Source organism: Somniosus microcephalus, chromosome 7 (genome assembly GCF_052327205.1).
Source record: "Somniosus microcephalus isolate GS21.2 chromosome 7, FLI_Smic_1.0, whole genome shotgun sequence".
NCBI classification, from domain to species: domain Eukaryota; kingdom Metazoa; phylum Chordata; class Chondrichthyes; order Squaliformes; family Somniosidae; genus Somniosus; species Somniosus microcephalus.
Window position 1 is genome coordinate 1,369,583 of NC_140993.1, and position 72,089 is coordinate 1,441,671.

A 72,089-nucleotide genomic window follows, 5' to 3' on the forward strand; every position below is an offset into this window, starting at 1 on the left:
GGGAAAACAAAAGTCGATAAATAAACTAAAACTAGAAAATTAAAAGTAATATAAGGGTTAAGTCATGGCAGTAGAGCTCGGACCTGTGTCATGCTCCTCCTGTAACATGTGGGAAATCAGGGACGCTTCCTGTGTCCCTGACGACTATGTGTGCAGGAAGTGTGTCCAGCTGCAGCTCATGTGGGACCGCATGACGGCCCTTGAGCTGCAGGTGGACTCACTTTGGAGCATCCACGATTCTGAGAGGGGTGTGGATAGCACATTTAGTGAGTTGGTCACACCGCAGGTTAAGGCCAGCGTAGACAGTACATGGGTGACCAAAAGGCAGAGCAAGGGCAGGAAGGTAGTGCAGAAATCCCCTGGGGTTGTCTCCCTTAGCAACAGGTTCACCGCCTTAGGTACTGTTGTCGGGGGGGGTGACACATCGGGGGAAGGCACCAGCAGCCAGGCTCATGGCACCATGACTGGCTCTGTTGCAAAGAAGGGAGGGAAAAAGAGTGGCAGGGCTATAGTAATAGGGGATTCGATTGTAAGGGGAATAGATAGGGGTTTCTGTGGTCGCGACCGAGACTCCAGGATGGTATGTTGCCTCCCTGGTGCAAGGGTCAAGGATGTCTCGGCGCGGGTGCAGAACATTCTGGAGGGGGAGGGGGAACAGCCAGTTGTCGTGATACATGTTGGTACCAACGACGTAGCTAAAAAAAGGGAAGAGGTCCTACAAGTAGAATTTAGGGAGTTAGGAGCCAAACTAAAAAGTAGGACCTCGAAGGTAGTAATCTCTGGATTACTACCAGTGCCACGTGCTAGTAAGAGTACAGAGAACAGGATAGTTAGGCTAAATACGTGGCTTGAGCAGTGGTGTAAGAGGGAGGGTTTTAAATTTTTGAGGCATTGGAACCAGTTTTGTGGTAGGTGTGACCTATACAAAAGGGACGGTCTACACCTGTGCAGAGATGGAACTGATGTTCTCGGGGTAATTTTTGATAAAGCAGTTCGGGAGCATTTAAACTAGTATGGCAGGGGGCTAGAAACCTATGTAGTGAAATAGAGGAAAGTGAAAGGCAGACAGAAATAAATGATAAAAGGGTGAGGAACAAAAAACAAAGGGCCAAACTAATTCATAAAAAATGTGAGCATAAAAAAAGCCTGAGGGTTTTATACCTTAATGCGAGAAGCATCAGGAACAAGGTAGATGAATTAGCTGTGGAAATAGAGGTTAATAATTATGATCTAATTGGGATTACGGAAACATGGTTGCAGGGTGAGCAGGGCTGGGAGCTTAACATACAGGGGTATTCAGTATTTAGGAAGGATCGACAAAAAAGAAAGGGAGGAGGGGTAGCATTGCTAGTAAAAGAGGGGATAAATGCAATTGAAAGGAAGGATATTAACTCAGTTAATACAGAATCTATATGGGTGGAGCTAAGAAATAGCGAGGGGCGAAAAACATTAATAGGAGTGGTATATAGGCCTCCAAATAGTAAAATAGAGGTTAGGGAGGGCATCACGAGGGAAATTAGAGAAGCGTGCAATAAGAGCACAGCTGTCATCATAGGTGACTTTAACTTACATATAGATTGGACTAGCCTAATCAGTAAAAATAATGAGGAGGAGGAATTCCTTGAGTGTTTGAGGGATGGTTATCTGGATCAATATGTCGAGGAACCAACTCGGGAACAGGCTATATTGGACTGGGTACTGTGCAATGAGAAGGGACTAATCAGTAATCTTGTTGTACGGGGACCCTTGGGTCAGAGCGATCATAACATGATCGATTTCTCACTCGAAATGGAGAGCGAAGAAATTGACTCAGAGACTAAGGTCCTGAATTTAAACAAGGGGAATTATGATGCCATGAGACGGGAACTGAGTAGGTCTGAGTGGACAACGTTCCTGGGAGGACTGGAGGTAGATAAACAATGGCAAACATTTAAAGATAGAATGACAAAATTGCAAAAATTGTTTATACCAATCTGGCATAAAAGGAAATCTAAAAAGGTGACTCAACCGTGGATAACAGGGGAAATTAGAGACAGCATAAAATCCAAAGATAGGGCGTATAAAATAGCCAAAAAAAGCGCCAGAGCGGAAGATTGGGAACAGTTTAAGATAGAGCAAAGGAGGGCAAAGGGCATAATCAAGAGGGGCAAAATAGCTTACGAAAACAAGCTGGCGGAAAATATAAAAACTAACTCCAAAAGCTTTTATAAGTATATCAAAAGGAAAAGACTGGTGAAAACCAAAGTTGGTCCATTGCAGTCAGATACGGGGGAATATATAATGGGAAATAAGGAAATGGCAGATCAACTAAATGCATACTTTGGGTCAGTCTTTACGAAGGAAGACACAAAAAACCTCCCTGGGATATCGGGAAAAATAGGGACATTGGCAAAGGAGGAACTGACGCAAATCAATATCTCTAAGGATATGGTGTTAAGGAAGCTAAAGGGATTGAAGGTGGACAAATCCCCAGGGCCTGATAACATGCATCCTAGGGTACTGAAGGAGGTGGCCCTAGAGATAGCGGATGCACTAAGGATGATTTTGCAGAATTCATTAGACTCGGGAACAGTACCGATGGATTGGAGGGTAGCTAACGTTTCCCCACTATTCAAAAAGGGGGGTAGGGAAAAAGCAGGTAATTACAGACCTGTAAGCCTTACATCAGTTGTGGGCAAAATGCTGGAGTCCATCATTAAGGATGAAATAGCGGAGCACTTAGCAAATGGGGACAGGATAGGACAGAGTCAACATGGATTTACAAAGGGTAAATCGTGCTTGACTAATCTATTGGAATTTTTTGAGGGAGTAACTGGTAGAATAGATGGGGGAGAGCCAGTAGATGTGGTGTACCTGGACTTCCAAAAGGCCTTCGATAAGGTCCCACATAAAAGATTAGCATGGAAAATTGAGGCTCATGGGATAAAGGGGAAAGTTTTGGCGTGGATAGGGAACTGGCTGTCAGATAGAAAACAGAGAGTTGGAATAAACGGCTCATTTTCTGAATGGCAGGCAGTAACAAGTGGGGTACCACAGGGATCTGTCCTGGGCCCCCAGCTGTTCACAATTTACATTAATGACCTGGATCAGGGAGTCGGATGCAGCATTTCCAAATTTGCAGACGACACTAAACTAGGAGGGGGGGTGGGCTCAGAGGAAGAGACCAGGAAGCTCCAGAGCGATTTGGACAGACTGGGCGATTGGGCGGATAAATGGCAGATGCACTATAATGTGGACAAGTGCGAAGTTATCCACCTTGGGTGCAGGAACGGGAGGGCAAATTATTATTTAAATGGCAATAGATTGGGAGAGGGGGAAGTACAGAGAGACCTGGGTGTTCTTGTACACCAGTCACTGAAGGCGAGCATGCAGGTGCAACAGGCGGTCAAGAAGGCAAACGGTATGCTGGCCTTCATAGCAAAAGGGTTAGAATACAGGAACAGGGATACCTTGCTGCAGCTGTACAGGGCACTGGTGAGACCACACCTCGAGTACTGTGTACAGTTTTGGTCGCCTCATCTGAGGAAGGATGTTCTTGCCATGGAGGGGGTGCAGCGGCGATTCACCAGGCTGATACCAGGAATGGCGGGAATGACCTATGAGGAGAGACTATGTAGTTTAGGGATGTACACACTGGAGTTTAGAAGATTGAGAGGGGACCTCATAGAAGTGTATAAAATTCTGACAGGTCTAGACAGACTGGATGCAGAAGGAATGTTTCCCTTGGCGGGTGAGAACAGAACTAGAGGACATAATTTAAGGATAAGGGCTAAACCATTTAGGACAGAGATGAGGGGGAATTTCTTCACTCAGAGAGTGGTGAACCTGTGGAACTCATTGCCACAGAGGGCAGTGTACGCCAGCTCATTAAATATATTTAAGAGGGAATTAGATATATTTCTACGGGCAAAAGGGGTTAAGGGTTACGGAGAGAAGGCGGGGACGGGATACTGAATTAAAGGATCAGCCATGATCTCATCGAATGGCGGAGCAGGCACGAAGGGCCGAATGGCCTACTCCTGCTCCTATCTTCTATGTATATTCTATGTAACTTGCGCAGTTCCGTTAAGTACTCAGCATTACTTTCATCTTTATGCTGGTTCCTTTTGTGGAACTTAAATCTTTCTGCTATCAGCAGCGGTGTGGGGCTTAAGTGGTCCTGTTGGAATTCTACTATGCTTTCAAAATTCTTCTCCACAGGCTTCTCTGGGGTTATCAGGTTTCGCAGTAAGCCATAGGTTTTTGCACCCATGGAACTTAACAAAACCAGTGCTTTCTAGCATCTGGCACTTCATTCGCCCTGCAGTACACCTCAATGCGTTCCACATATGTCGCCCAATCTTCGACTTCATTGTCGAACGCTGTGATACTGCCACTCTTCACCATCCCTGGGTGTATTTTAACTGACTAAATGGCATCTCCCGCGCTCTCCCTTCTTCTCCGCTGGAACAAAATGGCGTCTCTCACGCTTTCCTTCCTTCCCGCGCTCGCCCTTCTTCTCCGCTGCGGCTTCTAAAAATGGCATCTCCCGCGCTCTCCCTTCTTCTCCGCGGCTCAATGCCATCTCCCGCGCTCCCCCTTCTTCTCTCCGTGGACGCGGTTCATCCCTTTAGCCCTGGCTGTGCTCTGCGCGTTCTCCTGTGCGCCTTTCCCGTTGCCGTCGCTCGGTCCTGAACCCGACTGCTGCTTTACCCTCTCTCTCTCTCTGCTCGTTTGTCCTCGATGCCACTCGGTCGTTTAACCCCCGGCCGCGCCCTGTGCGCTTCACCCTCTCTCTTAACCCGTCGATGCTGCTCGGCTTTTCAAAGCCGTCGGTCAGCTCCCACCACCACTGTCTGGGAAGTGTGTGCGCTGCACCTGTTACCAGTCTGTTGCTGGATCGTCGTGGCTGTGGAACCAAGCCTGGATCTCAACAGCCACTCCTGCAATGTTGACTTGCTGCCGGATGACTGGGTGGTTGCTTGTGGTCGACGCCTATGCTTCTGGCCTCAAGTTTCTTCCACCGTCCTCCCAGAGCGACTCCTCGATGGGAAATGCAGAGTTGCAGGCAGATTTGAATCAACCTCATCACCACTGTTAGATCCGTGATTCTTTAAATAGGATGTTTCCCCAAGAACTACACGGAGGCTGTAACTTAACAATCAACAGGTGTTTACTGGAGTAGAGTAGTCTCAAGACTGAAGTACAGAAGCCTGCTCTGGCTTTATATACAGGTGAGGTCACAGCCGGTACTACAGTATACAGGAGCTGTAAAACAGTTCTCTCTTAAAGGTACATACACAACAGTATCAGCCTGGAATTTGCAAGGGAGTGATGGAATAAGACAAAAAGAATTTAAAAATGTTCGGAAATCTTTGACTAATAATGAATTTATTAACTTAATTCAGTGGTTTAGAAAAACGTTGGCGGGCTTTATGAAAATAAAAAATCGTTGGCGGTCTGACTGTTGAGGCCAGTTATTTCCGCCCTATTGATTGGTGGGTTGGTCAACGGAAAACACAAATGAAATTCATACAAAGCAACCAATCATAATTTCGCACTCTGAGTTCCTTAAGAAGGTATAAGGAGAGCAGAAGAGCAGTAGCAGAGGAGACTTTCATTCTTTCTCTGACCGTGTTGATTGTGGAAATGTCTGGAAGAGGAAAAACCGGCGGTAAAGCTCGGGCCAAGGCCAAGTCCCGCTCCTCCCGGGCCGGACTGCAGATCCCTGTGGGCCGTGTTCTCAGGCTCCTGCGAAAGGGCAACTACCCTGAGCGTGTGGGTGCCGGAGCCCCGGTTTACATGGCTGCTGTGCTCGAGTATCTGACCGCTGAAATCCTGGAGCTGGCCGGCAACGCGGCCCGCGACAACAAGAAACCTGCATCATCCCCAAACACCTGCAGCTGGCCATCTGCAATGACGAGGAGCTCAATAAGCTGCTGGGAAAGGTGACCATCGCTCAGGGCGGAGTGCTGCCTAATATCCAGGCCGTGCTGCTGTCCAAGAAAACCAGCACTGCCAGCTCCAAGAGCAAGTAAAGTGGACAAGATTCAATCTAATAACCCAAAGGCTCTTTTCAGAGACACCAACTGTATCTAGGAAAGGGCTGGTTACTGTTCTGTTCTATGGGTCACAATTTTTTTTTTTATTCATTGATGGGATGTGGGCGTCGCTGGCTGGCTAGGCCTGCATATAGTGCCCATCCTTAATTGCCCTTGAGAAGATGGTGGTGAGCCACCTTCTTGAACCGCTGCAGTCCATGTGGTGTAGGTACACCCACAATGCTGTTAGGGAGGGAGTTCCAGGATTTTGGCCCAGCAACAGTGAAGGAACGGCGATACAGGTCCAAGTCAGGATGGTGTGCGGCTTGGAGGGGAACTTGTAGGTGGTGATGTTCCCATGCGTCTGCTGCCCTTGTCCTTCTAAGTGGTAGAGGTCACGGGTTTGGAAGGTGCTGTTGAAGGAGCTTTGGCGAGTTGCTGCAGTGCATTTGTAGATGGTACACACGGCAGCCACAGTGCGCCGGTGGTGGAGGGAGTGAATTTTGAAGGTGGTGGATGGAGTGCCAATCAAGCGGGCTGCTTTATCCTGAATGGCGTCGAACTTCTTGAGTGTTATTGGAGCTGCACTCATCCAGGCAAGTGGAGAGTATTCCATCAGACTCCTGACTTGTGCCTTGTAGATGGTGGAAAGGCTTTGGGGAGTGAGGAGGTGAGGCACTCGCTGCAGCATTCCCAGCCTCTGGCCTGCTCTTGTAGCCACAGTATTTATATGGCTGGTCCAGTTCAGTTTCTTATCAATGGTAACCCCCAGGATGTTGATAGTGGGGGATTCAGCGATGGTAATGCCATTGAATGTCAAGGGGAGATGTTTAGAGTCTCGCTTGTTGGAGATGGTCATTGCCTGGCACTTGTGTGGTGCGAATGTTACTTGCCACTTGTCAGCCCAAGTCTGAATGTTGTCCAGGTCTTGCTGCATATGGACACGGACTGCGTCAGTATATGACGAGTCTCGAATGGTGCTGAACAATGTGCGAACATCCCCACTTCTGACCTTATGATGGAGGGAAGGTCATTGATGAAACAGCTAAAGATGGTTGGGCCTAGGACACTGCCCTGAGGAACTCCTGCAGTGATGTCATGTGATTGAGATGAATGAACTCCAACAACCACAGCCAACTTCCTTTGTGCAAGGTATGATTCCATCCAATCTCAGATCTAAATTAACATGTTAAATCTTAAATTCTACTTTGAAATTCACAGATTTGCCCATTAAGTTATCTATCCACCACTCACCTGACAATCAAACGCTGCCACACAGTAACAGAGTAACATACAATTGGTATCCTGTATGAACGAATATCCCCTCACTCACAAGCAGTACTAGTGAGTGGTCGTGCTTTTCCAATACTCACCTGTCAATCCCACACTGACACAGCACCAGAGAGTGACAGATAAAGTATCTAGTGTAGCCTCACCAGACAATTTAAAAATGTCACATTGTACTAGAGAGTGTCAGATACAGTATCTATCGTTTTTCGCCAGCCAATCTGCCACTGACAATGCAGAGAGTGGCAGATACAGTATCTGTCCCATATTCAGCAGTGAATCCCACATTGGCACATAGTACCAGAGTGACAGAGGGAGTGTCTATCCCACACTCAATGATCAACCACCCTGTTCACACTAGAATCGGATGAGCGCGTCCATCTGCTTTTAATGGTTGTTTGGAGTTTTCACCTAGACCAATAAACTACTTGGCAATGGTTTTAAGCGGAACATAAACACGGTGCTGAGGTATCTGTCGAAATCAAAATGGTTTCTGCTGAATCATTGTCTCTTGTTGCAGCACTCGCTTTGAGCCAGTAGATGACAAAGACGTCTAATAGTTTGGAGAGTGCGGATTGTGTCCACACATCCAGACCGCCGTGAGTCTGGTGTTGCCCGGGGAGCTGGCCAAGAACGCCAGCTCCAAGTCAAACTCTACAATTTACTGACAGAAACATGGAAATCACAAAGGCTGCTTTAAGAGCCACCCACAGCCTCCCTGAAGGAGCCGCCAGTTTAATGCACTGATTTCGTCAGTTTATTCATTCCGGCCAAAGTCCTGTCAATCTGGTGAGGAAATTGGCAGAAAATTAGTGAAACTGCCCCAATTTAATGTCTGTCTCTGTCGAATTTAATAATTATAAATAAAGTCTATCTTTTTTGAATGTGGTGGAATGTTTCAAACTTAATTTTAAAATTGATCAATTGAGGCCAATAGTTAATTCTGTTAAGGAAATGGGATTCCAATCAAGCGACCAATCCGAAGTAGCCTCAGGTTACAGCGGGTTCCGACAGTTAGAACTGGAGACATTACAGTCCATCCAATGACTTTACTTAAACCGTTGAATTCCACAATCCCCGACAGTATCTGTGCAGGAAGCAAACTTCAGCAGGAGAATAATCTCACAAGTTGGCCTATTGTCACAGCAGCTCGGTTTAACCTATTGTGAGGTGGAAAGCTCCGGTTCCCCGTCACACCATCTGTCTGATATATAAAAGCTGAATGGAAACAGAACACTGAGGGCATGGACACCCAGGAAGACTAAAAGAGCATTTCACTGTGAGGGGAGAATACAGGGTCCGGCCCAAAGAGTCACTTGAAACCCCATAATAATCCTTATAATTCTGAAGCTATTCCCCACCCCAATATATCCCCGCTCCCGGTCCGAGGGCGCTGCTCTCTCTGTGAGGCGGTGGGTGGTTCTGAGAAGAGCCTTTGTTTTGTGCCTGGATGTTGTCACTTTTCGGTGGCGCTTGGCTCCGACTTTTCCCAGTCCTTTGCCTCCTTTACCTCCTCCAGGCCGGACAATTCTTTACAGGAATATAAACTGAATGATAAACTCTCGTCGTCCTGATGAATTTATGAAGCCAGCCCGGATCTGGTTGAGAAAGGCAGAGTGTGAGAGAGGCTGGGAGAAGACAGAATCACAGTGACAGACAGAGCAGAGACAGCGTCCTCTGAGCTTCAGCTCCGCCTCCAGCTTTCATGCTTCAGCATTAAAATAGTTTCCAGCACCTCCCCCTCTCCCCCACAGTGTTTAAAGTGACAGGAAGGGACCACGTGAGCTCCCCTCCCCCAGCTCTGCCAGCGGGGGCCGTTTCCTCTGTGCTCGGCTGATGATCGCTGAACACATCAGGGAGCGGAGATATCACGGGCCTGAGTAAGGGAGCAAACAGCAGCCTCCTCACAGCAGCACATCGCATTGAGACTGTGTCCGCAGATGGGCTTTGAGTCGGGGTAAGTTCATCGGAAGCCGGGGATTGTTTGTAAGAGACAGATTGGAACAGGAACTAGTTCCGGAACATGGAGTGAGTGGGGGAAGGGAGAGGCCATTCTCGGGCTGTGTGTGCACAGTGTAAGATAATTTAGAATGTAAATCACCTCGCTCTTTCAAATCATTGCTGCTTTCTCCAGATCAGTAGGGAATGTTCCTGATTCAGTTCCAATCTCACCGTGTCTGTTATTATTGTTCAGTGAACAGGGAAACAGCCTGACAGTGAGGATGTGCGGAGATTCACAACGTGCATCGATTGCAAGCAGCAGGTGAGAAATGTGAAATAACACAATTCAAAAATCGGTTATTTCCTTTGGGTGCGTTGAGTTCTCCAGAACCGTGCTGCTGGTGATCGAGAGACACATTGTCGCTCCCTCAGATATATCAGTATCCGGGCTCTGAGACATTCTGTTAACTATTCAGGCAGCTCCATCGCACACACAGTAAGTAGACTATCACTCACAGAGCGCAGAGACACAGAACTGGCCTCAATCCTATTATAACAGGCAGCAGAAGCAGTCAGCTCCACAGTGATCCGAATTTCCAGTGTTACATTATGAATCTCACAGTAACTTGCAGTAGTTGAATAAGATGCTGTTTCAAAGCCCAAACACATTGCACTGATAGGCATATCCATTTTCACTCCCTTACACATACGAACAGATAAACACTGATATGGTGTCAGTCCTCGCTGCTGGCTGTACACGGACAGTCAACCCGAATAACTAAAATACAAGACCAGAGAGTCGGAGGTAATGGACTGAAACAAACCTCCTCCTGAGACAGTCACAGATAATCTCAAACGAGCATTGGCCTACACAAGGTGGAGAAGGAGTGGAATCCAATAGTTACACAGAGCAAGAATAGTACAATACAAGAGACTGTCAATTACATAATAATTCTCACACTCACATACATTACCAGTATAAGTGATACAGAATCAATCCCACACTCACAACCAGTAGCAGAACTGACAGCTACAGAATAAAGCCCACACTCACAAAGCAGTGACAGACAGGTACAAAGTAAAATCTACAATCACACCAGAAACTGACAGGTACAGACAAAAGACTACATCCATATTCTAGAAACTGAGTTAGAGTAAAATTCACACACACATCCTAGAGACAGAATGGTATAGAGTAAAACCCACATTCACATACCAGGTTCACAGCTATAGATAAAATCAAAACACAATTAAAAGAGACTGACAGATACAGGGTGAAACTTGCACTCACATCCCAGAGAGTGACTGGTACAGGGTGAAACCCACACACACACAAGATTAGACGGGAAGAGACAGACTAAAGTCCACACTCCCATACCAGAAACAGACAGCGACTGATTAAAACCTTACTCATATAATAGAAACTGACAGATACAGCAAAAATCCCCACTCACGTACTTGAAACTGACATTTACAGAGATCACACCACACTCACATACAAGAGGCAGAATGGTACAGAGTGAAACACACACTCACACAACAGAAGCTGACAGATAAAGAATAAAATCCCAGAGACTGACAAATACAGAATAAAGCCCACAGCCAAATTATAGACTCTGAACGATAAACGGGACAACAAATCTCAGGCACCAGAGAATAACAGCAAGAGATTAATGCCATTACTCACAAACCAGTGACTTACAGATGCAGAATAAATTCCACACTCCCATCCCAGAAACTGACAGGTACAGAACAAAACCCTTATTCTTACAACAGAAATTGAAAGGTACAGCATAAAACACACACTCACATATCAGAGACTGTCAGATACAGAGTGAAACTCACACTCATATACCAGAGACTGTCAGATACAGAGTGAAACTCACACTCACATACCAGAGACTGTCAGATACAGAGTAAAACACACACTCACATACCAGACACTGTCAGATACAGAATGAAACTCACACACATATAACAGAGACTGTCAGATACTGAGTGAAACTCACACTCACATACCAGAGATGTCAGATACAGAGTAAAACACACACTCACATACCAGAGACTGTCTGATACAGAATGAAACTCACACTCATATAACAGAAACTGTCAGATACAGAGTAAAAGTCACACTCACATACCAGAGACTGTCAGATACAGAATGAAACTCACACTCACATACCAGAGACTGTCAGATACAGAGTGAAACTCACACTCACATACCAGAGACTGTCAGATACAGAATGAAACTCACACTCATATAACAGAGACTGTCAGATACAGAGTAAAACTCACACTCACATACCAGAGACTGTCAGGTACAGAGTGAAACTCACACTCATATAGCAGAGACTGTCAGTAACAGAGTAAAACTCACACTCATAACAGAGACTGTCAGATACAGAATGAAACTCACACTCATATAACAGAGACTGTCAGATACAGAGTGAAACTCACACTCACATACCAGAGACTGTCAGGTACAGAGTGAAACTCACACTCATATAACAGAGACTGTCAGATACAGAGTAAAACTCACACTCACATACCAGAGACTGTCAGATACAGAGTGAAACTCACACTCACATACCAGAGACTGTCAGATACAGAGTAAAATTCACACTCACTTACCAGAGACTGTCAGATACAGAGTGAAACTCACACTCACATATCAGAGACTGTCAGATACAGAGTAGAACTCACATTCATATACCAGAGACTGTCAGATACAGTGTGAAACTCACACTCATATAACAGAGACTGTCAGATACAGAGTAAAACTCACACTCATATACCAGAGACTATCAGATACAGAGTGAAACTCACACTCACATACCAGAGACTGTCAGATACAGAGTGAAACTCACACTCACATACCAGAGACTGTCAGATACAGAGTGAAACTCACACTCACATACCAGAGACTGTCAGATACAGAGTGAAACTCACACTCATATAACAGAGACTGTCAGATACAGAGTGAAACTCACACTCAGTTACCAGAGACTGTCAGATACAGAGTGAAACTCACACTCATATACCAGAGACTGTCAGATACAGAGTGAAACTCACACTCACATACCAGAGACTGTCAGATACAGAGTGAAAGTCACACTCACATACCAGAGACTGTCAGGTACAGAGTGAAACTCACATACCAGAAGATCACAGGTGCATAATAAATCCAACATTTGCATACCAGAAACTGAAGATAGTGAAATAACACAACACTCACATTCAAGAGACTGTCAGATACAGAATAAAATCCACAAACACATCCAAGAGACAGTCAGCTGTAAGAAAATAAGAAATAGTTATAAAGCCCCTCAAGCCTGCTCTGCCATTCAATAAGATTATGGCTGAACTTCTGCCACAACTCCAATTTCCCACCCTCTCCCTAAATCCCTTGATTCCCTAAGTGCCCAAAAATCTATGATCTCAGTCTTGAATACACTCATCGACTGAGCATTCACAGCCCCATGCAGTCGAGATTTCCAAAGATTCACTACCTTCTGAGTGGATACATTTCTCATCAACTCATTCCTAATTGTCCAATGCCTTGTCACGAGTCTATGACTTCTGGTTCTAGACTCTCCTGCCAGTGGAAACAGCCTCGCAGCATTTACCCCGGTCAAACACTCTATAATTTGAAATGTTTCAATGAGATCACCTCTCATTCTTCTAAACTCCACAGAATATATGCCCATTATAATCAATCTCTCCTCATAGAACAGCCTAGGAATCAATCTCGTGAACACTTGCTACACCCCATCTAGAGCATGTAAACCCTGCCTTAGATAAGGAGACCAAAATATGCAAAGTGCACCAGTTATGGTATCACCAAAGGCCTTTAAAATTGCAGCAACACATACTTATACTTTTACTGCAACCCCTTTGCAATAAATGCAAACATTCCTTTTACCATTCTAATTGTACCTGCATGTTAACTTTCAGTGATTCGTGTAAAAGGACACTCAAATCCCTCTGAATAGGGACAGAGAAAACCCCAGACTCATATACCAGAGACAGTCATGAATAGAGTAAAATCCTCAATCATATAACAGAAACTGACAGATACATAATACAGCATAGCCACACATACCAGAAAACAACAGGTTCAAAATAAAGCCCATATTCACATACTAGACACCGACTGTTACAAAGAAAAACCCACACTCACATCCCAGAGACAGAGAGGTACAGAGTAAAACACACACACACGTGGCACAAACTGAATATTACAGGCAAAAACCCACACTCACATCCCAGAGATATAAGCATTAGAAGCAGGAGTAGGTCAAATGGCCCCTCAAGCATCACAGATATAGAATAAAGCCACACTCACACACCAGAGACTGTCAGGTACAGAATGACCACCCACATTTCCATGACAGAAACTGACAGGTAAAGATTAAAACCTGGCACTCAGAAACCAGAATCTGACAGATATAGAGTAAAGCCCACCCTCGCACACCAAAGACAAACAGATAGAGAGTAAAATGCGTAAACACATCTCAGGGTATTACAGATATAGATTAAAACCCACACACACATTCCTGTGTATGATAGATACAGAGTAAAACCCAAAAATACATCTCAGAGTATGACAGATACAGAGAAAAACACACATTCACATCCCAGAGTATGACATATACAGAGTGAAACCCCCACCGCACATCCCAGATTGTGACATTTACAGAGTAATACCCTGACACACATCCCAGAGTATAACATTACAGTGTAAAACACACATTCACATCCCAGAGTATGACAGATTGTGAGGGTGCCAGTCAGTTCCTTCTGTAGCCTCTAGATGGCACCTTCACTTGGTTGGTTCTAGCCCTTTGTTAATTGTTCCTAGCCTCCTGTGTTAATTCTTAACAGCCTGTTCGCTGTTCATGGGTTTCACCTTGTTTTCTTGGTATATAAGTTCTGTGGTTGTTTCCCTCCTTGCTCAGTCCTAACCGGGGAACCGGGGACTAGCCTTCGTTCTGTGGCTCCTGGCTTTGACTAGCTGGTTGCCATTGTTCTCTCGAGCTTTGTATTTAAGATGTAACTAAGTCTGTGTTCTTGTTGTTCTTAGTCTTGATAAGGTGCTGGGCTGGACTAGCGTGTTGCCATGCTGGCGCTTGTCTTGAGCTCTGTATTGATAAACCTGTTACCCCTGCGGCAGCCCCTCATGATAGCTTGTCTCGAGTCTCGTCTCGGCAAGCTGGTTGCGCTTGTGGTAAGCTTATCCCAGCTCAGTACGGACAAGTAGGTTGCCTCATGGAAGCTGTCCTGAGTTCCTATTCTTGACTAGCCGTTTTGTAACTTGTCTCGAGTTCTATGTATATTGTTGTGTTCCTTGTATGAATCTAGTTATGTGTGAATCTAGTAAAGTACCTTAAAGATTGTATACCTGCCTCTAGCCTGGTTTCTGCACTTGGGTCCAGAACCTACCTTGCCCGGAGAGCACGGCCCCGTATCTACATGGCCCCGTGGCTCCCCAACCCTGACAGTAGGACTGAGCCATACATGGACCCAGTAGAAACCAACCGGCTAAGGTTTGAAACTCTCGAGTTAATTTTCGAGTTCTCTTGGGCAAATATTCGGTTCTCCTAGGAAGGAGACCCCCACTGTGTTAAGTTTTCAAGTGTACTTTCAAGACTTGTGTTAAATTTTCGAGTGAATTTTCAAGCCTCCAGTGTTAAATGTTTAAGTGAATTTTCAAGCCTCTTGTGTTAAATTTTCGTGTTAGCTCTCAAGTCTCCTGGGCCTCTATTCTGTTAGAACCCCAGGTGAACCCTCAAGTCTCCTGGGCCTTCATTGTGTTAAAATTTCGAGTAAACTTTCAAGTCTCCTGGGCCTTCGTTGTGTTAAATTTTCAAGTCTACCTCTCAAGCTTCTTGGGCCTCTACTGTTAGACCCTCAAGTCAACTCTCAAGTTTCTTGGGCCTCTACTGTTAGACCCCCAAGTAAATTCTCAAGCTTCCTGGGCCTCCCATTGTGTTAAACTTTCAAGTCAACTTTCAAGTTTCCTGGGCCTTCATAGAGTGAAATTTTCGAGTGAACTCTCAAGTCTCCTGGGCAAATTAAGGTTTCAAGTTCTCCTAGAAAAGTTAGGTTTTCAAGTTCTCCTGGGCAAATTAAGTTTTCAAGTTCTCCTGGGCAAGTTAAGTTTTCAAGTTCCCCTGGACAAGTTAAACTTTCGAGTTCTCCTGGGCAAGGTAAACTCTCAAGTTCTTCTGGACAAATGAAAATTTCGAGCTCTACTGGATAAGACATTCTTGAGTTCTCCTGGACAATTAAATTCTCAAGCTCTCCTGGACAAGTTAAATTCTCGAGTCTTTGCCCTTCTTGCATCCCTTTGGAATATAATCCATTGAGCGTGCTAACTCTGGAGAAACGATGGCTCCGTTGCTTACCAAGATTTTGGTCATATGATCACCACGACATGTCTCTGCCGCTAGTGGATGAAGAGGATGATTCTGTCTTGAGGTTTCTGAACATCTGCAGTTTGTGAACAGTTGGAATGGGGAATATCATTGCTTGAAAAGCTAAGAAGATTCGCCCTGTGTATGAACGCCCTGTGTATTAGCGCCCTGTGTATTAGCGCCCTGTGTATTAGCGCCCAGTGTTTTAGCGCCCTGTGTATTAGCGCCCTGTGTATTAGCGCCCTGTGTATTTCGAGCCCTGTGTATTAGCGCCCTGTGTATTAGCGCCCTGTGTATTAGCGCCCTGTGTATTTAGAGCCCAGTGTATTTCGAGCCCAGTGTATTTCGAGCCCAGTGTATTTCGAGCCCAGTGTATTTCGAGCCCAGTGCATCTCGAGCCCAGTGCATCTCGAGCCCAGTGCATCTTGAGCCCAGTGCCTCTCGAGCCCAGTGCCTCTCGAGCCCTGTGCCTCTCGAGCCCTGTGCCTCTCGAGTCCTGTGCCTCTCGAGCCCTGTGCCTCTCGAGCCCTGTGCCTCTCGAGCCCTGTGCCTCTCGAGCACTGTGCCTCTCGAGCCCTGTGCCTCTCGAGCCCTGTGCCTCTCGAGCCCTGTGCCTCTCGAGCACTGTGCCTCTCGAGCCCTGTGCCTCTCGAGCCCTGTGCCTCTCGAGCCCTGTGCCTTTTGAGCCCTGTGCCTTTCGAGCCCTGTGTCTTTCGAGCCCTGTGTCTTTCGAGCCCTGTGTCTTTCGAGCCCTGTGTTTTTTTCGAGCCCTGTGTTTTTCGAGCCCTGTGTAGGGAACGTCAGGAGCCGTTCCTAGGGGGGGGGTCCTGTGAGGGTGCCAGTCAGTTCCTTCTGTAGCCTCTAGATGGCACCTTCACTTGTTTGGTTCTAGCCCTTTGTTAATTGTTCCTAGCCTCCTGTGTTAATTCTTAACGGCCTGTTAGCTGTTCATGGGTTTCACCTGGTTTTCTTGGTATATAAGTTCTGTGGTTGCTTCCCTCCTTGCTCAGTCCTAACCGGGGAACCAGGGACTAGCCTTCGTTCTATGGCTCCTGGCTTTGACTAGATGGTTGCCATGGTTCTCTCGAGCTTTGTATTTAAGATGTAACTAAGTCTGTGTTCTTGTTGTTCTTAGTCTTGATAAGGTGCTGGGCTGGACTAGCGTGTTGCCATGCTGGCGCTTGTCTTGAGCTCTGTATTGATAAGCCTGTTACCCCTGCGGCAGCCCCTCGTGATAGCTTGTCTCGAGTCTCGTCTCGGCAAGCTGGTTGCGCTTGTGGTAAGCTTATCCCAGCTCAGTACAGACAAGTAGGTTGCCTCATGGAAGCTGCCCTGAGTTCCTATTCTTGACTAACCGTTTTGTAACTTGTCTCGAGTTCTATGTATATTGTTGTGTTCCTTGTGTGAATCTAGTTATGTGTGAATCTAGTAAAGTACCTTAAAGATTGTATACCTGCCTCTAGCCTGGTTTCTGCACTTGGGTCCAGAACCTACCTTGCCCGGAGAGCACGGCCCCATATCTACATGGCCCTGTGGCTCCCCAACCCTGACACAGATACAGAGTAAACCCCGCACCACACAACTAAGATTGTGACATTTACAGAGTAATACCCTGACACACATCCCAAAGTATAACATTGCAGAGTAAAACACACACTCACATCCCAGAGTATGACATATACAGAGTAAACACCCCACCATACATCACAGATAACAACATTTACAGGGAAAAACCTAACACACATCCCATAATACAACATTTACAGAGTGAAACCCACACTCAACTCACAGAGACAGACAGATACATGGTAAAACCCACACTCACACCAAAGACTGAGAGATAAATAGTAAGTCCCACATTCACATACCATAGACGAAGAGATAAAGAGTAAAACTGACACACACATTCCAGAAACTAGTGGGTATTAATTCAAATACTCACACATTCAACAGAGACTAAAAAGTACATATTCCAACCCACTCGCACATACAAGAAACAAAAATGTACAAAATAAAGCCTGTCCCAACAAACCAGACACTGAGAGGTACAAAGAAAAACACACACTCAGATATCAGAAACTGACAGAGACAGAATAATCTCACACTCACTCACCTGTGACTGACTGATACAGAAGAAACCCACACTCAATTACCAGAAGCTGACAGGTACATAAAAAAACACAACATTGCATAGCAGAAAAAGAAGATAGTGAAAAAGACACTCACATAGTAGAGTTTGACAGATAAAGACAAAAACCCAGACTCACGAACCAGAAACTTACAGATTCAGAGTAAACACTTTTTCAATAGCAGAAATTGACAGTTAGAAAGGAAAACCCACTCTCATCTATCAGAAACTGACTGGTTCTGAATAAAAGCAGTACTAGCATACAAGAGATCAATGGGTACAGAATAGAACCCACGTTTACAAACCAAAGACAGACAGAAACAGAATAAAACCCATTCTCACAGAACAGTAATTGGAAGATGCAGAATAAAACCCACACTCACATATCAGAGACTGACTGGTAGAGTAAAACCTAAAATTCACATATCAGAAACTGACAGTTACAGTGAAAAACCCACACTCTCTCATCAGAAACTGACAGGTACAGAGTGAAACCAACATTCACTATCCAGAGACTGACAGGTGCAGGTTGAATCACACACTGACACAGAGTATCGGAGTGTGACGGACACAGAATGAGTCCCCTACACACATGCAATACCAGAAAATAATAGAGATACAATGAATCCCACACTGACACCGATTATTAAGGACTGACTGGTACAGAATGAACCTCACTCTCACACAAAGTCCAGAGATTGACAGAGAATGTACCTCACTGTCACATTTAGTACTAGACACTGACAAATACAGAATCAAATACACAATGACAAGAGTATCAGAGACATATATACAGAACGATTCTCACTCTCACACAAATTACCAAAGACTGACAGACACATAATTAATACTGAATGCACCTCATTGTCACATACTGAACCAGAATCTGACGAATCCAGAATTAATCAAACTCTGACAAAGTGTATCAAAGTCTAAGAGACATAGATTGTATATAACAATCACATACGATACCAAAGATTAACAGACAGAAAATAAATCTATCTCTCCCATAGTGTATCAGAGACAGACAGTTATATAATGATTTCCAAATCCTTATGCCATGCCAGAGCTGACTGATATAGAATAAAGCTCAGTCTCAAATACAGCATCAGAGACTGACAGACACAGAATGATCCTCAGACTAACAGTATCAGAGGCAGACAGGTACAGAATGAATCCCACAATCATATACAGTACCAGAAAATGATAGAGACACAATGATCCCCACTCTGATACAGAGAATTAAAGACTGACTGATACAGAATGGATCTCACTCTCAAACATAATACCAGAGACTGAGAGATACAGAATGTATCTCACTGTCACATGGAGTATCAGACACTGACTAACACAGAATCAATCCCACACTGACACAGATTATCAGGGACTGACAGGTGTAGAATAAATCTTATGCTCTCATATGGTATCAGAGATTGACAGATATCTCACACTCACATACAGTACCAGATAGCGACAGAGACAGAATTAATCTAACTCTCACATACAGTATCAGAGACTGACAGGTACAGAATAAATCCCAAACTGACAGATATGGAATAAATCTCAATCTCACATACAGTATATCAGATTGGCAGAGAGTGAGAATGAATCTCACACTGACACAGAGTATCAGACAGTGACAGACCCAGAATTAATACAGACTGGCACACAGTACAGGAAAATGATAGAGACACCGTTAACCCCACATTAAAGGCTGATTGTTATAGAATGAATCTCCCACTCATATACAGCACCAGAGATTGACAGATATAAAATTACTCTAACAAGCACATACAGAACAGAGGCTGACAGAGAGAGAATGAATCTTACAGTAACACAGAGCATCATAGGGCCTGGCAGATACAGAATGAGTCCACAATCACATGCAGTACAATTGATTTACAGATAGATTCAGTCCCACACTCTGATACAGTAGCAGATACTAGCAGAAATTGAATTAATTTCAAACTAACATCAAGTGCCAGAGTCTGACAGATGCAGGACAAATCCCACATTCATAAACCGAGTAAGTAGCAGATACAGGCGGAATTCTTCGGTGAAAGACAGTACGAGAGACTGACAGATTCAGCACTAATACGACACTAACCTGCAGTCCCAGAGACTGACAAATACAGAACGGTGGCATAGTGGTTAGCACTGTTGCCTCACAGCGCCAGGGACCCGGGTTCAAATCCGGCCTCGGGTGACTGTCTGTGTGGAGTTTGCACATTCTCCCCGTGTTTGCGTGGGTTTCCTCCGGGTGCTCCGGTTTCCTCCCACAGTCCATAGATATGCGGGTTATGTTGATTGGCTATGATAAATTGACCCTTCGTGTTAGGGGGATTAAATAGGTGGGGTTACGGGGATAGGGTGGGATATGTGTTGGTGTAGGGGTTCCGGGGATTGGGAGGGATATGTGTCGGTGCAGGCTTGATGGGCCGAAATGGCCTCTATCTGTACTGTGAGGTTTCTGTGATTTCTGTGATTTCTGTGACTACACTCAGTACCAGAGAGTGACAGATCCAGAATTAATCTTAGACATGCACACCATCCCAGTGAATGACAGATACAGACTGAATCTCAAACTCGCACATCCCAGTGACAGACAGATACAGAATTAATATCACACACACGTACAGTACCAGAGAATGACAGATTCCGAATGAATCCCAACACTGACACACGGTACCAGAGTCTGACGGATACAGATGGAATCCCACACTGACACATGGTATCAGTGACGGACAGGAAACGAATGGATCCCACACTCACATACTGTAACAGAGACTGAGATTGAGAATGATTCCCACACTTACATAAATCACCAGAGACTGAATAATACAGAAATATTCCAATAAACAAACTCACAGTACTAGAGACTGTCAGATATTGAACTAAAGTGGCGGAGACCACAGCGCAAGACGTGAATATAGTGCACTGGTTGGAGGAAGTACATCTAAATTGCTGTCTCGTCCGGAAGAAGTGCTTGGGACCCTGGATAATGGTCTGGGAAATGGTGAATGGACAGATGCTCTTGCAATGACCTTTCTGACTGCAGGGGGCGTGCTGGTGACAAAAGCTCAATCTGATTGGATACATAAAGAAGCCAATCAGAGCGATGCAGAACAATGGAATTTCACATCATTCTTCACCAGCCAATCACAACCATTGCCTTCACGCATCCCTCATTAGCATAGGACTGTGGGGGCTGCCTATTTATTCCGAGCGCGGAGCGGGTTTGCGCCATTTTGTTCCTGAATTCGAGTTTGAGAATGGTTGATGAAAAGAAAACAGTTGCCAAGAAGGGCGCCAAGAACACGGTCACTAAACCGGCAGCGAAGGGCGGCAAGAAGCGCAGAAAGTCGAGGAAGGAAAGTTACTCCATCTACATCTACAAAGTGATGAAGCAGGTTCACCCCGACACCGGCATCTCCTCAAAAGCCATGGGCATCATGAACTCGTTTGTGAACGATATTTTCGAGCGCATCGCGAGTGATGCTTCCCGCCTGGCCCATTACAACAAGCGGAGCACCATCAGCTCCCGGGAGATCCAGACCGCCGTGCGCCTGCTGCTGCCCGGGGAGCTGGCCAAGCACGCCGTGTCGGAAGGGACAAAGGCGGTGACCAAATACACCAGCTCCAAGTAAAACTGCACGCTGTCCTGAAAGAACAAACCCAAAACACAACGGCTCTTTTAAGTGCCAGCCACAACCTCTCTGAAAGAGCTACACAAACGTATCTCCCTTTAGGCTCAATTTACTGTAATTATTTCCTTAACAAGTGTGTTTGAGAACGTTTTAATTTCCAGCTGTAGATTTAGTTTTGTCTTTTCAGATAAGCAGTTTCACTGACCGGATCGACCTTAGTGCCCTAACCCTTTACTCTCAGACCCGTTCACTTGCAGCGCCTTCCGACGAATTAAAAGCTTGTTTTCGAGAGGAGACTCTAATTTCATTCACCTCAATCTCTATAAAAACATTTTCATTTTTTCAATGCCAGTTGTGGTCAATCATTTTATTAACCCGAGAATTCCTGCATTGTAACAACCCTGAATGGGGGTTCTTGGAGACCAGAACGGGGTCAGTTTGATCATTCTGTCCATCTTCTCTTCTCACAGCAGGACACCCAGATCTAGTTTCACTCCTGCAGCAGCGCCCGTGCAAAGGATCGATCGATAATCTGAATCCTCACTTTTACAAAGATTGAGCAGGAATGTGTCCCGTTACAGAATCAATGGGGATTTAATCCCGCCCGTGAAGTTTCGATATTGAACCCGGAATCAATCCTGATTGTAACAGCCTAGAATTTGCACGGATGAGATGGAATAAGACACAAGGAATTATTTGGAACTCCTTGGCTATGAGTAAATTTATTCAGGAAAATATTGGCGGGCTTTTTGAAATTAAAAAATCGTTGGCTGTCTGACTGTTGAGGCAGTTATTTCCGCCCTGTTTTGATTGGCGGGAAAAGCAGACTGTGATTGGTCACCGGAAAGCACCAATGAAATTCACCACAGAGCGACCAATCACAAGTACGCTCTCTGCATTCCTCCAGAAGGCATAAGAAGGGCAGATATGGGAGGAGATTTTCATTCTTTCTTTCAAGGATTGAATTGTGGAAATGTCTGGAAGAGGAAAAACCGGCGGTAAAGCTCGGGCCAAAGCCAAGTCTCGCTCATCCCGGGCCGGACTGCAGTTCCCTGTGGGCCGTGTTCACAGGCTCCTGCGAAAGGGCAACTACGCTGAGCGTGTGGGTGCCGGAGCCCCGGTCTACATGGCTGCTGTGCTCGAGTATCTGACCGCTGAAATCCTGGAGCTGGCCGGCAACGCGGCCCGCGACAACAAGAAGACCCGCATCATCCCCAGACACCTTCAGCTGGCCATCCGCAATGACGAGGAGCTCAACAAGCTGCTGGGAAAGGTGACCATCGCTCAGGGCGGGGTGCTGCCTAATATCCAGGCCGTGCTGCTGCCCAAGAAAACCAGCACTGCCAGCTCCAAGAGCAAGTAAAGCGGACAAGATTCAATCTAATAACCCAAAGGCTCTTTTCAGAGCCACCCATTTTATCTGTGAAAGAGCTGGTTACTGTTCAAACATTTTCGGCTATAAACAGGACACTGTCGAGCATGTAGAAATCTAGATCTACAAACACTAGCGGGCTTGCTGTGAGCGAATATTCAGATCGGTGATTCAATATAGAGAAGGTCTGGCTTCAGAGTAAAACAAAACACACGGAACCCGAACGTGAGACCGGCACTCAATGAACATGTTGGGAGAGCCGAATATGAACGGATGTTTAGAACCGAGTAGAAAGTGAGTGAGCGGTGGATGGGCTTACCGTTCGTTATTGGGACAATAATTCCATAGGGAGAAATATATACATCCGGAACCATACAAACATGTCCCCTTTTAATTGGCAGAATCGAACCAGAATTGGAGCTCTGGTTAATTTAAAATATTTCCAATAGTAACTAAAGTTCCCGCCTGTCCCCGCATTAAGAGCTGGCTTTAAAGGTGAGAGTCAGACTTCAGGCACCTCGTTTTCTCGGATCTATCCCAGTATGTGAAGTTGGATCAATTTACTATCAGAAATGAGTTTCCGACTCACACTGGGCGAGTTCATTCAGTCTATTGGGCAGCTCACTCACATTTCAACCTAGATCATAAACGCACCCTTCAGATATTCACTGCCCCCACTATAAATCCCCAGTTACATTAACACAAGACCTGCACGGTGTGTGCACAGACCTATTTGCCTTGCGCCGATCGCAGCTCTTTCCTTTGCTGATTTGGTGGCTCTTAAAAGAGCCGTTGTTGTATCTGGTGCTATAGTCTGGAGCCGGGCAGAGTGAGTTTAGGCGCGCTCCCCGCGGATGCGGCGAGCCAGCTGGATATCTTTGGGCATGATGGTGACTCGCTTGGCGTGGATAGCGCACAGGTTGGTGTCCTCAAAGAGCCCCACCAGGTAAGCCTCGCTAGCCTCCTGCAGGGCCATGACGGCCGAGCTCTGGAAACGCAGGTCGGTCTTGAAGTCCTGAGCGATCTCCCGCACCAGGCGCTGGAAGGGCAGTTTGCGGATCAGCAGCTCGGTGGATTTCTGGTAGCGGCGGATCTCCCTCAGAGCCACAGTGCCGGGTCTGTACCGATGGGGCTTCTTTACTCCGCCCGTAGCTGGAGCGCTCTTCCGGGCCGCTTTGGTCGCCAGCTGTTTGCGAGGAGCTTTGCCTCCGGTCGATTTGCGCGCTGTCTGCTTGGTCCTGGCCATTTTCTGAACCGATTTCAGCACAATCTGGAACACACAGACTGTTAATGCGGAATCTGCTGTGTGTCCGCCTTGTTATACTCAGTGAGGGACCGCCCCGAGCATTGATTGGCTGGAGACCGGCGCCCAGACCCTTTAATCCCAATTCTGACCAGTCAATGAAACGCTGGACTCTCAGACCCCGATTGGCTGAGCTGGGATTAATCGCCCATTTCAAAACGCCCGCCAATTTTAGTGCAGGAAATAACCGTTTTGACACAAATCAATTTTATTCTGCACAAATTGAAAGGATAATTGCCGGAATCATTGAAGGTTTTAAATGTACCTTCTTGGGCTTGGTGCTTTAGGGCCCTTCTCCCTCTGGGTTGTTGATGCTGACAGGAGCGGGGAAAGGGACCCGCGCCAATCTCCCGCTCTTCCACTCGATTCCTCTCACCTCTCCTCTCCAGCCCATTAAGAATTTCCCTCCGCCCGTCCCATTGTGAGGTTAGCCGCCGCTTTCAGGGGAGAGGATCAGAAATCAGTCGCTTCTCTCTGTCCCCGTGGAGCCTGTGAGAAGGGCTTGGCCAATAATCTGTCATTCGGGAACTGTGCAGTGAGAGATCTGATACTCGGCACATTTTAGATTGCTGAATGGAGATTTATTGCCGCCGGTTACAGTTCAGAGGCTGACAAATTAAACCTGTTCATAGAACAGCGCAAGGAATGTGTGACGGTGAACGCAGAATAACAGAACGAAGGCCCGACCAGCCTGCTGATTATTACAATTATAATCATTACAGTACAAGACAATGAACAAATGTATAGATGTGATGTGGCTTTTCACTGAGGAGAGAATGTGCCGTCTGGGCAAATAAACCTCTCTCGAACCTTGGTGCAACCGAAAGCTAAATTCGGAAATTCCAAAATCCACAACGCAGCGCAATCCGTTTCTAATATTTCTGGCTACAATCTATTTCTGACCACAATCTAACCCCGCTCCCGTCGCAAGGTCACTGCTCTCTCTGTGAGGCGTTGGGTGGCTCTTAGAAGAGCCTTTGTGTTGTGTTTGGTAAAAAGAGTCGAGTTGTTCAGCCGCCGAATCCATAGAGAGTGCGGCCCTGCCTTTTCAGAGCGTACACCACATCCATGGCAGTGACCGTCTTACGCTTGGCGTGCTCAGTGTAGGTGACCGCATCCCTGATCACATTCTCCAGGAAAACCTTCAGCACCCCGCGGGTCTCCTCGTAGATCAGACCCGAGATCCGCTTGACACCGCCACGGCGAGCCAGGCGGCGGATGGCTGGTTTGGTGATGCCCTGGATGTTGTCACGGAGCACTTTACGGTGCCGCTTGGCTCCGCCTTTGCCCAGTCCTTTGCCTCCTTTACCGCGTCCAGTCATGATGATTCTTCAGTCAAATTTCTGCTGAATGAAAAACGAAAGCCTTCTGGCTGCTCTTATATACAGCCGACTCCGACCTGACTGAGAAAGCGCAGAGTGAGAGAGGCGGGGAGGGGAGGACACAGAGTGAGAGATTGAACAGAGAGAGCGGGAGGGGAGGAGACAATTTCAAGAGTGACAGACAGAGCAGAGAGCGGCCTCTGATCTTCCAGCTCCACCTCCAGCTTTCTGCAACCGCCAATTTCAAACCGTTTATCGACAGGAGAACCGAAACCCAGCGCTCCGCACAAACCCTTACAGACTCGGACTTTATATTCAAGGGTTTCCTGAAGCCAGAAGCTTTTTAAATAAGGTCCTGTTACAATTAACTATCAGTAATATTCCCGCCTTGTCCCTTCGATCACAAGTCATCCCGTCTCCTTCCATGTCAATCTCTGACCTTATTCCACCTCCCCACACAGACGGGTTCAGCAGTTTACAAACACTTTATTCCAGGTGATTTGGAGAATCTCATGTGTTGGGGTTTGAGTTGTGACGCGGGGTATCTCCGCCAGTGTCACCGTCTCACAGAGACTCTCACCTTGAACCTGTGAACCCCTGAAAATGACCATAACCTGAGACTGGAGCCCAACACCCCCCAATTAGAGTGATGCCCGGCCCGGACATCCCATTCTCTGTGTTTTATTGCAGACACTGGGGCAGGGGTGGATGCAGCGAATGTCAGCGAGTCACCAGGGAGCCGCGGTTCATTTGAAATGATTTCAATCGGGAATCTGAGCCCGGCCCCGGGACATGGATCTTCTGATTCCGTGATCAGCTCTTTTTGGAAGGACGTGGGTGGCTCTGAGAAGAGCCTTTGGGTTCAGATGTTTACAAGTTGTTCTTTTTATTTTCTTTTGGGCGCTGCTTTCTGAGGCTTTGCTGATTTGGGCTTGGCCTTGGGTTTTTCCACCTTCTTGGCCGCCTTCAGCATTCCGCCTCTGGCCTCCTTGGGGCTCTTGGGCTTCTTCGCCGCCGCCTTCTTCCCAGCCGCCGCTTTCGCTGTCTTTTTTGACGTCGCTGCATTCATGGTGAGCGTTTTCTTGGCTGCTGGTTTCTTGGCTGGAGATTTCTTGGCTGCTGGTTTCTTGGCTGCAGATTACTTGGCTGCTGGTTTCTTCACCTTCTTTCCCTCTTTCCGCTGGGATTCCTTCTTAGCGAGCCTGAAGGAGCCCGCGGCGCCCGTGCCCTTGGTCTGCTCCAGGAAGCCGTTTTCCACTTTCCTCTTGATACTTAAATTGATCAGTGAACGCTGCCTCAGCACATCGACGCCGTTGGCAGCCAGAGCCTTCTTTATCGCCGCCAGGGACATCTCCTTGCGATCGCTGCCACTCGCCACAACCTTGAGGATCTGTTCGCCCAACGTGGGACCGGCAGGCTTGGAGCGGGGAGCCGCCTTCTTCTTCTTGCTGGGAGCCTTAGTTTGAGCGGCAGCGGCAGGAGGAGCTGTTTCGGCGGCTGCGGTCTCAGTCATGTCCGCGACTCTGTCGAAAATCTCTCTGACAGTCAGAGCTGGGTCAGAAATGAGACGAGAGGCGGCGGCACAGAGCAACTTATAGGCAGCGAGCGGACGGGGCGGAGACATCCTGCTGTCAGCTCCCGGCCCCTCCAGCCTCTCTGTGTTTCTCTGTCCTTATTAACTCTCCGATTCCAATTAAACTCGGGCACTCCACATTCCCAGACTGGCCTCTTTCTGTCTGGAAGACGGGGATGATTGCTGTCGAGAAAGTTTCATCAGAATTCAAGACAACAATTTCGATTTAAAGCCCTTTCATTGCTGCACTGATCGCGCTCTCTCACCCAATCGCGGAAATGTTCGCTGTTTGTCGGCTGAAATTTGAAATCAACTAAAACTTCACGTTTAATTCCCACTTCAGGGCTGAGCAGGGGAGCAGGGCGATCCTATGACAGGGAAATCTTTAAATTTTACACAAGATGGTCTCTGAAATCCGGCGATGGGAGCGGACACACAAACACAGTGACATTAGTCTAACCCACCCGCCCCTTTAACACACTCGCTGACACAATGTTCACTCTGCTCATTCACAGCACAATCTGTTCCCAGATTTACAGTTCACAGGACAGGTTTTCCTCTCCGCTCGGCCTGTGCTGCCGATTCTCGGGGTTAGTTGCAGTTTCCCTGCTCAGTCAGTGTTAAACACTCTGAGGCCGGCGCTCCTCAGAGTGTCTGTTCCCCAGATTCAGGGGCAGGAGCCAATCACAGCTCTGGCTGTGTTCACCCATATCTGGTTTGAAGGTATTATATTGTTCGCAGGCAGAAATATGTTTGATTTATATGAAAATAGAAATGATGATCTCACCGCCCCTCTAGCCTCTCTCTGTCTCTCTCCGAAATTGAGGAACAGAACAGAGCAACTGGTGTCCTGTGCATTCCATTCTCAACACCCAGAGACAGCAACCAGAGAGAGAGGCAGAGAGACTGTATCAGTCTTAATGTTCGTACTCTGAGCCAGGCGGTCCACGCACTCTCTGTTACCGAGATTTAGGGGCAGGAACGTGTCACAGTTTGGCTGTGTCGAGTCTGGCCTGCTTTTAGATCTTAGTACTATTCACAGAAATAGTGAGACATTCTGTTCACCACACATACCCTGAACTCGGTTTCAATAGAGCGAAAACGGAGAGGTTCAGCTTCGATCCAGATATAACAGGCAGGGCTGGGGGATAGAGGGACTGAGGATTGATCCTGTACACAAGGCACAGAGACAGACACAGGGGGTGACAGTCACACAGGCTCGGGAACTTGACTGGTATCTGTCGCCTACTCACCCAGCGGAGACAGGCAGAGACGGATTAAACTCCCCACTCACCAGCAGTTCAGTATCAGAGATTGACAGAGCCTGTTCCTCCCCATCCTTCCATACAGTATGGGGAAACAAATCGCTCAAAGGGACAGGATTCGCGTCGCTCTCACACTCACCGGCAGCAACTGACGTGTGTCCAGTGTCGCTTCCTCCTCTCCTAATATCTCCTTATCTGTTTCGGTGACAATGTTTCTTTGATAACGCTCCTGTCAAGATCATTGGGACGATTTATTCATTTAAATGTGCTTTATAAGTTCAAGCTGTTGTTGCTGTTGCTTCTTTTAATTTGCCTCAGGAGAGAGGTCTGAGCATGCGTGATAAACACTTGCCTTCTCCTCCCCCTCTCCAGCACAGTGTTTAAAGCGACAGGAAGGGCCCTGCGAGCTCCCCTCCCCCAGCTCTGCCAGCGGGGACCGTTTCCTCTGTGCTCGGCTAATGATCGCTGAACACATCAGGGAGCGGAGATATCACGGGCCCGAGTAAGGGAGCAAACAGCAGCCTCCTCACAGCAGCTCGTCGCACTGGGACTGTTCAGCGGCATTCGGGGATGTTTGTACGAGACAGATTGAAGCAGGAAATATTTCCAGAACATGGAGTGAGTGGGGGAAGGGAGAGGCCATTCTCAGGCTGTGTGTGTACAGTGTAAGTTAACATAGAAAGTAAATCACCTCGCTCTTTCAAATCATTGCTGCTTTAGTTCACAAAGTGCATCTATTGCGGGCACCAGGTGAGAAGTGTGAAAGAACACATTTCAAAAATCGGTTATTTTGTTTCGATGCATTGAGTTCTCCAGAACCGTGTTGCTGGTGATTAGGAGATACAGAGTCGCACTTCAGGTACATCAGGATCCGCGCTCTGTGGCATTCTGTTAACTGCACAGGCCCTCAACTCGGTTTCTATAGACTCATAGTCATAGATTTATAACGGCACAGAAGGAATCCGTTCGGCCCATCGAGTCCATGCCGACTCTCTGTAGAGCAATCCAGTCAGTCCCATTCCCCCGCTCTATCCCCGTAGCCCTGCAAGTGTATTTCCCTCAAGTGCCTATCCAGTCTCCCCTTGAACACATTTAGTGTCTCCGCTTCCACCACTTCCGTCGGCAGCGAGTTCCAGGTCCTCACCACTCGCTGCATAAAAACAAATTTCCTCACACCCAACCCCCCCATATCTTTTGCCCAAAACCTTAATTCTGTGTTCCCTGGTCCTTGTACCATCAAGTAGTGGGAACAGCCTTTCTCCATCTAGCCTATTCAAACACGTCATAATCTTGTACACCTCTATCAAATCACCCCTCAACTTCCTTTGCTCTAATAAAAACAAATCCAGCTTCTCCAACCTTTCCTTTTAGCTAAGATCCCCCCCTCCCCAGAACTATTCTGGTCAATCTCCTCTGCACCCACTCAAGGGCCTTCACATCCTTCCTAAAGTGTGGTGACCAGAACTTAACGCAATACTCCAGTTGTGGCCTAACCAGTGCTTTATAAAGTTTCAACATAACATCTCTACTTTTGTACTCAATATCTCTATTTATGAAGCCCAAGATCGCATATACTTTCCTAACCACTGTCTCACTATGTCCTGCCACCTTCAGGGACCTATGCACATTAACTCCCAGGCTCTTCTGTCCCTGCACACTCTTTAAAACTGCCATTAAGTGTATATTTCCTCTCCCTGTTCCTTCTGCCAAAATGCATCATCTCACACGTCTCTGTATTAAGTTCTATCTGCCACTTGTCTGTCAATTCTGCTAGCCTTTCTGTGTCCTGTTGCAGTCGATGGTCACTGCCTGCCTCACCCCCAAGTTTGGTGTCATCTGCAAATTTAGAAATGCAACTTTGTATTCCAATATCCAGGTTATTTATATGGATCAAAAAAGCAGTGGCCACAGCACTGTACCTTGGGGAACACTACTGTCTACCATCCTCCAGTCTGAAAAACAGACATTTACCACAACTCGCTGTTTTCTGTCCTTAGACTGAAAACAATTGTTTGTACAGCCCAGGTGCCTGTGGTTATATTCCAGGAAGCCATCCAGAAATTCATAGGTAGTCCCATGGGAATGGGAGATATAAACCTGGCATGTTTTAGAAATGCAACTTTGTATTCCAATATCCAGGTTATTTATAAGTATCAAAAAAGCAGTGGCCACAGCACTGTACCTTGCGGAACACTACTGTCCACCATCCTCCAGTCCTAGTGCGAGCAAGCACTGAGTGCGAGTCATCAAATAGTGCTGTGAGTTTGGGTAAGTGTGAGAGTTCTTTAATTGTTATTTCTCTTTAAATCATTCTTGATAAGATTACATAAGCAGTTTAAGTAAAGGGGAAAAGTTAAATATTTGGGATTCTGTTCGTTTAAGAAGAGTAAAACAAGGTTACATTGCAGTAGCAGTAAATTGGCACAGCAGGCAGTGGAAACCAGTTTTCTAACCAATCAGCAGGGGTGACTCATTTGGCTGTAAACAAACAAACAGTATAAAAAGACCAGTCATAGTGCGAGACATCAAACAGTGCTGTGAGTTTGGGTAAGTGTGAGTTAGGGTAAGTGGGGTGTTAGGACTCTTTTCAAACTTTAACTCTGTGGGTTGTAGTTAATAAGGCCTTTCTGGTGCAGAGTGACTGTTGGTAAACCATTTAACTGGTGTAACTAGATGGATTGATTTAATTTAAATCCAATTAATTAAAGGGGATACTAGCATCTATAATCGGGCACAGGGTGTCCATAACTAACAATAAAAAATGTAATTAATTACATAGAATGGAGCAGGTGATGTGTTAGTGTTGCGAGATGTGGGAGCCAGTGAACTCCATTGAGGCTCACGGTGATTACGTCTGTGACAAGTGTCTGCTGCTACAGGAACTCCAGCTCCGTGTTGATGAGCTGGAGTCTGAGCTTCAGACACTGCGACACATCAGGGAGGGGGAGAAGTACCTGGACTCTGTGTATCAGGAGGTGGTCACACCTATGAAGTTAATTAATTCAGATGTAGCCCATGGTCAGGGACAGGATGGTGTGACTACGAGGGGGGACAGGTACGGGGATCCAGGAGGTAGAGCTGGAGGAGCCGCAGCCCTTGCTCTTGTCCAACAGGTTTGAGGTTCTTACTCCGTGTGGGGACAGGAGCAGGGACTGCAGGGAGGATGAGCAACCTGGCCACAGCACCGTGGAACAGGGGGCCATTCAAGAGGGGGGAGTAAATAGAAATGTTGTAGTGGTAGGGGATAGTATTATTAGGGGGATAGATAGAGTTCTCTGCAGCCGAGAGCAAGAGTCCCGAAGGCTGTGTTGCCTACCCGGTGCCAGGGTTAAGGACATCTCCTCTGGGCTGGAAGGAAACATGCAGTGGGAGGGGGTGGGTCCAGTTGTCGTGGTCCATGTTGGTACAAACGACGTAGGTAGGACTAGGAAGTCGGTTCGTTAAAGGAGTATGAGCAGCTAGGGGTCAAATTAAAAAACAGAACCTCAAGGATAATAATCTCTGGATAATTACCTGAGCCACGAGCAAATTTGGCTAGGACAAATAAAATTAGAGAGTTAAATGCGTGGCTCAAGGACTGGTGTGGGAGAAATGGGTTTTGGCTTCCTGGGACACTGGCAGCACAACTGGGGCAGGAGGGAGCTGTTCCGTTGGGACGGGCTTCACTTGGCCAGTGCTGGGACTAGAGTCCTGGCGGATCATATAACTAGGGCTGTAGAGAGGGCTTTAAACTAACTAGTGGTGGGAGGGGGGAGGTTCCGAGAGAGCAAATAATAAAAATGACAACAGAGAAGGTCATAGACTTAGGTAGCAGTGGGGAAATAAAAACCAGAGCGTGTCAGGAAGGGGCAGAAGGTATGGAGTAAAAGGCAAAGTAATAAAAAGGGCAAAAGCAGGAACTAAGTGTCACAAAACATATTTGAAAGTTCTCTACCTGAATGCACATAGCATTCGTAACAAAATAGATGAGTTAATGGCACAAATAACTACATATGGGTATGATCTTGTGGCCATTACAGAAACATGGCTGCAGGGTGACAATGCCTGGGAATTAAACATACCAGGTTATTTAACGATCAGGAAGGACAGGCAGGAAGGAAGGGGAGGTGGGGTGGCTATGTTAATAAAGGAAGGAATCACTGTAATACAGAGAAATGATATTGGGTCAAAAGATCAGGATAATGAAACAGTTTGAGTGGAGGTAAGGAATAATAAGGAGAAAAAAACACGAGTGGGCGTAGTCTATAGGCCTCCGAACAGTTGCAACTCTGTTGGACGGAGTATGAATCAGGAAATAGTTGAGGCTTGTAATAAGGGAACATCTATAATTATGGGGGAGTTTAACTATCATATTAATTGGACAAATCAAATTGGGCAGTGCTGCCTTGAGGATGAGTTCATTGAGTGTATTAGGGAAGGGTTTCTTGAGCAGTATGTAACTGAACCGACCAGGGGGTACGCAACCTTAGGTCCTGTGTAACGAGACAGGATTAATTAAATATCCCAACACTGGACAAACAGGGGGCTATGGGGGGGGGGAGGAACTAAACAAGATCAAAATCACTAAGGAAGTGGTACTCGGTAAAATAGTGGGACTCAAGGCGGATAAATCACCTGGAACTGATGGCTTCCATCCTAGGGTCTTGAGGGAAGTGGCGGTAGGGATTGTGGATGCATTGGTAATAATTTTCCAAAGCTCCCTGGACTCAGCAAAGGTCCCGGCAGACTGGAAAACTGCTAATGTAACACCCTTATTTAAAAAGGGCAGTAGACAGAAGGCTGGAAACTATAGACCGGTTAGCCCAACATCTGTGGTAGGTAAAATTTTGGAGTCCATTATTAAGGAGACAGTAACAGGACATTTGGATAATCATAATTTAATAGGACAAAGTCAGCATGGTTTTATGAAGGGAAGTCATGTTTGACAAATTTGCTGGAGTTCTTTGAGGAAGTAACATATAGGGTGGATAAAGGGGAACCAGTGGACGTAGTGTATTTAGACTTCCAAAAGTCATTTGAAAAGGTGCCACACAAAAGATTATTGCTTAAGATAAAAAATCACGGGATTGGGGGTAATATTCTGGCATGGATAGAGGATTGTCTATCTAACAGAAGGCAGAGAGTTGGGATAAATGGTTCATTCTCAGACTGGCAATCATTAACTAGTGGTGTTCCACAGGGGTCAGTGCTGGGTCCCCAACTCTTTACAATCTATATTAACGATTTGGAGGAGGGGACCGAGTGTAACATATCAAAGTTTGCAGGTGATACTAAGATGGGAGGGAAAGTAGTGAGTGGGGAGGACATTAAAAACCTGCAAGGGGACATAGACAGGCTAAGTCAGTGGGCAGAGATTTGGCAGATGGAATTCAATACTGGCAAGTGTGAGGTTATGCACTTTGGCAGGAAAAATCGTAGAGCAAGTTATTATCTTAATGGCAAGAAACTTTAAAGTACTGAATTACAAAGGGATCTGGGGGTCCTGGTGCACGAAACTCAAAAGATTAGTATGCAGGTGCAGCAAGTGATTAAGAATGCCAATGGAATGTTGGCTTTCTTTGCTAGGGGGATAGAATATAAAAATAGGTAGGTATTGCTTCAGTTGTACAAGGTATTGGTGAGACCGCACCTGGAATACTGCATACAGTTTTGGTGTCCATACTTAAGAAAAGACATTCTTGCTCTCGAGTCAGTACAAAGAAGGTTCACTCGTTTAATCCCGGGGATGAGGGGATGGACATATGAGGAGAGGTTGAGTAGATTGGGACTCTACTCATTGGAGTTCAGAAGAATGAGAGGCGATCTTATTGAAACATATAAGATAGTGAAGGGTTTGGATCGGGTGGATGTGGGGAGGATGTTCCGGATGATGGGTGAAACTAGAACTAGGGGGCACAGTCTTAGAATAAGGGGCTGCTCTTTCAAAACTGAGATGAAGAGGAACTACTTCACTCAGAGGGTGGTAGGTCCATGGAATATGCTGCCCCAAAAAGCTGTAGAAGCTACATCATTACATAAATTTAAAACAGAAATAGACAGTTTCCTGGAAGTAAAGGGAATTAAGGGTTACGGGGAGCGGGCAGGAATTTGGACATGAGTCTAGGTTCGGATCGGACATGGCCCTGTGGGTAGCGGAGTGGGCCCAGGGGCTGTGTAACCTGATCCTGCTCCTATTTCATGTGTCTAATTCTGTTAGATTCAGGAGATGGTTCTGTGATAGTGGATTGGTGGTTAGGATCAGATCAGCCATTATCTTATTGAATGGCGGAGCAGGCTCGAGGGGCCGATTGGCCTACTCCTGCTCCTATATCTTATGTTCTTATGTGGCAATGAGGTGGATCCATTCATGGTGCAGTGCTGGATTTGTGTTGTGTCTGGATGCTGATAACTTACCATAGAACAGTCCAACACACCTGGTGTGGAGAATCTGAGACCGGCTGTATTGAGGTGCTTCCATTCATGGTCCAGTGCTGGATTTGTGTTGTGTCTGGATGCTGACAACTTACCATAGAACAGTCCTACACACCTGTCGTGGAGAATCTGAGACCCACTGTATTGCAGTGAGGTCAGACAAAGACAATGTTTGTATCGCGGTTTCCTCTCTCCAGATACTTTACTTTATTATAAAAAAACACGTTAATTATAACTTTATTTTTATATTCTACCCTCAACTGTCCATATTGTATAACCAATATTTTTCTCATATTATTATACACGAATCAAAATACTTCACTGAGCCAGAATAAAAAGTGATCTCTCCTCCATGCGGAATACAAGGAGCAGAGCAGGCAGCTCCTTCTCACACACGGTAAGTATATTATCACTCGCAGACTGACAGATTGAGAAAGAATCAAAATCACTTACTGTAACTGAGATTGACGGACAGATACAGATGAAAACCCCACTCACATACCAGACATAGACATTTACAGAGTAAAATCTACACTCCCATACTAGACACAGACAGAAAGACAGAAACTGATGCTCACATACCAGATATAGAGAGATCGGGAGTGAAATCCACAGCCACTCACCAGAAACTGGCAGGTACAGATAAAACCCAACATGCATCCCGGAGACTGACAAATACAGTCCAAAAACAGGCTTCCATAACGGAAACTGGCAGCTGCTGGTTTGAACACTTACTCATAATAGAAACTGTCTGCACTAGATCAAAAACCCTCACTCACATACCAGAGATAGACAGGTACAGAGTAAAATCCACACTCACATACCAGAAACTGACAGGTACAGAGAATCACCCACACTCACATACCAGTACCTGAGCGTTACAGCAGAAAAGCCACACTCATGTGTCAGAAATTGACAAGTAGAGTAAAACGCACAGTATTATATCAGACACTGATTGACATAGATTAAATGAACTGTCACATAACAGAGAATTACAAATCGAGGGTATAACCCATGCACACATTCCAGAGCTTGAGAAGTACAGAGTAAAGCCTCTCTTCCACACCAGAAAATAACAGGTACAAAATAAAAACCACACTTCCATACCAGAGGTGGACATGTAGAGTGAAACACACACTCTCACATCAAAACACTGACAGATACAAAGAAAAATGTTCACTCACTTACCAGAAAACAACAGGTACAGAATAAATCACAAACTCACATTCCAGATACAGACAGGTACAGCGTTAAACCCGCACTCAAATAGCAGTAAATAACAGTTGCAGAGTAAAGCCACAAACAAATGTGCTGTACCTTTCTGTGATTCTTTAAAAGGACGATATCCCGAATGAATAATTCGACTAAATTAATGCTGTGGTTTCCTCTTACAAGAGCCGTTGCTTTGCTTTATGCTTTCTCAGTGCGTTGTGAAATTTATTTGCAATGGCCACCGGCATTGTCCCTTCCGACACGCCGTGCTTGGCCAGCTCCCCGGGCAGCACCAGACTCACGGCGGTCTGGATGTGTGGACACAATCCGTACACTCCAAACTATTAGAGGTTGGTGCCATCTACTAGCCGCCAGCCAGTAGTGCAACAAGGTAACCATTCATCAAATCAAATCCAAGTCAAATCAACTTTTATTGTCATTGTTAGTGCACGAGTGTAGTACAATGAAATGTAGGCTTGCGGCTCCCGAGAGTGTACATTTAGATTAAGACATTTAAACATTCAACATACATTTGGCTTGTAATAAATTAACATAAACATAACCATAATAAAGTGCATTGGCAGATGTGCAGGCTTTGGAGTTTATTTGTGGAGTTCAGTAGGATGACAGCCCTGGGAAAGAAGCTGTTCCTAAATCTGGTCGTAAGGGTGCGAATCCATCTGTAGCGTCTCCCAGATGGCAGGAGGGTGAACAGACTGTGGTTGGGGTGGGTAGGGTCTTTGAAGATGGACCGTGACCTCCGTAAACAGCGTTTCTGGTATGTGTGCTCTATGGTCGGTAGCCGGGTGCCGGTAATGCGTGGGCAGTTTTGACTACCCACTGCAGGGCTTTCCGGTCATAGTAGCTACAGCTGCCATACCATACTGTGATACAGTTTGTCAGGATGCTTTCTATTGTGCAGCGGTAAAAGTTAGAGAGGATCAGGGGTGACAGGTTACATCCCTTCAGTAACTGTTTATATTGGAGAGAAATAAACTGAACACCTTGTTTATGTTCAGATTGAAATGATTGCAAGTGTTTTACTCATCCTGACTAAAGCTCCAAAGACCCATTGCGTGCGATCTGTAAATACAGAAGATTACATTTTAAAATTAGAGCGATGGGGGGACAGTGGTGATTGTAGCTGCTCTTTTGAGCAAATTGATTGGTGTTCGAATTCGTGGCATCGCAACCAGGCTCCAGTTGATACAGTTTAGGTCACTCTATCACAGTTTAATGCCTTCCAGCAAATGCCATTTCACTAAAATTTACAACAACAAAAATCATCGCCCATTTGCTTCTCCCATAAAAATTATTTTCAATTTATTTTTCTGGATTATTATTTATAAACTATAAAGGATTTTAAAATAATAAACGGAGTGAGGGCTCAATCCAAGCGATATAATTATTCACAGTGGCCATTTTTAATTGGAGGGAAAGTGCCTCAGCATAGTGCTGACCTTCTGATTAAAATGAGTGCTGTGTCTCTCACTTGACCCCTGCTGTGTCTCTCACTGGAGCCAAAAAAAGGATATAGTCCGTAAATATATAAATTACCATATGTGAGCGATAGTGGTATAGTGGTGAGCATAGCTGCCTTCCAAGCAGTTGACCTAGGTTCGATTCCTGGCCATCGCAACCGAGGTACTTTTAATACCCCTCGCAGGTCAGAACTGACATGTGAAACGTTGCAGCAGGATTTTAAGAGAAAAAAATGTCCATTGCAACTGACAAAATACTTTCATCTTCCATGCGTCTCCCATAGAATTAAAAAGGAATTTTAAAACAACAGTAAAAATGGTGATCAAAAAAGAGAGAAGATTTCAGGTCACAAACAGTGCTATGGATACTGCAGGGGAAGGTCATGTATTAGAGATTGACAGACACAGAACAAAACAAACACTCGGACGACAGAAACTGGCAGATACAGAGTAAAGCCCATACGCAATTACGAGTAATTGACAGGTACAGGGTGAAAACCTCTCTTCCATACCAGAAACTGGCAGGTACAATGAAAAGCCACACACAATTTAGCAGAAACTGGCAGGTAAAGAGTAAGACTCACACTCACATTTCAGAGATTGTTTCCCCTCACAGGAGAATCTAGAACTATGGGGCAAAGGCTCCGGAGAAATGACCGGCCTTTTAAGACTCAGATAAGGAGGAATTTCTTCACTCTGAGGGTTGTGAATATTTGGAATTCGCTGCCCCAAAGAGCTGTGGATGCTCAGTCGTTGATTATGTTTAAGGCTGATATAGATTCTTGTACTGCAGAGGAATTAAGGGATATCGGGAAAGGACAGGAAATCCGAGTTGAGTTCGAAGGTGAGCCATGATCTTATTGAATATCAGAGAAGGCTCGAGAGGCAGTATGACTAACCCCTGCTCGAAATTCAAATGTTCTTAGAAAGTAAAACGAATACTCACATATCATAAATATGTCTGGTACAGATAAAACTATACTAATATACCAGAGAACGACGGGTATAGAGTAGAACCCACATTCATATACCAAAGATTGACAGACACAGTGCAAAACATACACTCAGACACCAGGGATTGACAGTTAGAGTGAACCCCACATGCAATTAGCAGAAATGTATTCTGTTGATACGATACACTAAGTGCCCAAAAATCTATATATCTCAGTCTTCAATATACCCACCGACTGAGCATCCACAGCCCTCTGGGGTAGAATTGAGAGGATTCATAACCCTCCGAGTGAATGGTGTTAAGGAAGCTAAAGGGATTGAAGGTGGACAAATCCCCAGGGCCTGATAACATGCATCCTAGGGTACTGAAGGAGGTGGCCCTAGAGATAGCGGATGCACTAAGGATGATTTTTCAGAATTCATTAGACTCGGGAACAGTGCCGATGGATTGGAGGGTAGCTAACGTTACCCCACTATTCAAAAAGGGGGGTAGGGAAAAAGCAGGTAATTACAGACCTGTAAGCCTTACATCAGTTGTGGGCAAAATGCTGGAGTCCATCATTAAGGATGAAATAGCGGAGCACTTAGCAAATGGGGACAGGATAGGACAGAGTCAACATGGATTTACAAAGGGTAAATCGTGCTTGACTAATCTATTGGAATTTTTTGAGGGAGTAACTGGTAGAATAGATGGGGGAGAGCCAGTAGATGTGGTGTACCTGGACTTCCAAAAGGCCTTCGATAAGGTCCCACATAAAAGATTAGCATGGAAAATTGAGGCTCATGGGATAAAGGGGAAAGTTTTGGCGTGGATAGGGAACTGGCTGTCAGATAGAAAACAGAGAGTTGGAATAAACGGCTCATTTTCTGAATGGCAGGCAGTAACAAGTGGGGTACCACAGGGATCTGTCCTGGGCCCCCAGCTGTTCACAATTTACATTAATGACCTGGATCAGGGAGTCGGATGCAGCATTTCCAAATTTGCAGACGACACTAAACTAGGAGGGGGGGTGGGCTCAGAGGAAGAGACCAGGAAGCTCCAGAACGATTTGGACAGACTGGGCGATTGGGCGGATAAATGGCAGATGCACTATAATGTGGACAAGTGCGAAGTTATCCACCTTGGGTGCAGGAACGGGAGGGCAAATTATTATTTAAATGGCAATAGATTGGGAGAGGGGGAAGTACAGAGAGACCTGGGTGTTCTTGTACACCAGTCACTGAAGGCGAGCATGCAGGTGCAACAGGCGGTCAAGAAGGCAAACGGTATGCTGGCCTTCATAGCAAAAGGGTTAGAATACAGGAACAGGGATACCTTGCTGCAGCTGTACAGGGCACTGGTGAGACCACACCTCGAGTACTGTGTACAGTTTTGGTCGCCTCATCTGAGGAAGGATGTTCTTGCCATGGAGGGGGTGCAGCGGCGATTCACCAGGCTGATACCAGGAATGGCGGGAATGACCTATGAGGAGAGACTATGTAGTTTAGGGATGTACACACTGGAGTTTAGAAGATTGAGAGGGGACCTCATAGAAGTGTATAAAATTCTGACAGGTCTAGACAGACTGGATGCAGAAGGAATGTTTCCCTTGGCGGGTGAGAACAGAACTAGAGGACATAATTTAAGGATAAGGGCTAAACCATTTAGGACAGAGATGAGGGGGAATTTCTTCACTCAGAGAGTGGTGAACCTGTGGAACTCATTGCCACAGAGGGCAGTGTACGCCAGCTCATTAAATATATTTAAGAGGGAATTAGATATATTTCTACGGGCAAAAGGGGTTAAGGGTTACGGAGAGAAGGCGGGGACGGGATACTGAATTAAAGGATCAGCCATGATCTCATCGAATGGCGGAGCAGGCACGAAGGGCCGAATGGCCTACTCCTGCTCCTATCTTCTATGTATCTATGTATCTATGTAATACATTTCTGCTCATCCCAGACCTAAAAAATTGAACCAACACTACCATACACTTATACTCCAACCACTTGCAATAAGGGTAAATATAAAATTTAATTCCCAATTGATTGCTGTTAACTTTCTGTGATTGATGTACGGGGACACACACATCCCTCTGAATACGAACATTTACTAGGCATTCACCTTCTAAATAATTCCGTATTTTCAATCATATAAAGTAAAACACACACACACACACACACACACATACCAGAGTCAGATTAACACAGAATAAAACCCACACTCAGCTACCAGAGACTGAACAACACACAGTAAAACCAGCACTCACACACCAGAGACTGTCAGGGACAGAGAGAAAGCCACACTCACATCGATTAAATTGAAAGGTACAGAATAAAGCCCACAGTCACATACCAGAGACATACAGATACAGAGTAAATATCACACTCACTTCCCAGAGATTGACTGATACAGTGTGAAATCCACACTTAAATACCAGAGACAGACAGATACAGAGTAAAACCCACACTCAATTCCCAGAGACTATTTTTTGTGGGGGCTGCGCGACCCATTCAGATTAACATGCATGTGCAGTTGTTGCCATTAGAACATCGTAGGATCTGCTGCACAGGACCGGCAGCTTAAAGGGAACATTTGCTATAGAATAAAACCGACACTCAGATACCAGAGACTAACAGATACAGAGTGAAACACACACTCACATAACAGACACTAACAGATACAGAGTAAAACCGACACTCACATACCAGAGACTAACAGATACAGTGTAAAAACGACACTCACATACCAGAGACTAACAGATACAGAGTAAAACAGGGATGCGGTCACCTACACTGAGCACACCAAGCGCAAGACGGTCACTGCCATGCATGTGGTGTACGCTCTGAAATGGCAGGGCCGCACTCTATGGATTCGGCGGCTGAACAACTCGACTCTTTCAACCAAACACAACACAAAGGCTCTTTTAAGAGCCACTCACCACCTCACAGAGAGAGCAGTGACCTGGGAGCGGGGATAGATTGACGATTTACATTGTCATAGAGTCATAGAGTCATAGAGTTTTACAGCACAGAAAGAGGCCCTTCGGCCCAAAGTGTCTTCGCCGCCCATCCATCCCTGTCCAGTCTAATCCCATTTTCCAGCATTTGGTCCATAGCCTTGTATGCAATGGCATTTCAAGCGCTCATCCAAATGCTTCTTGAATGTTGTGAGGGTTCCTGCCTCTACCACCCTTTCAGGCAGTGAGTTCCAGATTCCAACCACACTCTGGGTGAAAAAGTTCCTCCTCAAATCCCCTCTAAATCTCCTGCCCCTTACCCTGAATCTATGCCCCCTTGTTATTGACCCCCCTACTAAGGGGAAAAGTTCCTCTTTATCTACCCTATCTATGCCCCTCATCATTTTGTACACCTCAATCAGGTCCCCCCTCAGCCTTCTTTGCTCCAAGGAAAACAACCCCAGCCTGTTTAGTCTTTCTTCATAGCTGAGGCGCTCCATCCCAGGTAACATCCTGGTGAATCTTCTCTGCACCCTCTCCAAAGCAATCACATCCTTCCTATAGTGAGGTGACCAGAACTGCACACAGTACTCCAGCTGTGGCCTCACCAGCGTTTTGTACAGCTCCATCATAACCTCCCTGCTCTTATATTCTATGCCTCGGCTAATGAAGGCAAGTGTCCCATATGCCTTTTTAACCACCTTATCTACCTGTTCCGCTGCCTTCAGACATCTATGTACATGTACACCAAGGTCCCTCTGACCCTCTGTACTTCCTAGGGTCCTACCACTCATTGTGTATTCCCTTGCCTTATTTGTCCGTCCAAAATGCATCACCTCGCACTTTTCAGGGTTAAATTCCATTTGCCACTTTTCCGCCCATCTGACCAACCCGTTTATATCGTCCTGTAGCCGGAGGCTTTCCTCCTCGCAATTTACCACCCCACCAATTTTCGTGTCATCTGCGAACTTACTGATCATACCTTTTACATTCTCATCCAAATCATTTATGTAGATCACAAACAATAAGGGACCCAGCACCGATCCCTGAGGTACCCCACTGGACACAGGCTTCCAGTCACAAAAGCATCCTTCGATCATCACCCTCTGCCTCCTGCCACTCAGCCAGTTTAGGATCCAACGCGCCAAGGCACCCTGGATCCCATGGGCTCTTACCTTCTTGACCAGTCTCCTATGCGGGACTTTTTCAAAAGCTTTACTGAAGTCCATGTAAACCACAGCCACAGCATTTCCCTCATCCACCCCCCTAGTCATCCCCTCAAAAAATTCAATCAGATTTGTCAGACATGATTTACCCTTGACAAAGCCATGCTGACTATCCCCGATTAATCCTTGCCTCTCCAAGTGGAGACTAATTTTGTCCCTCAGAATTTTTTCCAATAATTTCCCTACCACAGATGTTAGGCTCACTGGCCTGTAATTCCCTGGTTTATCCCTGCTACCCTTCTTATATAATGGTACTACATTAGCTGTTCTCCAGTCCTCTGGTACATCCCCTGTGGCCAGAGAGGTTCTGAAAATTTGTGTCAGAGCCCCTGCAATCTCCTCCTTTGCCTCCCACAGCAGCCTGGGATACATCTCGTCTGGGCCTGGGGATTTATCCGCTTTTTGGCCTGCTAAAACCACTAGCACCTCCTCCCTCTCGATGCTAATATGTTCAAGTATGTCACAGTCCCCTTGCCCGATTTCTATATCTGCATCGTCTCTCTCCATAGTGAACACAGATGCAAAAAATTCATTTAAAACCCCGCCTACATCATCTGGCTCTACACACAGATTGCCACTTTGGTCCCTAATGGGCCCTACCCTTTCCCTGGTTGTCCTCTTGCCCTTAATATACTTATAAAACATCTTAGGATTTTCCTTTATTTTGCTTGCCAGTGTTATTTCATGGCCCCTCTTCGCCCTCCAAATTTCTTTTTTTAAGTATGCCCCTGCACTTTTTATACTCCTCTAGGGCTTCTTCCGTCTTTAGTCTTTTGTAATTGCCAAAAGCCCCCCTTTTATTTCTAATGCATTTTTGTATATCCCTTGTCATCCAAGGTTCCCTTTGCTTGTTGGTCCCACCCTTGACCTTTACAGGAACATGTTGGCGTTGTACTCTCTCTATTTCCCTTCTGAAAGTCTCCCACTGTCTTGATGTGGATTTTCCTATAAGTAGCTGCTCCCAGTCCACTTTGGCCAGATCCTGCCTTATGATATTAAAATCGGCCTTCCCCCAATTTAGAACAATTATTTCCGGGCCGTCTTTGTCTTTTTCCATGACCACCTTAAATCTCACCGAACTATGGTCACTGTCGCCAAAATGCTCTCCTACTGACACTTCCACCACTTGCCCGGCTACATTCCCCAGAATTAGGTCCAGTATCGCCACCTCTCTTGTAGAACTTTCTACATGTTGGCTCAAAAAGCTCTCCTGGATGCACTTTAAGAATTCAGCACCCTCTAAACCTTTCACACTCTGACTATCCCAATTAATATTGGGGAAGTTGAAATCCACCACTATTATTACCCTATTATTTTCGCACTTTTCTGAGATTTGCCTACATATCTGTTCCTCTATCTCCCCCTGACTGTTTGGGAGCCTATAGTACACTCCCAGCAAAGTGCTTGCCCCCTTTGTGTTTTTAAGTTCTACCCATATGTCCTCATTAGAGGAACCCGCTAATATATCATCCCTCCTTACAGCAGTAATTGACTCCTTAATTAATATTGCAACACCCCCTCCCCTTTTACACCCCCCTCTGTCTCGCCTGAAGATTCTATACCCCGGAATATTGAGCTGCCAGTCCTGACCCTCCCTCAACCATGTCTCCGTGATAGCAACAATATCGTACTCCCATGTGTTCAACAACAACTTCAGTTCATCCACCTTATTTGCAAGACTCCTTGCATTAAAATAAATGCCTTCCAGCCCTGCCATATTCCCTTTTGCCTTCGCATATTTGCTCTGCCTTGTTTTTTTCTCTGTATTTGGCTGTAAATCACCCCCTGCTATAGCTCCACTCTGTACCCCATCCCCCTGCCAAGTTAGTTTAAACCCCCCCCCAGCAGTGCTAGCAAACCTCCCCGCAAGGATATTGGTTCCCCTCTGGTTCAGGTGTAAACCGTCCGATTTGTACAAGTCCCACCTTTCCCAGAAGCAGACCCAGTGATCCAGGAAGCTAAAGCCCTCCTCCCTGCACCATCCCTTTAGACACGCATTCATCTGTTCTATCTTCCCATTCCTATACTCACTAGCACATGGCACCAGGAGTAATCCAGAGATTACAACCTTTGAGGTCCTGCTCTTTAATCCTTCACCTAGCTCCCTAAATTCTTGCTGCAGGACCTCATCCCTCTTATTACCTATGTCGTTGGTACCAATGTGGACCACGACCTCTGGCTGTTCACCCTCCCCCTCCAGAATGCCCTGCAGCCGCTCAGTGATATCCTTGACCCTGGCACCAGGGAGGCAACAAACCATCCTGGATTCACGTCTACGGCCACAGAAACGCCTATCTGTTCCCCTTACTATAGAATCCCCTACCACTATTGCTCTCCCACTCTTTTTCCCCCCTTCCTGGGCAGCAGGAGCACCCCCAGTGCCAGGAAGTTGGCTGCTGCTGCCTTCCCCTGGTGAGTCATCCCCCTCAACAGTATCCAAAGCGGCATACCTGTTTGAGAGGGGATTGGTCACAGGGGTCTCCTGCACTACCTGCCTGCTTCTATTGCTCCTCCTGGTGGTCACCCATTTCCTATCTTCCTGTGCAGCCCTTCCCTGCGGTGTGACCAACTCACTAAACGTGTTATCCACGAACCTCTCAGCATCGTGAATGCTCAACAACCCACCCACCCGCAGCTCCAGCGCCTCAATGCGGTTTGCTAGTAGCTGCAGATGGATGCATCTCTGGCACACGTGGTCATCAGGGGCACCGGCAGTGTCCCTGAATTCCCACATAGAGCAAGAGGAGCATATCACGGCGCTGGGCTCACCTGGCATGACCTTCCCTTTACTTAATTTAAATTAATTTACTATCACCAATTAAAAATATCTCTAAGGCGCTTGTATAGTCTACCAACAGACCCTGCTACACCAGAAAAGACCCTAGTAACTATAAACTACAGAGTTTAAGTTTAAAAAAGAGAAATACTCACCAACCAATCACTTACCTGCTCCCTGGTGATGTCACACTCTGATTATTTTTTCCTCTCTCCTCTGCTGTTGATTTGGTATGCCTCGGTCTTCGCGTCGGTTTTTATACCGGGCTCACCTCCTCTCTGCTGCCGCTGCTCCCAGTGATCGGTGAAGATCGATATTTAATTACAAGATCAAATTTAGGTGTGGAGGTGTTTTAAATCAGCATACACACGATGGGTCGAATGGCCTTCTGTCGTTGAATCGTAGACATTTATGGCATAGAAGGAGGTTATTCGACCCTTCATCTCTGCCGGCCGAGCCTTGTCGGTAGCGGCACTCCTGTAACTCAATTTCTGGTCTGGGATTTATGTGGGTGTTGATATTACTCTATATCTGACACTTTCTGGGATCTGACTGAGAGTTACTGCGTATTTCTTAGGGTCTAGTATGTGAGTGTGTCTTTACTCTATAGCTCTCTGTCTCTGCGATGTATAGTATTATAGAAAGTTATGGCACAGAAGGAGGCCATTCGGCCCATCGTGTCTGTCGGCCATAAACAATCTATAAAGCCAAATCGCACTTTACAGCTCTTGGTCCGTTGTCTTGCAGTTTACAGCACTTATGGTCATATACAAGTACTTTTATTAAATGCGATGAAGGTTTCTGTCTCTAACACCCTTTCAGGCAAAATAATTCCAGACGCCAACCACCCTGTGGGTGAAAATAAAATCTCATTTGACGGAATGTGTGAACCTCTTCAGGAACTCCCACTCCAGTGTGCAGGTCACACACTCGGTTTATCAGTAATTTGGATGAAAATTAACATCGTCTCAATGAGGCCCATTTAATGAATGATAAAAGCGATTTGTAAAACGATCACATTTTTGTTGATTTAAGTGTGATAAAAAGAAATCTGATCATGCGCTAAAATACAACCCTCGCCTCCCCCTCAGTTGTAGAAGCCACTTCTAAAACAGAGGAGGACAACATCGAAATTCTAACCGTAGAGCTGAGCAAAGTAGTAGTGACCTCAGTGTAAAAGCCACCTGGCACAGATTTCAGCTTCTCTAACCCTGTACCCAACCTGCACAATAAACCACAGATCATCATTGGAGACTTTAATAGCCACATTACCCAATGGGGGTACAAGGAGACTAACAACGATGGAGAAGCAGTCGAAGAATGGATGGACACTAACCAGCTTAGTCTCATCCATGATCCTAAATTGCCAGCCTCCTTCCACAGTGCTCGCTGGAAATGTAGATATAATCCAGATCTTGCCATTGCCAGCAACGACATCGCTGGCCTCTGCAAGAAGCTTGTCAGAGACCCAATACCACAGACACAACACCGTCCTATTTGCATCCAGGAAAATGCAGCAGTGTTACCAACCGTCGTACCATTCAAAAGGCGCTTCAACTTCAAGAAGGCCGATTGGAACGGTTTCACACGAGCACTTGACCACAAGGTTAAACGCATTAAACCACTACCTGAGCACTGCAACCTCTTTGCAAAAGCTGTCCAAAAAACAGCTAGAAGGAAGATCCCCCGAGGTTGCAGAGTACACTACATCCCTGGTCTCACCAAGGAGAATGCTGAACTTGACTGGGAGTATGTCTCAATGTTTGAATCTGACCTCTTCTCAGAGGAAACAATATCTACCGGTGAGAGGGTGTGATGCGCTATCAATTACTCATAAAAGACTGAGAGTTAAGAGAGTAACTAAAGGCATTTATTAACAAAAGAATGAAGGTCTGCCTCGAGTGGTCGACCGGTCCAGAAATACAAAGGGCTGGGGAGCAGTCACCTTTATACTAGGACTTGTGGGAGGAGTCAGCCGAGGCATGTCCAGGCATGTACACAGTGGAATGCAAACAGTGGTTTACCACAATCACCCCTTGTTTAAAATTGAGTCTAGCGGGGTGAAGTGTATTAAAAGTTAGTGTATTGGAGTCTCTCCGGAGGTCTTGTCTGCCGCTGTGATCGGCGTGGTGACGGCAGGGGTAGTGGAGCTTCCGGCGTCGAGTCCTGTGCGGGCTGTGGCACAGGCGTGTCAACCTCGTAGATGTCGAGCGGGTCGCGGGGCCCAGGCCTGCCATCTGCTGGGGCTGGATATCGGATCGTGGGGGGGAGTGGTAGTGAGTAGTGCATTACTGCGGCCCCCGAGGGTGCAAGGTCTCTTATGGAGACTGTGTCCTCACGCCCGTCCGGGTATGCAATGTAAGCATACTGGGGGTTGGCGTGGAGGAGGTCGACCCTCTCGACCAGGGGGTCCGTTTTATGGGTCCTCACGTGCCTTCTCAGTAGGACCGGCCCTGGGGACGTCAGCCATGGCGGTAGCGATGTCCCCGATGTGGACTTCCTTGGGAAGACAAACATTTTCTCATGAGGGGTGGCGTTAGTGGCAGTGCAGAGCAGTGACCGAATAGAGTGGAGCACATCAGGGAGCACATCCTGCCAGCGGGAGGTTGGAAGGCCCCTAGACTTTAAGGCTAGCAGGGCGGCCTTCCAAACTGTCGCATTTTCTCTTTCCACCTGTCCGTTCCCCCGGGGGTTGTAACTGATGGTCCTGCTTGTGGCAATACCCCTAGTTAGCAGCTACTGAAGGAGTTCGTCGCTCATAAACGATGAGCCCCGGTCGCTATGGATATAGCTGGGGAAACCGAACAGGGTGAAGAGGTCGTTCAGACATTTAATGACCGTGGCACTGGTCATGTCCGGGCAGGGGATGGCGAACGGGAAACGGGAGTACTCATCAATAATATTGAGGAAGTACACATTGCGGTCGGAGGAGGGGAGAGGCCCTTTAAAATCAACGCTCAGGCGCTCGAAGGGGCGAGTGGCTTTTATCAGGTGGGCCCTGTCTGGTCTATAAAAGTGCGGTTTGCACTCAGCGCAGACTTAGCAGTTCCTGGTCATGGTCCTGACCTCCTCAATAGAGTAAGGCAGGTTGCGGGCCTGGATGAAGTGGAAGAACCTGGTGACCCCCGGGTGGCAGAGGTCATTGTGGAGGGCCCGCAGTCTATCGATCTGCGCGCTGGCGCAGGTGCCACGCGATAACGCATCCGAGTGTTCATTGAGCTTCCTGGGCCGGTACAAGATCTCGTAATTGTCGGTGGAAAGTTCGATTCTCCACCTCCAGATCTTGTCATTTTTGATTTTGCCCCTCTGCTTGTTGTTAAACATGAAAGCAACTGAACGTTGGTCAGTGAGCAGGGTAAATCGTTTTCCGGCCAGGTAGTGCCTCCAATGACGCACAGCCTCCACAATCGCCTGGGCCTCCTTCTCAACAGCGGAGTGTCTGGTCTCCGGGCCTTGGAGGGTTCATGAAAAGAAGGCCATGGGTCTCCCCGCCTGATTGAGGGTAGCGGCCAGGGCAAAGTCGGACACGTCGCTTTCCACCTCGAACGGGATGGATTCGTCCACTGCGTGCATGGTGGCTTTGGCAATGTCTTCCTTGATACGGTGGAAGGCTAAGCGGGCCTCTGCCATCAAGCGAAAAGAGGTGGACTTGATCAGTGGATGGGCCTTGTCCGCATAGTAGGGGACCCACTGGGCATAATAGGAGAAAAACCCTAGGCACCTCTTCAGGGCCTTGAGGCAGTGGGGAAGTGGGAGTTCCATAAGGGGACGCATCTGGTCGGGGTCAGGGCCGATGACTCCGTGTTCCACAACACAGCCAAGGATGGCGAGGCGGTTTGTGCGGAATATGCACTTCTCCTTGTTATATGTCAGGTTCAGGAGTTGGGCGGTGCGGAGGAATTTTTCGAGGTTTGCGTCATGGTCCTGCAAGTCACGGCCGCAGATGGTCACATTGTCCAGATATGTGAAACTGGCCTGCAATGCATTTTGATCTCCCATCCGGTCCATCTCCCTTTGGAAGACGGAGACCCCGTTGGTGACGCCAAAGGGAACCCAAAGGAAGTGGTAGAGGCGGTTGTTTGCCTCAAAGGCAGTATACTGGCGGTCCTCAGGGTGGATAGAGAGCTGGTGGTACGCTGATTTCAGGTCAATGGTCGAGAAGATGCGGTACTGCGCGATCTGGTTGACCATATCAGCTATGCGGGGGAGTGGGTAGGCATCCAGCAGGGTGTAGCGATTTATTGTCTGGCTGTAGTCGATGACCAGGCGTTGCTTCTCGCTGGCCTTAACGACCACAACCTGGGCTCGCCAGGGGCTGGTGCTGCCCTCAATAATCCCTTCCTTCAGGAGCCGCTCCACTTCGGTTTTAATGAAAACCCTGTCCCCGGCACTGTATCGCCTGCTCTTTGTGGCGTTGGGCTTACAGTCGGGGGTGAGGTTAGCAAACAGTGGGGGGGGGTGACTCTGAGTGTGGAGAGGTTGCACCTGGTGCGCGGCGGGCAATTTGGGAGCTGCTGGCTGCGGACTGTGAGTGGGGGTAGGGGTCCACCGTACGCCATCGTAACACTTTTAAGGTGGCACTGAAAATCTAACCCCAGCAGGACGGCAGCGCAGAGGTGGGGCAGGACCAGAAGTTTAAAATGATCATACACGGTCCTGTCTACTACGAGTGTCACTACGCAGTAGCTGCCGATGTCCGCCGACTGGGACTCGGAGGCCATAGAAATCCGCTGGTGCGCAGGCAGGACTGGGAGAGAGCAACGCCGCACCGTGTCGGGGTGGATGAAGCTCTCCGTGCTCCCAGAGTAAAAAAGGCAGATTGTATCGTGGCCATTTACCTTAATGTCCATTGTGGAACTGGCCAGCTGGTGCGGTCTCGCTTGGTCCAGTGTAACGGATGCCAGCGTAGAGGTCGGTGTGTCGCTGCGGGTATCAGATGAGGTGGTGTTGGGGGCCTGCTGCATTCCGGCTGTCGTCCAAGATGGTGGCGTCCATGATCCCCATGTGGCTGGCTGCTGTACCGGTGGTTCGCACATGGCCGGGTAGGCCCAAGATGGCGGCCCGCATGGCCCACACGCGGTGCTGCTGGGGTTCGGGGTGGCTTTGGCCCTGTAGACGTTAGCGTAGTGTCCCTTCTTCCTGCAGCCCGAGCAGATCGCATTTTTCGCCGGGCAGCGCGCTCTGGGGTGTTTTGCTTGGCCACAGAAGTAGCATTTCTGGCCTTGGGGCACTGCTGTCTGGCCTTGGGACACTGCTGCGGTAGTTGGGCCGTTGCTGGGGTGTGGCTGGGGTGGCACGGCGCTATGAGGCGGTCCTACTGTGTCCCAGGCTGTCATTCCCCACGGCGTCCATGGTGCAGAGGAGTAGGCATCCATGCCCCGGTAGTCTGCATCCAATGATCGTGCGAGTTCAGAGGCCTTGTTGAGGTCGAGGTCACTCTGCTCCATCAGTCGCTGTCGCGTGTAATTGGATCTGTGGCCCGCTACAAAAGCGTCCCGGATAAGTTCCTCTGTGTACACGGCGGCCTTTACATCCTTACAACCACAGGCCCGGCCAAGCACAGACAGTGCCTGAAGGTATTCCACGGTCGATTCCCCAGGTTGTTGTTTACAACTCCCCAGAAGGTGCCTGGCGTACACTTCGTTCACTGGGCGCGTGTACTGGTCCTTGAGGAGCTTGATAGCGTCCGCGTACGAGGTCGCGTCTTGGATGACCGAGTACACTCGGTGGTTCACTTTGGAGGTCAGGACATCCAGTTTGTCCTCGTTCGATTTGATTGCTGCGGAGGCGGTCAGGAATTTTTCAAAACACTTAAGCCAGTGAGTAAACTTGGTGGATGAGTCCGCCTCCCGATGATCTAAGTCCAGGCATGCTGGTATGAGGATCTTCTCCATTATAAAAATTTTGTTAATAAAATTGATGCGCTATCAATTACTCATAAAATACTGAGAGTTAAGAGAGTAACTAAAGGCTTTTATTAACAAAAGAATGAAGGTCTGCCTCGAGTGGTCGACTGGTCCAGAAATACAAAGGGCTGGGGAGCAGTCACCTTTATACTAGGACTTGTGGGAGTAGTCAGCCGAGGCATGTCCAGGCATGTACACAGTGGAATACAAACAGTGGTTTACCACAGGGTGATGTTAAGTATCTCTCAAGAACGTCAAAACACCTGGAACACCTTGATAATGACAACAGATTTTACAAAAACAGCAAGAAGGCATGGTCTCTCATATGCAAACTTGGTGGTGATCCCAAGAAAGCTGCCCAACATCCAAATGTGTCTGCTAACCAAGTTGCACACCAGTTGCTCCTAAATCGAAAAATCAACAAGAAACAACCAAGAGCACAATTAGATAGGAAGAAGTACATCGATGATCCTGGCTTCACTAGACCATTCAACATGGAAGAGCTGGAAACTGGTACATCGAGTCTAAAACACGGGAAAGCAATTGGTCTTGACAACATAGCAATGGAGCAGATAAAGCATTTTGGACAGCAAGCAAAGAAGTGGCTCCTACAATTGTTCAACCACTGTCTGGCAACACACAAGCTACCTAATATCTGGCAGAAGGCACATGTAATAGCACTATTAAAGCCTGGAAAAGATCCCTCAGATCCTAAGAGTTTTCGGCCAATTTCACTGCTTTGCCACACCTATAAGCTGTTTGAACGCCTGATACTCAATAGGATAGCACCAACTGTAGATGAGAAGATCATTCCAGAGCAAGCAGGTTTCCGCCCCGGCAAATCAACAACAAGCCAACTGCTCAAACTCACACAACACATCGAAGATGGTTTTGAGCAAGGGATGGTGACAGGTGCTGTTTTTGTAGACCTGTCAGCAGCATACAATACAGTGAACTATAGACGTCTCCACTGCAAGATTCTAGAGATGACAAAAGATATTCACTTAACAGATGTTTTAGAAAGCATGCTTCAGAATCGCCGGTTCTATGTTGAACTAGGTGGGAAGCGCAGCAGGTGGCATATTCAGAAGAATGGTCTTCCTCAGGGAAGCATGCTTGCACCACTGCTGTGCAACATCTACATGAATGACCAACCTATAGACGGTGACACACGCTGTTTTATATATGCTGATGACTTATGTGTCACTGCCCAAAGCACTGATTTTAACACCGTGGAGAAAACGCTTTCTGAGCCCTTGGAGGGACTAAAATCCTACTATGAAGAAAACCACCTTCGCGCAAACCCATCAAAGACGCAAGTTTGTGCATTCCACTTCAGATACTGTGAAGCCAAACGCCAGTTGAAAGTAACCTGGTGTGGAGCAACACTGACGCATTGCGAGCACCCTGTCTACTTAGGAGTCACCCTGGACCGATGTCTCACCTTCAAGAACCACATCGAGAAGACAACGGCAAAAGTAAGTGCACGAAACAACATCCTGAATAAGCTCACTAACACAAGATGGGGAGCAAGCCCAGAAACATTGCGAACCAGTGCACTTGCTCTTTGCTATTCCACTGCCGAATACACCTGCCCTGCATGGGAAAGGTCTACTCATGCCAAGAAGATGGATGCCGTTCTGAATGCAAGCTGCCGATTTATCACAGGTTGCTTAAAACCAACAAACACCAACAGCCTATATATCCTGGCGCGTATCGCTCCCCATGATATAAGAAGAACGGTAGCCAGCAAGAAAGAGCGACTCCATCAAACATCAGATGAGAGGCACCCTCTGCACTGTCATACACCTACACCCAGCCGTCTAAAGTCAAGGAAGAGCTTCATGAACAGTGTTGTTCCATTACAATCAACCTCATCTGAAGCCCGCATCGCCTTGTCGAAAGATTGGCTCGCCAGTCTTGAACAACCCCCAGCGATGGAAATTATACCTGATGAAAGCCTCCCCCCAGGAGCTAATTGCAACTGGGCAATCTGGAACTGCATTAACAGACTTAGGACCGGTGTAGGTTGCTCAAAAGTGTCACTAAGCAAATGGGGATATTCAACCAGTCCGACAGCTTGTGAATGTGGAACTGAGGCACAGAATATGCAACATCTCCTGCAATGCCCATCGTTAGAGGAACCCTGCACTGTTGCAGATCTAGCGAATCCGACAATGTGGTAAACCACTGTCATACCTGTCTGTGTCTGTATGTGTATTCCACTAGGTACAGGTCTGGACATGCCTCGGCTGACTCCTCCCACTATTCCAGGTATATAAGTGACTACCTCCCAGTCCCTTGGTATTCTGGACGGGTCGACCACTCGAGACAAGACCTTCATTCTTTAGTTAATAAAAGCCTGATTGTTACTCGCTCAACTTCAGTCTTTTGAGTAATTGATGGCGCATCAATTTTATTAACTAAATTTTTTATAATGGAGAAGATCCTCACACCAGCATGCCTGGACCTGGACAGTTGGGAAGCGGACGTTTCCACCAAGTTTGCTCACTGGCTCATGTGCTTCGAGACATTCCTGACTGCCTCCACTGCGGTCGAAACGGATGCGGACAAACTGTCTGTCCTGTTCTCCAAGGTGAACCACCGAGTGTACTCAGTCATCCGAGACGCGACCTCGTACACAGCCGCCCTCCAGCTCCTCAAGACCCAGTACACGCGCCCTGTGAACGAAGTATACGCTAGGCACCTTCTGGGCTATGTGTAGACTGTCCGTGGACACGATAAGAAGAAGAAGCCTCCCCCTCCCCCACACTTTTTAAACCGACGGGAAGGGCCCATGCGAGCACCGCTCCCCCAGCGGATGCCGTTTCCTCTGTGCTCGGCTGATAAGGACTACAAACACGGTTGTGGTTACTCTTTCCCTCTGCTCTCTGTCCGGTTCATTTACAGCGCCTGCCGACGAATTAAAAGCTTGTTTAAGGGACGAGACTCTGATTTCAGTCACTTTATTTTCTGTCAAGACCTTTCCAATTTATTTATGCAATTTAGGAGTCATCCGTTTATTAAGTGAGACTTCCTGCAGTGTAACAAGGCAGAATGGGAGTTAGTTTAGAGAACAGAAGGGGGTCAGTTTGATCACTGTGTCCCTCTTCCCTTTTCACAGCAGGACTCCCAGTTCTAGTTTCACTCCCGCAGCAGCGCCTGTGCAAATGATCGGTCGATAATCTGTGAAACCTCACTTTTACAAAGATTGACCTGGAATGTCTCCTGTTACAGAATCAATGGGGATTGAATGGCACCTGTTACAGTTTGAAATTGAACCCGAAATTAATCCTGATTGTATCTGTTAGATCCGTGATTCTTTAAATAGGATGTTTCCCCAAGAACTACACGGAGGCTGTAACTTAACAATCAACAGGTGTTTACTGGAGTAGAGTAGTCTCAAGACTGAAGTATAGAAGCCTGCTCCAGCTTTATATACAGGTGTGGTCACTGCCGGTACTACAGTACACAGGAGCTGTAAAACAGTTCTCTCTTAAAGGTACATACACAACAATTCCTCCCCTTTTAGATTAACAGTACCCATAACGTTCAAATAACAGTTAACACTTTAACATGCACATTAAACAGAAATAGTCCATTTATAAATTCAGTCTTTGGGGCGGCTTCCTGATCCTTTCTGGATAACGCCTTTCCTGAGGTTCTTGTTCTTGGTGCGGAGGCGATTGTGGCCCCTTTCCATCGGTTCCCACTGCTACTGTTTCTGAGGTAGATGCTACCAGTATGTTGGGTTCATTCCCAGGTACGCGAGACATGGGGTTGATTCGTTCCTGTGATGCTAAGATCTGGTCGACGTGGCATAGAAACATAGAAGATAGGAGCAGGAATAGGCCATTCGGCCCTTCGAGCCTGCTCTGCCATTCAATGTGATCATGGCTGATCATCCAAATTCAGTACCCTGTCCCTGCCTTTTCCCCATATCCCTTGATCCCTTCAGCCTCAAGAAACATATCCAACTCTTTCTTGAATATATTTAATGAACTGGCCTCCACCGCCCTCTGTGGCAGAGAATTCCACAGGTTCACCACTCTCTGGGTGAAGAAATTCCTCCTCATTTCAGTCCTAAATGGCTTACCCCTTATCCTTAGACTATGACCCCTGGTTCTGGACTCCCCGGCCATCAGAAACATCCTTCCTGCATCTAGTCTGTCCAGACCTGACAGAATTTTATAGGTTTCGATGAGATCCCCTCTCAATCTTCTAAACTCCAGTGAGTATAAGCCCATTCGACACAATCTCTCCTCATATGTCATTCCTGCCATCCCAGGTATCAGCCTGGTGAATCTTCGCTGCACTCCCTCCATGGCAAGAACGTCCTTCCTCAGGTATGGTGAACAAAACTGCACACAATACTCAAGGTGCGGTCTCACCAAGGCCCTGTACAATTGTAGCAAAACATCCTTGTTCCTGTACTCGACCCCTCTTGCTACGAAGGCCAACATACCATTTGCCTTCTTAACCGCCTGCTGCACCTGCATGCTTACCTTCAGCAACTGGTGCACAAGGACACCCAGGTCTCGTTGCACTTCCCCTTCTCCCAATCTATTGCCATTCAAATAATAATCTGCCTTGCTGTTTTTGCCACCAAAGTGGATAACCTCACATTTATCCACATTATAGTGCATTTGCCATGTTTCTGCCCAATCACTGTAAGATTCGAAATTTTCCGTAATTTAATCACGCAACAAAACAGGGTTAATAAGACAGTTTATTGACTAAGAGAAAGCTTGTACAGAAAAACCTTTGATAAAAAAAGGGCATACAAAATGGCCGCCGGACCTCGTGATCAGTTTCTGGGACCATTTGATTTCTGTTACTGCAAGCCAGACAGGCTTGTGGATTGAGGACAGTAAGCCCGCGAAAGCCAGTATCGGGAAACCGAATCTCAGGGAACTGAGCATACATATTAATTGGATTCTAAGTACAAGACAGTTTCAGGTAACAGGATGGGGCCCATCAAGAAATGGGCGGACAATTGAATGAACACTTAAACCCATTTACTGTACAAAGGAAAGACCGTTTAACAGCCATCAAGGGCAATCTCCAGACCGATCAATATACGAACCGAGTTAAGGTGACAAAGTAAAAGACATTATCGGCCAGGAAGGCCAGTTAAGCTGTCACCGGCTCCCGTTACAAGACAAAGCGCCCCTGTAGAGATTTCTGCCCTCCAAAAATATTACAAAGACAGGACTATGATTTGGCGGGAGATAAGACTGTCCCAAAAAGGTATAACTATGGATTGAAAAGTCCATCAGGGGCTTCACCTGTTCAGCGCTTCAAAACACTTCAGGACAGACTTTTCCGGCTGAGACCTTCACACAGCATTTTCGGTTCGGAACGGAAGACGACGAAAACCCTTCGGCTTGGAAGCCAGGCAGGGCCCGACTACGATGGGAAGATGAAGGAGGGTGGCCCGGGTGCTCTTGTCGGGAGATCATCGACGACCCAGGCCGAAGGAGAAGACACCCTCCAGCGCTGCCTCGAAGGATAATTATGAAGGCATAAAGAAAGCAATTCGGTACCAGCGCCCCATCCCGGGGAAGACCATCGGGAGATCATCGACGACCCAGGCCGAATAGGAAGACACCCTCAGGAAAACCGACGATCCAGGCCCGAGAAAAAGGACACTCCGGGCCTAGCACTCCCGTGCCTCAACATCCCATTCTCAGCTTTCCAGTAATGGACTTTCCCATGTGTATCCGGTTCTTCAACAACTTTTAACGGATTCATTCATGACGAGCGCTCATCGGGACTGTATCTGCTGCTCCATCACCTGAGAGAAAAACAAGCTGCGCCAGAAGTTTCCAAATCCACATGACGATGGAAAGCGGTGCCAAAAGGCTGCGAACCCCCTTTTTCGCGATTCAGAAAGTGCTGAGCATGATCCCGAGTTCCTCAAGTCGAAACTTAGTCTAGGTCTAGGGGAGGGGGTAAGGGTAATTGTAATGTGTTTCCCCTTTTACGATGTGCCGTGTGTTCCCCATTTCCATAGGGTTAAGTTTATAGATATGTGTATGCTTGTAGTTACTTTAATCTGTGCTTATGACATGTATTTTATAATGCTGCAAACTGTTTAATAATAAAAGCATCCATTTTATGCTATTCAACCTGGTCTATTGAGTTTTTCTCTGCACTACAGTTCCATGCACCTAAGTCCAAGGTCTAGAACCGTAGGGAAGAGTGGGTTGAACCACTCAAGGGTAATTATTGCACGAAGCCTGGTAGGAGACCAGAACGGGCAAGAGAAACCCCCTACACACCCAACCTGTCCAAATCATACTGGAGTTTCCCGACATCCTCCTCGCAGCTTACCCTCCTGCCCAGCTATGTGTCGTCTGCAAATTTGGAGATATTACATCCAATTCCCTCGTCCAGATCATTAATATATATTGTGAACAGCTGGGGTCCTAGGACTGATCCTTGTGGTACCCCACTAGTCACTGCCTGCCACTCGGAAAATGACTCGTTTATTCCAACTCTTTGCTTTCTGTCCACCAACCAGTTCTCTATCCAAGTCAATACCTTGCCCCCAATCCCATGTGCCTTAATTTTGCACGCTAATCTCTTGTGTGGGACCTTATTGAAAGCCTTCTGAAAGTTCAAATACACCACATCCACTGGTTCTCCCTTATCTATTTTACCAGTTACATCCTCAAAAAATTCCAGTAGATTAGTCAAGCATGATTTACCTTTTGTAAATCCATGTTGACTTTGTCCAATCCTGTCACTGCTTTCCAAGTGCTCTGCTATTACATCTTTTATAATAGACTCCAGCATTTTCCCCACTACCGATATCAGGCTTACCGGTCTATAATTCCCCACTTTTTCTCTACCACCTTTTTTGAATAGTGGGGTAACATTAGCTACCCTCCAATCCATGGGTACCGTTCAGAGTCTATCGAGTTCTGGAAGATGATCAGTAATGCATCTACTATCTCTAGGGCCACTTCCTTAAGTACCCTGGGATGTAGACCATCAGGCCCTGGGGATTTATCGGCCTTCAGTCCCATCAATTTTCCTAACACCATTTTCCTACAAATACTGATTTCTTTCAGTTCCTCGCTTTCATCAGACCCTATGTTCCCCGGCATCTCTGGGAGGTTATTTGTGTCCTCCTTTGTGAAGACAGAACCAAAGTATGCATTTAGTTGGTCTGCCATTTCCTTGTTTCCCATTATAAATTCCCCTGATTCTGACTGTAAGGGACCTACGCTTGACTTCACTAATCTTTTTCTCTTCACATATCTATAAAAGATTTTACAGTCAGTTTTTATGTTCCCTGGTAGCTTACTCTCATATTCTATTTTCCCTTTCTTAATTAATCCCTTTGTCCTCCTTTGTTGACTACTAAACTGCTCCCAATCCTCAGGATTATTGCTTTTTCTAGCCAATTTATATGTCCTCTCCTTGGATCTTATGCTATCCCTAATTTCCCTAGTTAGCCACGGTTGAGTCACCTTTATTGTTTTATTTTTACGCCAAACTGGGATGAACAAATTCTGTAGCTCATCCATTCGGTCTTTGAATGTTTGCCATTGCCTATCCACCGTCAACCCTTTGAGCGCCATTCCCCACTCAATCCTACCCAACTCGCTCCTCAGACCATCATAGTTTCCCTTATTTAAATGAGGACACTTGTCTCTGAGTCAACTACTTCATTCTCCATCTTAATGAAGAATTCGATCATATTATGATCGCTCCGACCCAAGGGGCCTCGCACAACAAGATTGCTAATTAATCCTTTCTCGTTGCATAATACCCAGTCTAAGATGGCCTGATCTCTGGTTGGTTCTTCGACATATTGGTCCAGGAAACCATCCCGTAAACACTCCAGGAATTCCTCCTCCACAGTATTGTTACTAATTTGGTTGGCCCAATCTATATGTAGTTTAAAGTCACCCATGATGACTGCTGTGCCCTTATTGCACGCTTCTTTAATTTCCCTTTTAATGCCATCCCCAACAATGTTCTCCCCGACATCCACTGTGTACATTAATGGCCCCTGCCATGTGCATATCATTCCAGGTTGCCATTTCTCTGTTCGGTAATCACGGGCCAAGACTGGTTGTCCTACATTGAATCTCCTTGTCAGCTTCTGATTGATGTGCTGGAATTGTTTATCCTCGACATTTCTTCGCACATTTGGTCTGACAAATCCAGGCGAGGTCTCAACCTTTGGTTAAAGAACGTCATGGCCGGGGTCTGGTTGGTGATTGTATTTTTCGCATTTCTGTAGGCTAACAGGAAATTGTCCACCTGATGCTGCAGTGGAACGTCGTCATTGCACATGGCCCTTACTGCTTTTTTAATGGTTTGTACAACCCTCTCAGCCAATCCATTGGTGGCTGGATGATAAGGAGCGGAGGTGTAATGCCTTACCCCATTTCTTTTCATAAATCTTCGAAACTCTTCGGACGCAAACTATGGTCTGTTATCAGAGCAAATCTGCTCTGGCATGCCGTTCCTGGCAAAGATGGTCCGTAGGACTGCAATAGTTTTCTCCGTGGTGGTGGAGGACATTTGGATCACCTCAGGCGATTTCGAGTGCGAATCCACAGTTATTAAAAACATTGAGTCCATGAATGGACTAGCAAAATCAATATGCACCCATTGCCATGGAGAGGAGGGCCACTCCCAAGGGAATAGAGGGGTATGTGGTGGTGCATTTTGGACCTTCTGGCATCCTGAGCAGCTCTTAGTTAGGTCATCGAATGGTTGATCAATCCCCGGCCACCACACATAAGCCCTAGCAAGGCTTTTCATTTTCACCCCTCCCAGATGACCTTCGTGAAGCTCATTTAGCACTCTCTTCCTTAACTTGGGTGGAATTACCACTCGGAATCCACACATCACTGTCCCCTGGCACACTGACAGCTGTTCTCTTCTGGATGAGAATGCTGGCAACAGTGAGTCGCCATGTGTTGGCCATCCCCTCACCGTCAAATCATATACCCGAGACAGTGTCGGATCATTGCGGGTCTCCTCTATATCCGCATTAGTTACTGGCAATCGTTCAATTATTGATGAATAAAATATCTCGATAGGGTCCGCTGCTGGTGCTTCCTCCACAGTAGGCAGTGGCAAGCGTGATAGTCCATCAGCATTTCCGTGCTGTTTCGTGCCTTTATATTCTATTTCATATTGGTTCACCCCTAGAAAAAGGGACCATCTTTGTAACCGTTGTGCAGTCATTACCGGAAAGCCCTTCTTTGGATTAACGATGGAGACAATTGGTTGGTGGTTGTAATGAAATGTGTTTGGCTTGCCTGTATTCGTTTTGCACTCATGTATATTACCCTCCCCCACACGGTGTATAGTTTCACTTCCTCTTTCCTGACTAACCTGGAATGTTCCAGGTCTTGGCTCTTGGCTCCACCCCTGACTTCTCTTACATAAAGATCCCAGGATCTTTATGACTCATTCCTGCAAACAAGTCAGTGTGTTGAGATGTTAGCTCTGATCTTAGTGATTTAAAGCCAACTTGTTAAAGTTTATAACTTCTAGTTTTGTGGTTATTGAAGGCACATCAGTGGTCAGTCAGCAAGGTGAACTTCTGTCCATGCAGATAGTGGTTGAATTTTTTTACTCCCCATACTAGGCTGAGGGCCTTCCTGTCAATCTGGGCATAGTTGCGCTCGGCTGAGGTTAGTGACTGAGACGCAAAGGCTACTGGCCTCTCCAACCTGTCCAGGAATTTGTGCAACAACACCGCTCCAATACCATAGGGTGATGCATCACATGCCAACCGGATTGGTAGTGCTGGGTTGAAATGGGTCAACACCTCTTTTGATGTGATCAAATCTTTGCACTTCTGGAAAGCTCATTTACATTCGTCATTCCGCTTCCATAGTACCCCCGTTTGCAGTATGGTATTCAGTGGGTGTACTACTGTAGACAAATTTGGTAAGAACTTATGGTAGTAGTTCACCAATCCGAGGAACGACCTCAGTTGTGACACATTTTCCGGTGCTGGAGCATTGACTACTGCCTCAATCTTTTCAGGGGACTTATGTAACCCTCTTCATCAATAATGTGGCCACAATACGAGATCTGCTTCTGGGAAAACTCGCACTTGTGGCGATTAGCTCATAGCCCATAATCCTTTAATCTAGTGAGCACCTTCTCCAGGTTGGAGAGGTGCTCACTTTCATTTTCGCCCGTGACCAGTATGTCGTCCAAATAACACTGGGTCCCTGGAATTCCTTGCAGGACTTGATCCATTGCCCTTTGCCAAATAGCCGTAGCTGATGCTACCCCGAACACCAGTCGATTGTATTGATAGAGACCTTTATGAGTGTTGATCGTGAGGTATTGTTTCGAGGCTTCTTCTACCTCCATTTGCAAATACGACTGGGCCAGATCAATTTTGGTGAAGTGTTTACCCCCAGATAGCGAGTCGAAAATATCCTCAATCCGTGGAAGCGGATATTGTAACGTGTGAAGGAATGGTTTCACTGTCACCTTGAAATCCCCACAGATGCGGACCTTCTTTGGTTCCCCAGGCATATTACTCAACGACCTCTTCATTACAGGAATGATGGGTGTAGCCCACTCGCTCCAGTCTACTTTGGACAGCACTCCTGAATGTTTCAACCCTTCCAGCTCTGCTTCAATGGCTGGTCGGATCGCAAAAGGCACCGGTCTTGTGAGGGTGCCAGTCAGTTCCTTCTGTAGCCTCTAGATGGCACCTTCACTTGTTTGTTCCTCTTTTTAAAGAACCAAATAATATCAACAAATATAACTGTAAATAAACCATTAAAACTTCAACGGAACCCTTGGAAATCAAATTAAAATTTGGTTCTCCAGCCCAATTATGCACTCCAGTCCCCGCAGCGCCCACCGGTCATGGAAATGATCGAGCGCGCCGGCGGACACCGCGTGCTCCATCTCCAGGGCCACCTGGGTGCGAACATAGCCGCGGAATCGAGGGAGGCAATCCGGCCGGACGACCCCCTCGACCGCCCGCTGCCTGGACCAATTAATGACTTTCTTAGCCAGGCCCAGGAGCAGACCCACGAGGAGGTCCTCCAACCTGCCCGCTCCCCTCCGCACCGGGTGACCGTAGATCCAGAGCGTGGGACTGAAGTGCAGCCAAAACTTGAGGAGCAGCCCCTTCAAATAATGAAAGAGGGGCTGCAACCTCTCACACTCAATGTATACATGGAACACGGACTCCTCCAGACCGCAGAATAAACAGGCGGTCTGGGAGTCCGTGAACCTACTTAAGAACCTATTGCACGGGACTGCCCTGTGCAACACCCTCCAGGCCAAGTCCCCAATAGAACAAGGAAGGACTCCCGCATAGAGAGCCCCCCATTGGGGACCTCCACCTCCGTCGGAAGGCAAAGCGGCACGCCATGGCGTGTCCATATGGCAGGCGAAGATGACAAAGTGGAAGGTGTGCAGGAGCAGCCCGTACAGGAAACCCCTCCGTGCGGAATGAAAAGGCACGAAGGGTATTTCCTCGATGCGGCTCAAGTTGTGAGGCGCCGGTTCCCGAGGGGGGGTACGGGGCTGGGCGCCAACAAGGAATTCCGTCCGAATGGGGGAAAGCTCAGACGGGATCGCCGCACACGCTTGAGCCGCCTCGATACGCCTAGTGGTGCCGGGGGGCACTTTCACCTTTATCGACTCGATGGCATCGGCCGCGAACCGGACGTTGACCCAAGATATGCACCTTGCCAACTCCTCCGGCACCATCCAGCCCGCTCCTCCACCATCGAGCAGGTCCCCGACTCGAGTCACCTTGCCAGACACAGCTCTGCGCTCCGCCAGCCACCCGAACCTGCGGACGCAGAGGTGCGGATTCCTGAACAGTGGCTCCCGAAGGACAGCCACCATTCCTGTCGGAGGAGAGCTCCACCTGGAGGCGACTACGTTCCAAACCCATAGCAGTTCCTGGTAGAAGACAGGCAGCCCCTGCAGGCTGGCATGCATGTCACCCACTTTCACAAACAGGAGCTGCGTGTCATAATTGAGGCCGCGCAGCTGGCGGAAAAAATGCGTCGCCAGCGCACACCATCTTGGAGGAATCTCAACGTACAGGTATCTCTGCAGTGTCTGAAGATGGGAAGTCGCAGCCTGGGTGCGAAGGCACACCAGCACCTGACCGCCCTCCCTAAGCGGGACACTCAGAACCGCAGCAGCGACTCCCTAAGCGGGAGACTCAGAACCGCGGCAGCGACCCAGTGCATCCTGTTGTCCCAGAAGAAGTCGACGAGCTTCTTCTGTATCTTGGTGACAAACGCAGGGGGAGGGATCAAAGTGACGAACCGGTACCACAACATGGCGGCCACCAGCTGGTTTATGACCATCGCTCAACCCCTGTAGGACAACACTCGGAGCAATCCTGTCCAGCGTCCTAAGCGTGCGGCGACTTTGGCCTCCAACTCTTGCCAGTTCACCGGCCAGGCGTCCTCGGCAGGGCTGAGGTAGACTCCCAAGTAGAGAAGGTGCGTAGTGCTCCAGGCAAAGGGCCTGAACTCCTCCAGCAGGGAGTCCACCCGCCACTGACCCACCAGGAGTCCGGAACATTTCTCCCAGTTGATCCTGGCGGAGGATGCATCCGAGTAAATCTGCTGACATTCCCGCATCCTCCGCAAGTCAACGGGATCCGTGACCATGAGGAGCACGTCATCGGCGTAAGCCGAGAGGACCACCTCCACGCCCGGCCCTTGCAGAGCCAGTCCCACCAACCTCTTCCGCAAGAGGCGCAGGAAAGGCTCTACGCAAATGGCATACAACTGGCCGGACATGGGGCATCCCTGACGCACCCCCCTCCCGAAGCGAAGGGGCGCCGTCAAGGACCCGTTAACTTTAATCAGACACTCCGCGGCAGCGTACAGAAGTCGGATCCGGGTGACAAAATGCGTCCCGAACCCGAATGCGCGCAGAGTCCCGAAAAGATACTCGTGATCCACCCTGTCGAACGCCTTCTCCTGATCCAGGGAAAGGAAGGCGACCGACAGACCAGCCCTCTGGGAATGGTGGACCAGGTCCCGGACCAGATGGATGTTATCATGGATGGTCCGGCCCGAGACCGTGTAGGACTGGTCGGGGTGGATCATGTGGGCCAGCAGGGTGCCAAGGCGAACAGACAAGACCCTGGCAAAGGTTTTGTAATCCATGCTGAGGAGGGAGACTGGGCGCCAGTTCTTAAGGAGGCGGAGATCACCCATCTTAGGCAGCAGGACAACCGTGACGACCCTGGCACGTGGCCACAAAGTCCCGGAGTTCCTTAGTGGGAATGAGAATGAGGGGGGTCCCGGCGGGGGGCGCGAGGTCATCCATCGCCTCATCGGCGATGGAATCCCAATAATCCTCCGCCCCCACCACCGAGTCCCCGTCCTCCTCCGGGGGGTCGTCACCGGCAGCTGAACCATCCGCCATGCAGTGCGCATCGAGCGGCTCAGCCGTGACGGCCGGCCCCGCCTCCGCCCGGATCCCACCCCCAGGATCGGTAGCGGAGGATTCCTCCCTGGGCTCCTCAAGGGGGGCCGGGCCAGAAGACATAGAAACATAGAGATAGGAACAGGAGTAGGCCATTCGGCCCTTCGAGCCTGCTCCGCCATTCAATGAGATCATGGCTGATCCTCGTCTGAGATCATAGCTGATCTTACCAGTTCAGTACCCCGTCCCCGCCTTTTCTCCGTAACCCTTAATCCCCTTAGCCTTCAGAAATATATCCAATTCTCTCTTGAAAATATTTGTTGAATTAGCCTTCACAGCCCTCTGTGGCAGGGAATTCCACAGGCCCACCACTCTTTGAGTGAAGAAATTCTTCCTCATCTCTGTTTTAAATGATTTGCCCGCTATTTTTAGACTGTGGCCCCTGGTTCTGTGCTCCCCGGCCATTGGAAACATTCTCTCTGAATTCAGCCTGTCCAGGCCTGCCATAATTTTATATGTTTCGATGAGATCCCCTCTCAATCTTCTAAACTCCAGTGAGTACAAGCCCAAACTATTTAATCTCTCTTCGTAGGTCATTCCCGCCATTCCAGGTATCAGCCTGGTGAATCGCCGTTGCACTCTTTCCATGGCAAGAACATCCTTCCGCAGATGGGGCGACCAAAACTGTACACAATACTCCAGATGCGGTCTCACCAGCACCCTGTACAGCTGTAGTAAGGTATCCCTATTCCTATACTCGAACCCCCTTGATATGAAGGCCAACATACCATTTGCCTTCCTAATCGCCTGTTGCACCTGCATGCTCTCCCTCAGTGACTGGTGCACAAGAACACCCAGGTCCCTCTGCACCTCCCCATCTCCCAATCTATTGCCATTTAGATAATAATCTACCCTCCTGTTTTTACCCCCAAAGTGGATAACCTCGCATTTATCCACATTATAGTGCATCTGCCACGTATCCGCCCATTCCCCCAACCTGTCCAAATCGCACTGTAGCCTCCTGACATCCTCATCAGAGCCCACCCCTCCTCCTAGTTTAGTGTCGTCAGCGAATTTGGAAATATTGCATCCAATTCCCTGATCCAGATCATTTATATATATTGTGAACAGCTGGGGTCCCAGGACAGATCCTTGCGGCACCCCGCTGGTCACTGCCTGCCACTCCGAAAACGAGCCGTTTATTCCAACTCTCTGTTTTCTATCCGCCAGCCAGTTCTCTATCCACGTTAATACTTTGCCCCCAATTCCATGAGCCTTAATTTTGCATGATAATCTTTTGTGTGGAACCTTATCGAAGGCTTTCTGGAAGTCAAGGTACACCACATCCACTGGCTCTCCCCCATCTATTTTACCAGTTACTTCCTCAAAAAATTCCAGCAGATTAGTCAAACACGATTTACCCTTTGTAAATCCATGTTGACTCTGTCCGATCCTTTCCCCATTTGTCAAGTGCTCCGCTATTTTATCCTTAATAATGGACTCTAGCATTTTGCCCACAACCGATGTAAGGCTTACTGGTCTATAATTCCCTGCTTTCTCTCTACCCCCCTTTTTAAATATTGGGGTAACATTAGCTACCCTCCAATCCACGGGTACTGTTCCCGAGTCAATGGAGTTCCGGAAGATGATCCTTAGAGCATCTGCTATCTCCAGGGCCACCTCCTTAAGTACCCTAGGATGTAGTTTATCAGGCCCCGGGGATTTGTCGGCCTTCAGTCCCCTCAACTTACCCAACACCATATCCCTAGAGATACTAATTTCTGTCAGCTCCTCCCTCTCATTAGTCCCTATGTTTGCCGATATTCCTGGGAGGTTATTTGTGTCCTCCTTTGTGAATACAGAACCAAAGTATGAGTTTAATTGGTCTGCCATTTCCTTATTCTCCATTATATATTCTCCCGAATCGGACTGCAAGGGACCGACTTGGGATTTTACCAGTCTTCTCCTCCTGATATACCGATAAAAGCTTTTGCAGTCTGTCTTTATGTTTGCTGCAAGTTTACTTTCGTATTCTATTTTCCCCTTCCTGATTAATCCCTTTGTCCTCTTTTGCTGTATCCTGTACTGCCCCCAATCTTCCGGTCTGGTGCTTTTTTTTGCCAGTTGATATGCCCTTTTTTTTGATTTTATGCTGTCCCTAATTTCCCTCGTTATCCACGGTTGAGTCACCTTTTTAGGTTTATTTTTATGCCAAACCGGTATAAACATGTTTTGGAATTCTTCCATTCTATCTTTGAATGCTTGCCATTGTCTCTCCACTGTCAATCCCCCCAGAAACACCACCCAATCAATCTTACCCAATTCCCGTCTCATACCCTCATAATTCCCTTTATTTAAGTTCTGGACCTTAGTCTCTGATTCAATTTCCTCACTCTCCATCTCGACTGAGAGCTCGATCATATTATGATCGCTCTGACCCAAGGGGCCTCGTACAAGAAGATTGCTGATAAGTCCCTTCTCATTGCACAATACCCAGTCTAAAATGGCCTGATCTCGAGTCGGCTCCTCGACATATTGGTCCAGATAACCATCCCGAAAACATTCCAGGAATTCCTCCTCCTCAGAATTTTTACTAATTTGGGTAGTCCAATCAATATGTAAATTAAAGTCACCCATGATGACAGCTGTGCTCTTATCGCACGCTTCTCTAATTTCCCTTTTTATGCCTTCCCTCACCTCCATATTACTATTTGGAGGCCTATATATCACACCCACTAACGTTTTCCTCCCCTTGCTATTTCTCATTTCTACCCATACAGATTCCGTTTCATCCGAGTTAATATCCTTCCTTTCCATTGCATTAATCCCCTCCTTTACCAGCAATGCTACCCCACCTCCCCTACCTTTTTGCCGATCCTTCCTAAATATTGTATATCCCTGGATGTTAAGTTCCCAGCCTTGCCCACCCTGCAGCCACGTTTCTGTAATCCCAATCAAATCATACTTGTTTACCTCTATTTCCACAGCTAATTCATCCACCTTGTTCCTAATGCTTCTAGCATTAAGATACAAAGCCTTCAGGCTTGCTTTTTTCACACTCTCATTATGACGGCGGCGGTTCGGAGACCCCCTCCACCCCAGGCACCGGAACGACCGGAGAGACCGGAGAGACCGGAGAATATGTAAAACCGAGCTCCTCCAAGTCGCCCGGCGCCGGAGACACAGACAGAGGGCCTTCCACTACCGCGCCACCGGCCTCCGACCCAGCAGAAGGGGTATTTCTTGCTAAATCCTCGACGAGGTCGAGCAGCACCTGGGAAATGTCCGGGCCGCTTTGGGCGAGCTCATTTTCCGCGAGCTCGCCCGACCCAGACTCCGGGCCGCCCGACTCATCGAGGGGTAACGCCACCGAAAGGTGTATGATTTCGACCGCGGGTTGTTCCGCGACCCCCCCCACGGGCAGGGACTCGTCCCCATCCCCGGGAGGCACGAGCTGGACAGACACCTCTGCCTCAGCCTCCCTAGGGAGAGGCGACCCCTGCCGATCGCCCATGATGGTGACAGCGGTGGGGAGGGGCGCAGCACCCGCGGCAGGCGACGACTCCCCCTGTCCGGAGGGACCTTCCTCCTCCTGGTCCTCCTCCTTGTCCCGGGGGTCGCGCCTTCTTTTTAGAGTGGAGGGATAGTGGGAGAAGTCCAATTCTGCAGGGGCCTCCCCCGCTCCCTCCGGTGGAGCAGGTTTGTTGGGTCCCCCGGGCCCGAGCCCGGCCGCAGGTTTTGATGCTCCCGCCTCGGCGGTCACGGCCACAGGCTCGGGCATGGGGTCCCCCCCGCTCTCGCCCTCCCTGATCAACTCGGCAATGCTTTCGGGTGACAGGGGCGCCAAGTCCAGGGGCACGCCCACCCTATGGTGTTTATTCCTTCCCATCTGCGTCCTGTTCCCGCCCGGACGCACTCCCTCCCCCCCACCGGAGGCCACGATGACATCGACCTCCGATGACGACCGCGCCTTAGTTGTTTGGGGGGGGTGCAGCCAGAACCGGGGGGAGGAGCGGCGGCAGCGCCGGCCTCGGCCACGCCAGACGATCTGGCGGCCTTGGAGGCGGGGCAGTTTTTTCGCATGTGCCCCACCTCCTTGAAGGCGTGGCACCACACGCCGTCCGTCGTCCAGAAGACGCGGTGAAGTGTCCCCTCGTGGAGGACCGAAAAAACCCCGTCGGCCTCCCCCTCCTGCACCAGCTGAACGAAGACCTGGCGCCGGAAGGAGAAGACATGGCGAAGGCTGGCTTCCCAGAATCCGAGAGGGATCGGCGTGATCCCCGACCTCACCTCCCCAAGTTGGAGCAAGTGGGGGAGGAGGAGCTCACTCGAGATGTAGGGCGGGACGTTCGATAATACGACCCTCTGCGCGGTGGCCTCTAGAGGGTCCACCGGCAGGAAGGTCCCGCCCACGGTCAGCCCCTTGGTGATGGCCAGGGCCACCGCCCGCTCCGACTCCAGGAAGGACACAGCCTTCCCATACATTTTCGAGGCGGCGAGTATGGCTGGAGGGCCGACAACCCCAGCCATGGCCTTCACGCACGCCTCGATGGTCATGTTGGGGTGGGTGCAGCTCTTCACCCCAAGCTTCTTTGTTATAAGTCGGAACGGCGACGGGGCAGCAGCAGAAGCGGGAGCAGCCGTGGCTTTGGCCGTCGCTGCCGCATAGGTCATTGCCGGCCCCCTCACCGCTGAAGGTGTGCAAGCCATAATGGGGTGGTTTTCCAAGAGCCACACACACCCCAAGTCACAGGCCTGAAGGTGTTAAAAAGGCCTCAGGTAGGTTTTTTTGTTTTGAGTCTTCCCTTGAGCAGAGGGAGCTGTTAAACTAGAGGCCCGCCTCTCCCCTTGATGGAAGTAATTGGGAGAGGGACCTACTTCCCTCTGCTCAAGTGGCAATTAGTTAGAAAAACAGAGGTGCCTCCTGAGAGACAGGGAGAGAGAGAGACAAAGAGAGGGAGAGGGGGGTGGGGGTGGGAAGGAGGGAGGCCGCAAAGGCAGGGGTGCCACTCAGGATGGCAGGTGGGTGGGTGGTTGTCGGCAGGGGGTGCACTCCCCGATGGAAAAATAGACAAAGTCTCTGTGGGTGGTCTTCGGGCAGGGGGAGAAGATGTCTTCGCCTGGGGAAGCTGGAGAAAAGCCCAGGCTCAGCCCCACACCAGGTCTTCTCGATGTGCTGGACAGGCTTCACCTGGACAGCTCCAGCTAACCCAGGCCAGGCAATGGAAGGGGCTTTCGACACCCCTTGTTCTTCCGGCCCGGTCTTCTTTCCTCCCCCTACTCACAATACAAAGTCTTTGGGGAATGCACGAATGACACCCCCCTGCAGAAGTTTCAAAATAAAAAAGAGGTTGCTCCTACCCTCCTTCCAAGCAGCGGGTGTTGAAAGCAGCTCCTCTCCCCTCTCTCCCTCTCCTGGACTGGAGGCCAATCTGGGAGGCAGTGATGGAAAAGGCCTCTTCCAGTTGTAAATGCTGGCCTCCTCTGTCCTCTCCTCCTCTCTCTCCAGGCACCTCGGTAGATGAAGATGGTTGAAGGTGGTTGAAGGTTGCTGGTAGTGGTGGCCTGGGGTCTCTCCTTCCCCTCCACTCCCAGGTCAAGGAGACCACCACTCTCCACACAGCAGCAGCAGCACAACCTGCTCCTCTTGGTGCAAGGTCTGGAATGGGGTCCTGTGAGGGTGCCAGTCTGTTCCTTCTGTAGCCTCTAGATGGCACCTTCACTTGTTTGTTCCTCTTGGTTAATTGTTTCTGGTCTCCTGTGTTAATTAGTTAATGCCTGTTATCTGTTCATGGGTTTCACCTGGTTTTGTTGGTATATAAGTTCTGTGGTTTCTTCCCTCTGTGCTCAGTCCTCACAAGGGAGTTAGTCTTGACAAGGTTCTCTGTCTTGACTAGGTGCTCTGTCTTGACTAGCCTTTGCTCTGTGGCAGCTTGCCTTGACAAGCTGGTTGCCATGGTGGTTGCTTGTATCTAAGTTTGTTGTTCTGCCTTTTGTTCTCGGTCTTGACTAGGTGCTGACAAGTTGCTTAGTCTTGATAAGGTGCTGTTTGGACTAACGTGTTGCTATGTGGAAGCTTGTCTTGAGCTCGGTATTGATAAGCCGATTACCCCTGTGGTAGCTTGTCTCGAGTCTGTTCTCGGCAAGCCGAATGCCCTTGTGGTGGCTTATCTTGAGCTCCGTATGGACAAGTGGGTTTCCTCATGGAAGCTGTCCTGAGTTCCTATCTTGACTAGCCGTTTGGTAGCTTGTCTTAAGTTCTTATGTTTGTTGCTGTGTTCCTTGTGTGAATCTAATTATGTGTGAATCTAGTAAAGTTCAAACAAAGTACTGTATATTTGCCTCTCGCCTCGTCTCTGCACTTGGGTCCAGAACCTACATCGCCCGGACAGCACGGCCCCGTGTCTACACGGCCCCGTGGCTCCCACCCCATCACAGTAGGACTGAGCCATTATGGACCCAGCAGCGATGGAGGAATTTTGTTTTATTCTTGCCCGTTTAGGTACTTTCCCTGCTGTGTCTTTGTGTTTCATTTTTGAGTCTCTTAGGGAGAAGACCCCCACTGTGTTAAATGTTCAAGTGAACTTTTAAGTCTCCTGTGTTAAATTTTTGAGAGAACTTTTGAGTCTCCTGGGCCTCTACTGTGTTAGACCCCCAAGTCAACTCTCAAGCTTCTTGGGCCTCTACTGTTAGACCCCCAAGTTAACTCTCAAGCTTCTTGGGCCTCTACTGTGTTAGACCCCCAAGTCAACTCTCAAGCTTCCTGGGCCTCTACTGTGTTAGACCCCCAAGTCAACTCTCAAGCTTCTTGGGCCTCTACTGTGTTAGACCCCCAAGTCAACACTCAAGCTTCTTGGGCCTCTACTGTGTTAGACCCCCAAGTCAACTCTTAAGCTTCTTGGGCCTCTACTGTGTTAGACCCCCAAGTCAACTCTCAAGCTTCTTGGGCCTCTACTGTGTTAGACCCCCAAGTTAACTCTCAAGCTTCCTGGGCCTCTATTGTGTTAGACCCCCAAGTCAACTCTCAAGCTTCTTGGGCCTCTACTGTGTTAGACCCCCAAGTCAACACTGAAGCTTCTTGGGCCTCTACTGTGTTAGACCCCCAAGTCAACTCTCAAGCTTCTTGGGCCTCTACTGTGTTAGATCCCCAAGTCAACTCTCAAGCTTCCTGGGCCTCTACTGTGTTAGACCCCCAAGTGAACTTTCAGGCCTCCTGTTTGGCCTTCATGGTGTTAAACTTTTGAGTCAATCTTCAAGTTTCCTGGGCCTTCGTTGTGTTATATTTTCAAGTCAACCTCTCAAGCTTCTTGGGCCTCTACTCTGTTAGACCCCCAAGTGAACTCTCAGGCCTCATGTTTGGCCTTCATAGTTTTAGAATTTTGAGTGAATTTTCAAATTTCCTGGACTTTCATTGTGCTAACTTTCGAGTTAATTTTCAAGTTTCCTGGGCTTCTACTGTGTTAATTTTCGAGGGAACTTTCAGGTCTCCTATGTTAAATT

The 72,089-nt window shown here is 47.7% G+C and overlaps 2 protein-coding genes, 1 long non-coding RNA gene and 1 other non-coding gene across 4 annotated transcripts; 3 read left to right on the forward strand and 1 right to left on the reverse strand.

The window, feature by feature from the left end:
* Positions 1 to 9,095: 9,095 nt before the first annotated feature.
* LOC147114444 (uncharacterized) lies at positions 9,096 to 17,108 on the forward strand. Its single transcript, XR_015078940.1, has 3 exons — positions 9,096 to 9,264; positions 9,502 to 9,570; positions 14,660 to 17,108. It is a non-coding gene; the product is annotated as an uncharacterized LOC147114444 (long non-coding RNA).
* A 5,304-nt stretch (positions 17,109 to 22,412) lies between these two features.
* LOC147114445 (histone H2A type 2-C-like) lies at positions 22,413 to 22,869 on the forward strand. Its single transcript, XM_085992082.1, has one exon. It carries the CDS (start codon positions 22,413 to 22,415, stop codon positions 22,800 to 22,802), a length of 390 nt encoding a protein of 129 aa, XP_085848208.1. The 3' UTR covers positions 22,803 to 22,869.
* Positions 22,870 to 23,611: 742 nt separating this feature from the next.
* On the reverse strand, positions 23,612 to 24,070 carry LOC147114446 (histone H3). The gene has a single exon (XM_085992083.1). It carries the CDS (start codon positions 24,055 to 24,057, stop codon positions 23,647 to 23,649), a length of 411 nt encoding a protein of 136 aa, XP_085848209.1. The 5' UTR covers positions 24,058 to 24,070; the 3' UTR covers positions 23,612 to 23,646.
* A 13,393-nt stretch (positions 24,071 to 37,463) lies between these two features.
* trnag-ucc (transfer RNA glycine (anticodon UCC)) lies at positions 37,464 to 37,535 on the forward strand. The gene has a single exon. It is a non-coding gene; the product is annotated as a tRNA-Gly (tRNA).
* The last annotated feature ends 34,554 nt before the right edge of the window (positions 37,536 to 72,089 follow it).

Bases quoted from the DNA above. Each gene is read 5' to 3' on its own strand.
- LOC147114445 (XM_085992082.1), top strand. From the start codon at position 22,413: ATGTCTGGAAGAGGAAAAACCGGCGGTAAAGCTCGGGCCAAAGCCAAG.
- LOC147114446 (XM_085992083.1), bottom strand. From the start codon at position 24,057: ATGGCCAGGACCAAGCAGACAGCGCGCAAATCGACCGGAGGCAAAGCT.